The sequence below is a fragment of the Ciconia boyciana genome, chromosome 3 (assembly GCF_034638445.1).
Source record: "Ciconia boyciana chromosome 3, ASM3463844v1, whole genome shotgun sequence".
Taxonomy (NCBI): domain Eukaryota; kingdom Metazoa; phylum Chordata; class Aves; order Ciconiiformes; family Ciconiidae; genus Ciconia; species Ciconia boyciana.
The window spans coordinates 56105760-56164158 of NC_132936.1; the positions used below are offsets into that span (position 1 = coordinate 56105760).

Consider the following 58399-nt stretch of genomic DNA (forward strand, 5'->3'; position numbering starts at 1 on the left):
CCCGCCCCCGCGCAGGCACCCCACTGTGCCCCTTCTCGCTGCGGGAGCAAACGGCAAAATAATCCTGTTTGCTTACAAATACGTACGTACGGACACGTGTGTGTGATATCTATATGCATATATGTGGCCTGCCAACTTCGGGGGCTGGCAGGGGATGCTCGGGGCTGCGCGGGTTTGGGCTAACCTCCCGGCCCGCAGCGCAGCGGGGGGCCCCCAGCCGTGGGGAGCTCCCCGGACCCGGCGCAGCCCCCCCCAGAGCAGCGGCGGGTGGGAGAGGCAGCGCCGGGGGAGCGGAGGGGAGCGGAGGGAAGGGGAGGGGGCGGCGGGGCCGAGCCGGCCCCTCGGTCCACGGCAGGAGGAGGAGATACCCCGCGCCGCAGCCCAATGGGAAGAGTGGCGCTTCCCTTTCTCCCGTTTCCTTTCTCCACCCCCAGCCCCGGGCTGGGGAGGCGGGAGGCGGCGGCGCTGCAGCCCGGGCAGCGGCGGGGCGCGGGGCCAGGGGCAGCCCCGCACGGCCCCTTCTCCGCCTCCGCAGAAACACCTGCGGGGGGGAAGGATGCCGGGGAGCGGCCGCCCCCCTCCGCGGGAGGGCGGACAGGCCCCCGAGCCGCCCCGGCGAGGAGGAGGAGGAAGAGGAGAGGAAGAGAAAGGAGCAGGAGGGAAGTGGGGAAGTTGTGCCCTGCCCGCCCCGCCGAGAGCCGGAGCCATGGGCCCCGCCGGGGGGGCGCGGGCCGCCCCCTCCCTGCTGCTCTCGCTGCTGCTCGGAGCCTCGGCCCCGCTCTGGCTGCGGGCGGAGAAGCTGGGTGAGTCCGGGCGGCGGGCGGGGAGGGGGCCCGGCATGCCCGGCCCCCCGGGGGGGCACCCCGCGCTGGGGGCGAGCGGTGGGGTGCTGGGGGGGGCGGCCGTGCGCGCCTCGTTGCTCCGCGGGAGCGCAGCCTGAGCTGCTCTCAGGGCTGTATATAGTTGACCTGGTTAATCCTCGCCGGGTTTATCCCCGTGCCTGAGCAGCTGCGAGATTAAAGTGGTAACTGGCCTTACGGTAAACGTATACTACGGCTTTTTAAATCTTTCATTAATTAGGACTTTTTTATATTTTATTTTAAAGTCAAATAAGTGGAGAAGAGTCTCCGGCAAGTTGCAGGCAGGAGGCAGGGAGCGGCTCCGGCGGTTCCCGCTGCCACCGGGGCGACTGCTCCGGCCGCGCCTCATCAGCCCCGCCGGGAGCCCCGGGCGCGGCAGCCGGCGCTCGGTCCCCGGCAGCACCCCCTGTACTGGGGCCGGGGCCGGGCCCGGGGTCGGGGTCGGGGCTGGCAGCCCCTGTCCCACAGCTGGATACAGGCAGGTCTGCTCGCCTACTGCCTCGCTGAGAAAGAGAAACGCCCTTACTCGTGCCGGGACAAAGTTTTGTAGGAATCGCAAGGGGATCTTGCAAGCCCTTTTGTGGTACTGCGGTTGTTGGAACGAGGGCCCAGCTACTGTTCTCTTCACCCTGTGTTTTTATGCGGCTCACGGTTAAGCTTCCTGTGTAAATTACAAGTACAGCTGACTTCTCCTACCGAGGAGTTGCAACCCTATGGCTGTGGCATTGCACGGCCTGATGCATCCATCTTAGAAGAGTTTGCTGACAGCTACTGGTAAAATAGTTAACACTGGAAATTAAGCATCATAATGAGCTTGACAACGTATTCGGATAAATTGATAGTCCCCGTATTAATGTTCCAACCTGGCTGCAAATTCCAGAACCCACTGCTGTGCTTTAGCATTACATCCAAGCAGTAGCACAAAGTGCTTTGCTTGGCTGATTTATACCTGTTTTTCCCATAACTTCCTATTACCGGAGATTCCTGATACGAATCTCCACAGAAGGGAAAATTTGGTATGAGTTGTGTCGCCTTTCTGCTTGTCGCCTTCATGCAGTAGCCTTTTTCCCTTGAAGCTCTGCTGTTCTGTCCTCAACATGTTTCCCCATTTTGAGACTCCAACTGGTATGCTCCAAGAACCATGTATGCAGGAAAAAAGAATTCCCTCAGTCCCCTCTCTTCATCAGTGTTTTGTTTTTGTTTGTTTCCTCTTTCACTAATGTTTGTCTCGCAGGTGATGGCATCAAGGAGAAAGTAATTTGGAGAGTCAGTTGGAAATAGTTAAGTTTGCTGGGATTTCGGGGGGTTTTAGTGCATAAGGTGATGCTAAGCAGTAAGTATGAATCCTAGAACTCATCTGTATTCCCAAATTAATTGGTAAAGGCACTTGCATTGTATTTATGTTCAAAATGTCTCTACCATCAAACCAACGGCATGGAAACACAAAGGAATATTTTACGTGGTTCTCTTTGGACCAAACTCAAATTTACAAGATAGTCTGTCCAGTGGCTAGAAAGCAGAAGAGATTTTGATCCCTGCCTTTCCTTTCTCCTCAGGGGGCAGTTATTCTATTTGTTTGTTTATTGATATTGCCCTATAAATTAGGGGCTAAGTGTTCTAAAGTCACACCAGTGGAGAAAGGAGATAAGGCTAAGTGGATACAAACTTCCTGTTACACAAGCTTCTTGACTTGATTTCAAAGTTGTAATGGAGCACGAGAAGTGCCAGAGTGAAGCAGGCTCGAGTTTCAGCTAATTCTGTATCTTGTCACCACCGGTGTCTCCCACCAGCTGGTTCAAAGAAAGATGCGCTGGTTTAAATATATTGATTTAAAAATACTCATTTTTGAAAACATAGTACATTTTTCTGGCTTCTCATGAGCTGGCTGCGCAGCCTGCTTTTTTTTCACGACCGGCTCACCTTCCTCTTCAGTTTTTCTTGAGGGATGCTACAGAACAAGGATGAAGCTGCTGTTATAGCTTCTGTTCTCTTCCTTAAGTTTTAAATTAAGGAAAGGCCTCTTTTTTTCACTGTGGCTTGGTTAATTCATAGCATGGCTCGTATCTGAGTGTGACTGTGCAGAGCCCAGGTGTTCACCTCTTTTTCTGCTCTAGAAAATATGTTAAATGTGTGTGCTGTCCGAGGACATCTATGAAACATGGAATTTTGTTGTTCACCGAATGATGATAGGAAAGGCTGAGCGTTTAGGGAACTGATCTTAATTAAAACATATTTGTAAGCTTAGTAGGTTTCACCTGGGGACAAATATCACATCTATGACTGTCCATGAGTGATAAATAGCTTTTTGGGATTTATAATAAAAGGTTCTTTTCCCTTTTTGTTCTGCTGTATGCTGATCTTAACTTCTCTTGTGGTTTCGGTTGCCAGTTCTTTGCTGACAACTGCAAAATATACCTTGTTCCCCGCCGGCCAACCTCGTACAGCCGTACCTGACCTGGTGTATCTTCCCAAAATCTCCTTCCAGCGGTTCGAACCCAAGGCAGAAGGGAGGCCAACCTGAACACATTATCTTTGCCTTTCAGCGTTCTCTGTTTTTTCGTCTGGTCTCATTGAGACCTTGGAGAAATTACCTTGAACACTGTAATTGTGGGCAGCAGAAATCAGAGTTGAATCTGAGTCTTTCTTCTCAGAGTTTTGAGTCGTCTTCTATTGCATTTCTGGCCAGTAGGACTTAAAACTGACCTGAGGGTTGAGTGCTTGTAGGAAAGCATAAGAGGAATGGGGACTTTAAGAACAAGATTTAAGCCACTGCTATTGTTGTAACTCATTTATTTTCACTTCCAATAAAGCGCAGCGATGAACCTAGTTCATGTGGGATTTGCAGATCAGCATCCAAGTGTGAATTTTGCTTGCAATATTCCTGGGTCTGTTGACAGTTGCGCCCAATGCCCACTTGGAAGAATTGATGGGCAGTAGGCTCTTAAACATTTTGAGGCAAGGCTGTTATTTAATGTGACAACAGCATATGCAGTAATTATGAGAGATTATGCCTGTTCTCAGGGGCTTGTACAAAACCCATACCGAAGAATATTGGTGTGATCATGCTAATCCACTTTGCATGCCCATTTCCAGCAGTTTGAAATGCAGATAGAGATGAGCCTTTCTTGTACCCACCCCCACCCCCCTTCAGCTTCTGAATATAAGTGATTGGTAAATTTTCAGTTTGTTTGCGTTTTGTCCTTATGTCTGCTTCCTTCCTTGGCTCCCTCTATCTCGCCTTGTGAATGCTGACTAGAATTGCTAAAGAGGGAGGCAACAGTTTTCTGGTTGCAGTTCATAAGCAATGCGTGTACCCACCACATGAAAACTGCAGTGTTTTCAGTTGCACAGACTTTGCTATAAATAGCTGTAAGCCCTTTATGTGTGCTTCTCTTTAGGTTATCGGGGGACATATTTCAAACAAAATCAGGGACAGGGAGGCCACTGGGAGTCTCACTGACAAAGGAGGGAGAAAAAGATGCCTTGGGAAAGTTGTTACCTGCACATGCACGCAACATGCATGGCTGTTGAAACAAATAATTCGCATGAAATATGATGATTTGCATATGAAAAAATACATTCATTTGTATTTATCAAAACTGTGTCACCTTTAGTCCACTTGAGCTACATGTGTAGCACAGTAAAAATTAGTTTGAAAAACACTGACTTTGAGGGTGCTTATGCTACTGTATAGAGATGCCTAAGGTACCTTCTCAAAGCCATTTTAGGTACTACAAGTAGTATAGTTTTGAAAGCCCATCTGAGCTAACACACCATGCCAAGAAGTGTGGTCCTGAGTGGCGGCGGGCACTGAAGTCCTCAGCATAGACATCGCTGTAGTTTGGGGCCGGCTGTATCGTATCAGATGCTCTCCTGTGGCATGTACTCATCAACACATGGGTTTGCACCATCTGCTAAGAATAAAACAAGCCAGACAAGATCAAAATAAAATCCTTCTGACTGGATTCAGTGGAATGGCATTGGATCCCAACTATCTGCAATAAAAAATGTTAATAGCAATGCATAAGAATGAGCACACAACTTCCCCAAAAGGTTTAACCAGCTTTACAACTGGGAGTAGGAAATTTCAAACTGGGACAGTCTACCTAGTGATGTTTAAATAAAAAAGGATAGTGGTTTGACTAGTTTTAAGAGTATACGGATATCTTAATTTTTGCTTTCAGAATAAATTATGAACTAATTAAACTGATTTTTGTCTGTGAAAATTGTGAGTGCTAAAGACGCGTTTTTGAGGTTGGCTGGACGCTTGCACAGAGAGGCTGCCAGTGGTTATGGTTAGGATCGTTGACCCTGGATAATGAAGCCTGGGAGCCAAGTGTGTTATGAGAAGGAAACACTTTGGTCCTTCATTCCCTCTCTCCCTGTCTCTTCTTTCAACAGGGCCAGGACCTGCCTCTTGGGAGTTTCCTTCCAAGACATGAAGGCTTAGTTTGGTGGTGGTGGTGGGACTTTCTCATCCTCTCTGAGCAGGATTTCCAGTCCCAGTGCGACCTTACCCGTTATTTCCCTGATGGGACGGGGTTGCTGTCTGGTGGCAGCAGCTGCCTGTGCGGCAGCTCCGCACTGCTCCTCCATGTAGGCAGAGGGAAGGGCAAGTGTGCCCAGGCCGTGCTCTCTTTGCCCATCTCCAAAGAGCTTCAGTAAAGGCATTTTCAAGTGCCATGAAGAGGGACAGGAGAATAAATGGGGAAAGCAGAGCAGGGCAAGGCTAGAAACCCAGACCCAAGGCCTCCTACAAGACCGGGATCTTCATTTTGATATTTAGTATCACACATTTAGGCTCAAGCTGCTACTGTAATTACAATAATTTTTATCAGGCATTTAGTAAAGCTCTAAAATGTTGTTTCTTCCCTCAGCTGCTGCAGAAACCGTGTTTCCATCACAGTTTTAATCTGTGATGTTCAAGTTTCTGGCACTTCCACCACAAATTGTTCAACAATATTGGATTTCAGTCTAACGCTTTAACATTAAAGTTGAAGTCATGTTGATGTCATCTTCCAGATGTTCATGTCTACTGAATAAAAATTGTGTTTATTTGTTTTATTTCAAATTACAAAAACACATGGGGAATTCTGGATGCGATCCCTCATGCTATACAAAGGCCCATGTGTCCTGTCAGAAATCAGACAAAACTTTTCTTCATGGTGTAGTAGGAGAGACCTCAAAACACTGGAAACATAGGTGGATTTCTTCACTCATCCAAACAGAATGGCTTTGTTACGTGCCGGAGCCTTGTTGTTGCAGCTGCGGTAACTGCGCAGAAGGGAGAGATGCGGCTTCTGCCCGGAACTACTTGTATTTTGCTCTGGTGCCACACCGGTTCTGCGTTGGTGGGTTGCTTTGACTGGATAGTCAGCCATGCTTCATTTGTAAAATGAGCTCGTAACAAAACAAGTCCATTTTGTCCTCTAAGTATGAAAAAATATATTTTAACCTGTAAAATAATTTCAAGCATCCTGCAGGTCCCCCTCCACTGGGAGGCTTTGGCAGCAAGGTCCATGGCTAACACTGGAGCTGTTGCCCTCTCTGTTGTCTCAGCTTGCTCCCAAAGCCAGGAGTTTGTATTATCCCATGTTTCTTGTGTCAGCACAGTACAGGGGAATTGAAGTTGAAATGTCTGGGAGCCACAGAGCTGAAGGCTTTAAAACAAAATTTCAATAGAGAAGCTGTAATATGAAGTATTGTACCATGTGCGATGAGTACTTGGGTGGTCGTAAGTGTTAACATTTTCAAACCCAAGAGGGAGTCAGCCCTTGCTGATCTATTAGCGTTTTGTCACAGACAGAACAGGCATAGTTAAACTCATGGTCCTTAAAACAGGTGTCTGAGAACATACTGATTTTCAACAAGTGAAGTGCTAATGCTTGTGTTTTGTGAATCTCCTATTTTTTTTTAGATGAAATTCAGTCCCTGTGTTCTTAAGGTGGAAAGTAAAATAATATTGTATCAGAATAAATTGAGGTATTCACTCCTGAGATGAGTGAAAAACCGTTCAGACCTTTCCGCTGTACCCTGTTTCAAAACTTGAGAACGTGATTGTTTGATACTACTGCTAATCAAAAAATCCAGTTAAATAGAATGAAATTATGGAGTTTCAGTATAAGTGGTGTATACAGAGTGGCCTAAAACATTCTGTTCTGCACTATTTTTCACATCCATTTGAAAATACCTTTTATGCAGTCTCATATTAACGTGTCACAGAAGACACAGAAATGACGCTGTGGATCATATACAGTAGCACAACCAACACTATAGTACTTAAGTAATGGTGTGGCTGCTTTCCTTTCTATTTTTTAAATTTCCAATATCTTTCACAGCAACTATATGTAACCACAACAAACCAGAGAGATCACAAAATTTCCTGGTTTACGGAGCCTCTGAGCGTACCGTTCTGGTTAATACCTCACTGAGGCAGGCTGGTTGCGTGAGAATACAGAAAAAAGGCATTTCTTGCTTTCAGTGCTCCAGGTCAGAAGCCTGGTGTAGCTTTTTGGCCGTATCTTCATCTTAGTTCAGTTAATTTTTGCTTCCATTTCTACTGGAGTTGTAAGGAACCACTTGTTAGATTGCAATAACCATGGAGGAAATAGTTAGTTTCCTAGAAGTTGACTGAGTCAAAAGGCAAAAGAGAAAATTACATCTTGCTAATAAATGGCAATTATTGTTTCCATCATGGACCAATTAATTTTCTCTTGAGATATTTGTTCATTTAGACCTTGGAGATAATGCAGGGTTTGCATAATTTGTTTTGAGAAAAGTGGTGTGCTTTCTGTTGTCCTTTCTTACTAACAAATCACATATTCCATCTAGGTATACAGGCAAAAAAGTTGAATGTGTGATTTTTCAAGTAAGCTAGGACAGCTTTGATTTCAAGAAAAAAGACCACCCTTAATCATCGATAACTGTCAATCTTGCCTGACTTGTATCACACTAACAAGGGAATTACACATTAAAAAGGGGGGGTGGTGGTTTCATTCTATCATGTTCAGCCACTTCCTCTTACCCAAATTAAAGCTGCTTTGAAATCTTGCCTTCCCACCTGCTCCTGTAACTGGAACAGCTCTGCTTCAGCCTCTCCTTACCCTGGTGTCTCTGCATTTCCCGTCCCTGTGGGTCTGTCAGTCCTCAGCACTGCTGTGAATATTCCTATTCCTGTGCAACCCAATATTCGAGTCTGGCCCTGAGCTTGCAGCATATGTTTCCCACACAGTCCAAATTTGGTGCTATATACTGTAAGTTAATCTCCAGTAAAGCATAGCAAAGAGAAAAACCTGGGAAAAAAACAGATGGAGAAAGTAGAGCAAACAATTTGCATATATATGATATGTCTCTCAGTTAAGATTAGCATTTCCGACTTCACCTGAAAAGCCCTTGAGAGAAATCGAACTGCATGTTTGCCCAAATCAGCAGAACCAGAGGACATGCCCTAATGGCACAATGTCCCCCCAGCCCAGAGGGACCCCAGCACGGGGTGGGGGGGCTCCATCTCCCGCTGTGGCCCCACGTCCCTGCCACATTGCTGGGATGCTGTGGGCAGAGGGACAGGGAATAAACCCCTGTCTGTGGGATATTTGTTCCCCATAGCCTTTATAGCACTGAAGCTTCACCAGGGTCCTGAGTTACTCTTCATGGGTGGCTGGTGGAGGAGCACGACCATCTTCCCACTTATTTACAGTCCTTCAAGGTTCCTTCTGAGCATGCGGTTACAAGTGCTTGGGCAATGAACTTCTCAGTGCCTTCTCAGCTTCTCTGCACTTGAGGTGCATAATGTGGATGTGTATGTTAAAGTAGGCAGGTGTTTCTTAGAAAACAAAAAATCAACTTTCCTTTTGCAAAAAAGGGGACCTTATGCTTAAGTTTCCTCTGAAATTTCCATAAATGTGTAGCTCCTTTCTCATTTCTGTTTCCAAAAACACAGAGGCTAATAAAATGTTGAGGTGGTCAATCACAGCGATACACCACATCCATAAAAGAAAAGCACTGACAAATTATTAAATGCAGCTATGCAGAGGATAAATAAATAAATAAAAAATTACAAATCTCTCTTGTTGCAGCAGTTAAAAAGGCATAGAAGTTTTCTCACACCCACAGGCTTGCGGGTGCTGTATTAAGAATGCTGAAAAGCAAATTCCAGTGCTGAAACTCGCTTCTCTGGAGGGCTACATGTGGGTATACTGCCTAAGTCCTGGAAGCAGTGACTAGAACATACTTATTTTTGACATGTACTCTGGTACTGCCTGTCTTTCACAGATCATGATGGAACCAGATAGTGATCCTGAAAAGCAAAGGCAAACCTAGTTTGCTACTATTTCTGAGTATTTAGTAGAAGAAAAGCAAGAAAACTCTATGATGCTATTTACATTTTTGTGTAAACCTTGTCCCTTATGTGTTGCAGGATCTTGTTCTTTACAGAATGCAGCAACTTCTTAATCCTGTGTCCTCATAAATAATTCATAGGAAGGGGACTACCAGCCTGGAACTGCTGTTCTCTCCTTAGGGCACTGATTTCTATGGTGGTCTGAATCGTCTGGGCACTGTGGTCTCAAGCGTAAACATAGCCAGGTAGTGTTCGGTTTCATCCTGACACAAGTCCCTAAGATGTATATGCAGACGAGATGGTTGCTCTCCAGAAAGTTATTTGATTAAGCAGCAAAATTAATCAAGTCTTTATGGATACAGTGAAACTGGAAGAGTTTCAGTGTGTGAGTTTCTAGTTTACATCTGCATTAGTTTAAGTAAGACTTTACTACTTGTTAAGGTTGCAAACCTGAATGCTGAGGGTACAGTCCCCTCTTTAGGGGAACGTGGCTTCCTGTTGATGGAAGAAGTTGCTCATAAGGAGATTTCTGCTTTCTTTTGACATTTTAGCAGCTAAATAAATAAAATCTTAGGTCTCTCTAGGTTTTTGTCTTTGCAAACTTCTGCAAAGATGAGAGGTTTCTGGGGTAGTAAAGGCTGCCCAGGCTGTTTGTGGCAATCCAGCAAAGTCATTGCCATGTCGGTTAGCACAGCTGGAAAGATTTCCCCAGCTACTGGCATATGGCTGTGCCTGCAACTGCTAAAAAACTCTTTAACTTCGAAAAATGGCAGGACGGTTGTAAGCTGCTTTGCTGGATAAGGCACTTAGAATGGTTGTCAGGGATTTTTTTTCTATACTTGATGATGGCGATCCAACTGGTTACCAAAATAACTTCTTATATGTTTGAGGCAGAGCCTCCCCTGAGGCTGGCAGCAGGGAACACCCTGAGGAAAGCCAGGCCCCAGCCCCAGCCCGAACGGCTGGAAGGGCGATCACAGCTGGGCGCGTGGTGGGAATTTGTGATTTATGGAACCACTGCGGAACCAATTGGAGATCATTTGCTGCTTTCTCATTCCTCCTTTAAGAGGGACATTACAGTAAATAATGTCTGTGAAGAGGAGGGAAGAACAGGCTGTGGTTTGTTTGACCTCCTTCTCCTTTTGCATCCCTTTGAAGTTGGTAAGTAAATAATTTGGGCAACGAAATCAGCGCTCCACAATGTTCCTTTGTTTCTTCTGCTGCTTTACCTTCCCTTTCTGCTCTTGTCCCTCCTTCCAGCCACTGCTTGGTTAGCTTGGGCAGCAAAATGGGTGTCCTGAGGAACTGCTGCAGCACAGTTAAAATGTTTCCTGGGAACCTAATGGAGTCAAACAAATTAAAATACAATTCAAAGAAAAAGTTTACACACTATTTATTTTTCCTTTTGCAGCAAGGCATACTGCGAAGTGGGAGACTTCTTCCCTTGAACAGATATTAATACTAATTTAAAGGCCATGGAAGATTGCAGTCACCATTTTTTCAGATGATTATAGACTTGACTTAATTTTCAGTGGTTTCTTTCATTATTTGGAAATAGTTTTTGCTGTATCCACAAAATATTGTGAGGAATGTAAAGCTGGACTTCTGAAAAAAACTGCTGTGGATTTATGTATTTCTTTAGATGCAGGGCTCAGCCAGCTGCTCAGCTGGTGTAAACGGCATCTGCCCTGAAATTGGTGGTTAGTGAAATCCCCAGACACGTGGTCACCCCCATGATGCCTGTGGCTCTGGGCCCCAGCACCGCTGGGGAGGCGAGGAGGAGGACTGGGGGTACTCGCCAGCCCAGCGATGCCTCGGGCCCCCGATGTTGCCCTTCCTTTTTGTTACTTGCTTGAGCCCACTGGCAGGAAAGGCACAGAGGTCTGACATCTTTCCTTGTTCTCTGGAGAAGCGATGGGTTCAGGTCCCGGTTGCATGGTGGCCTCTCTCTTCCATTACAATGGCGCGGTGAAGAGCTGATGCTCTTGATCTAGGTTTGGCAGCAGAGAGGTTAGAGATGAAGCGCTTAACTCTGGATTTTACTCCATCACCTCAGAAAGCAGTGAAGGTACAAACCCGTTTGTGTTTGCAGTGTGCACGATTCTGTTAGCGATGGAGGTCAGAGTAGTTGTGTGAAAACCTAGTGTTGTCAGACCACACCAATGGATTTGGATGGCATCTGGCAAAAAACCCTTGCTTTTTCCCCAGTCTTTGCTCCTGTCCCACATGAGCAGGGAGGGCACAGGTTTGACTGGAAAGAGTTGATTTCTTTTTTAGATACTTATCTGTTCTTACACATAACTCGAATCTTCTTTCAAACACGCGTACAGAACTCCTTCTTGACTTGCTTATTATTGTATCTTTTAATAAGCTGGAGTTATTACTTTAGGGAAAGCAACGTGGAAGATGAGACGAATCTCATTTTGCCCCGTGGGGATTCTCGTTCTCGTCAGAGCTCACAAAGCTGTACCCTCAACTCAGTGGAGTTCTCTTCACTTTGGCTGTGTCCATTTGCAGCTGTGGCTCTTCAGAAAACACTGATTTTTGGCTGAATCCAAATTTTAGGTATAAAAACTCAGTTTCCTGCTCTCTCCTCTCAAGGGAAGGAGGAGTGGGAAGGAGAAAGGAGAGGCTGGCAGCCCCGCACCAGCTCTGCGCCCCGGCCTCCGGGTGGGGTAGGGGGAGCACACCTTGTCCCAAGGACCACCATGAAGGTGGGCATCCAAAGGGATGTCAGACTGTGAGAGAAGAGGCAGAGAGGCAAATAAGGTTACTTTGGGGGTCTTCATCCCCGTGGAAGGAGATGGGCAGCCAAGGGGCGGCAGGTAGTGGGAGTCTGTAGCCAGAGAGGTGGAGGGAGAAATGGTGGTTCTTGACGGGGCTCGTGGAGCGGGGTGGAAGAGGGGAGGGAGCCGCTGGCTGTGTGCATGAGCACGCCTAGGTATAACACGTATTTAGCACTGGAGTGAGTCCAAGTCCGTTATTAATTGCTTAGTGAGGGTGAATCAGAAGGATGAAAAAGGCAGCTGTTTGCTGCCAGGATATTGTAGCAATGCTTTTGAAAACGTACTTTGATATCATGCTATGTAACTGTTTTGTAGTTGGCAGTATAAACATGTTTAGTGAAAGGTGCAGCGCATGGCAACTTTTACAGCAGTTATTTGAAAAACTGTAGCCTCTTCCCTAACTCAGAGGGGGGTACGCTGAGTGCTGGGATGAAGGCACTGCACGCATCCAGTTGTGCATGTGAGCAAGGGGTGGAAAAGCCCGGGGAGCACAGGAGTAAGAGGCCAGGGCTCTGCTTGTGCACTGGGCTTGGGAAGAGATGGCAGGAGACAGTCAGCCCAGCCAGGTGATTTTGGGTGGCAAGAGAGTACCTCAAGGAACCAGCATTGTTTTCAGAGATCTCTAACTCTGCTGCTTCTGGGACCACCACCGTTTTGCTACAGCCACAGTATCTGTCAGGGGCTGTGTCCAGGGCAGCTCACAGTGCGAGGCTGGAGCTTGTTCATGGGCATCAATTTCATCACCTGCATCCTTCCTGGGCAGGTTAGATCCCGGGGGGGGCCCTGCTGCCCATGAGCCAGCAGCCGTGGTCAGAGCCAGCCCAGACGCAGCTGCCTGGAGACACTCCTTCACCTTGTCCTGCACGCATCCATCACGCATGTGTCTGAGGATGGGAAATGGTGCTACCCGCAGCCACCTGGTACCTCCTCTCACCCTCTCCACAGGGACATGCGCTGGTGTCCTCCAGAGGGGCCCCAGCTTTGGTTTCACACGTACGCGCTGCTCTTGGCAAGCACCGTGTGAGAGAGGGCAAGGTGCAAGCGGTGTGCCTGCTGCTGCGGCAGAAGGTGCCGGTCGTGGTTCTCACTTCTTGGGGAGTTATTTCCATCGTCTGCCACAGGAGACTATTTTTATCTGTGGTAAACAGCCTTAATTCCAGCACTGTGTGATCTTTGGTACAACCTGAGTGTAGGCCAACGGGCAGGCGCCCGTGATCCAGAGACCACGATCTTGATCTTGATTCAAATGCCTCTGGGAACTTGGTTTACAAAGCATGTTTGATGTGCTTTTAGTAACTCCTGGTGCTGAGGAGAGATTTTATTAAATCTAAACGTGTTTAGACTTTCTGGCTGTTGAATACCTTGTGCTCAAATATTTTGCTTTGCTCCCGTCCAGTGAGAAGCGATGAAACCGGGATGTCTGAGGCAAGGCTGCCAGCTTCTTGTCAAATGGGGCGATAGACAGCAGTTCTCAGAAGCAATGCTAAGTGAAAATTTAGTGTTAGCAAGAAGTCCTGCGTTGAACTGACCGGTTGAATACACATATTTCCAGCCAGAAGAGCTGTGCCTATAGAAAAGAGTGCGACATCAGGTATTTAAACCATAGTTTTCATGAAGACCGGCAGTTGTGTTTTAAGCTCAATGTATTTGAGGTTTGGCCAATACATTTCTATTGACAATCAAAATTTCATGTGGAAAATAATGATAAGAACAAAACTAATAGTAGTATTGTTCACATTTTTCATTTTAAAATGTGAACAGGAATACATTTTGAATTCCTTACAATTTGCCTCCATTTCTGAGCCCTTGGTATATGGTGGGGTTACATTTATAAGTTTTTTACTACATTTAGTCATTAAATCTCTCTTTGAATGAATTATCAGATCCTGAGTTTTATTCTACCTTCCCTCTATACCTTCAGACTCCTTCCCTAGGGGGCATTTTCCAGCAAATTTCAGATTTTCCTTTGCTCTGCTAATCTTGCTGAGAAACTCAAAACTTAGAGCTGCAGTCAGGCTTCTCTGTAGGAAGCAATAGTTACTAGGACTTGGTCTGACTTTTTGGACATTTCTCTGATTCCTGTGGCGAACAAGCTTTTGTCATGACCTCTTCCTTTGAGGCAGGCAGGCAGAACAGAGGCAGCAAGGGACGTTACAGGTGCAGGATGATGCTGCACTTGCCTCTCATCAGTTGGAGCGTTTGAATGATCATGCTCCACCAGTGAAAAGTCGGAAAATAACATTTATGCTTTCTTAGCTCAAAAGATGTTCTGGTGCTAAAACATTTCAATGCTGACTCAAAGGCAGATTTTAAAAAAAGGAGTTTCCCTGGGAACAAGACCTCGTATAACCTCAACAGAGGAGGATGGCAGGCTGAGGCACTTTCTGCAGAAATATAATGCTCTGTGACCCGGACATTGTCAGGGTCTTACCATGACAGCAATGTCTTTTCAGATTTTTGAGAAGAGTTTTGTACCACAAAGGATCCTTGGGATTGTACTGAGGTGACACAGGCCAGAACGTAGCCCAGCGAGATGAAGACTATGTGAACACTAGACTTTTCATTTTAAGGAGTTCATCCCCATGACATTTTGTTGTGGTCGTGTAACTTTTCCCTTTGTTTTCCCTTTTCTTTCCCAATAAGGATAACTTGCAAACCAAGCTCCAGATTGTAGTTACTTTATTTTCACCAGCCTAGCTAAAGTAAATGCTTACAGTCAGAAACATGCAGTTTAAATTAAAGGCCACAGGCAGTTCTTTTTTACTACACAGTAGTTGGCTATACAGGCAGCAAGGTTGTCCTCTGTCATGCTGGAAGTGATCTGGTTTTACACTGCCTGGACCTCTGTGGACCCCTCTCTGGGTTCAGAAAGTTGATAGCTCATGTACTGTATTGCTCCTTATATTTTTGTTCCTGCTGCAGAGAGTTTCCATTAAAAAGATGATTTGCTCAAGAGGCCAGTTTGCCTTTCATCTTGAGTATATTCCTATGCATTCCGAAATCAACAGGTCTTGGATAACAAACTTGAACAACAGATGATTTTTAAAGCGTGTGAACAAGGAGATCTGCAAAACCATATTTAATATGTTTTATGGTGATATGATTTTGGATCCATGTCTCCTATTCACCTCTATTCCGAGCATGAACCTGCGGCAAAATTAAATAGCAGGCAACAAAGCTAGTTATAATGATAAAGCTTCAAAATAAATGCTGCTGGTTGTGAAAAAGCGGTTGAGTGAGTTGGATGAAATGGCAGTGTAATTATATAGCAGTGAGTGAAAGTTTGATAGCTTGGAGCTTATCTTTGCACAGCATGCCACTTTCCCCCTAACCCCCAGTATGGCACGTTTCTTTATCAACACGTCATTTCTAGTTGTTCACCTTTAAATAATCTTATAAAATCTTAAGTTTGTTCCTCCTAGTGTTTGTGGAAGGAAATTCAGAAAGTAATTAAAATGAACAGACCAAAACAGTTTAACCAAAATATCCCCAAAAGTAAATTTGGGGTAGTTAGTGATCACTGTGAATTCCCAGCTCTGCAAGATTCTTTATTTTATGAACACTTCTAGGACTAACTTCAATTTTGCAGTGATAAAGGGTATCAGTATACAAGACTCCTATGTAAAGAGTGCCCATGCCCTAACTGACCTAAAACTGTCAACTGCCTATTATATGCAGGTACATATGGCGCTAGTTCCACTATTGCAATAGTTTCCATTATTTGGAAGATTCAGCCAAATGAAATGGCTTAAGCTTTAATATATACATTTTAATTTACTAGTACACTTTTAAATAGTTCACTAAAAATTGCTTCCTTTAGTAGTCAAGGTCTCTTATCTGATACCTGCTTCCTTCCCCGCTGTGGATGCTTCCTGTTTTCCATGTCAGTCCCCATACCCCCCCATGTATTTCCATGTGCCTTTTCCTGTTGTCATACGTTCTGCTGCAGCTGCTCCTCAGATGCCTCTCCACCAAGGAAAGGCTCCAAAGCCGAGCTGGCTCCTACACAGCACCACGCAAAAACACTTTGGGGGCCCCTACCCTCACCCCTTGAGCAAGGAGGCAGCAGCACTTACATCTCCAGGCGTGCTACCGTGAAGTAGCCCGCGTGCCACTAACGGTGCGCATCCCACTTTTGAAGCCCCTCTCGTGTCTTTGCCTTGTCCCCTGTGCTTTTTGTATTGCGCAAGCGGCACAAAAAAACCAACAGGAAAGTAAGATGAGTCAGGTCTGTGACAGTACGTAGTTAAATCGTGTCTGTGCTTTCGTGTATGATTCAGTTACCCTCTCCCTGACGGCTCTTTCTATGGAAATAAAACGTGGAATGATAATAGGGAGAAAACTGTTTAAGGAAGGATCCTATCTATTACTTGTGGAATTGCATCTTCAGAGTTTCAGTAGGGTTTGGCTGTATAACAGAAAGCCAGAGAGACTCTTTTTGTACAGGCCTGTCAAATATATCTTAGTTCATGAGTGTTTCCAGCCCTCCTTTCTACTGCTTTACAAGAGAAATATGACTATATTTGTTTTAGTTACCTATGTTCCAACAACAGCATAACTGAGGTGGAGTATTCCAAAATACTTTTTTAAAAGCTGGAAGCGCATGTGAGACATGATTATGTGGCCAGTATTATATATTTTTTATTGAGGAATGTGTTTTGTTTCTCTTCCTTGTTTCTTCTCCTACTGCAGGGGATGGATGTGGGCACACAGTGATGTATCAAGACAGCGGGACCCTGGCATCCAAGAACTATCCTGGGACGTACCCAAATTACACTCTTTGTGAGAAGAAAATCCAAGTGCCTCTGGGAAAACGTCTGATCTTAAAAATTGGAGACCTGGATATCGAATCACAGAAATGCGAATCCAGCTACCTTACCATCCAGAGCTCTTCAACATTGCATGGTATGTAAAAGATAAGGCAACGGCTGATGCATGGACTGGTAAAAGTGTGAGTAAAAGCCAGCTCAGCAAAATGCAAGGAATGTTAGCCTGTGTCCTTTCCTCCTCCTTTTCATATTCAAGTGTGTCGTTCTCAGTATGGGAGGCCGTTGCCCTCACACTGTGTGTTGCTCTGCCAAGGCTGGGGGTGCTGCCATGCTGCGCTGCGGTCCAGGGGGCCGCCGGGGCCACAGGGGCTTGTGCCCAGCTCTGGCACATCCACCCCGAGGGCTCTGCCCTCAGACCTGTGGAGCTGTACTATCACAGCTTTAGTACGGCAGGTACATGGATCTGTATCAGCCCTGTACCCTTCTCGGGTAGGGGAAGAGCTGGCTCACTAAACAGACAGAAACGAGATAAGAAATTGGAATCAACGATCCTGCATGTCTCTATTTCCCAGGCAGGTCAGGCCTGGGAGAGGAGATAACCTTTACTATTGCTAGCTATTAGTCACTGATCAACTTTGCTAATGTACAGGCTTTAATACTTGCAGATACTAAACACGTGCAGCCAGTCTGCACTCCTGCAAGAGATTTGCACAGGAAGATAAGTGAGTAAATATGCTATAGCTGTGCACTTAAAACAATCATAACGACAACAGGATCCACCCCAGGGAGAACCTGAGGCCTTCCTCAAATTGTTTTTCCCAACCTGTTGTTGCTGAAACTTTGATCTGCTCTTTCTAGAAGAGTCAACCTGATTTTCAAGTCAGTGCGCCCTTTCTCAGAAGTCAGATTTAAATGCAGGCAGAGGCATGGGGCTGCAGGGACTTCCACAATGCAGAAATAAACATGTGAATTGCCAGTTCATAAAATTTTGCCTGCTGGGAGTGGGCTGTAGCCCTTCAGTCAGCTGAGGCTGAATGTGTTGTACTGGACTTTACAGGCAGAATGGATTGAATGGGAAAAGACGATGAAGAGATGAGCTACACAGAGCTTCTGCAAGTTTTCCAGGTCACCCAGCTCATTACTTGGCTCAGTGAAGTGTGTGGTTCTGCTAAGCTTGGGACTCCTAAGATATCTTAGTAGTAAGGAGGGATGATTGCCTTTCATTCATGGGCATCATAGGCCTATCACTCATCTAGTAAAATAAGATCAAGTGAGGTATTAAAATCTTGCTCGCAAATGAAGGTAAAGGTAATTGTGGTTATCGTGAGGGAGGTATTACGTTTTGAAACAGCCTTCACCAAGAGTGGGCAGTGACATGTTGATATCTAAGCCTTGCACAGAGCTTGATTTGAGCCATAAGGAATGCTTCTGTTCATGTGTGCTGGTATTTTTTTGTGTTGTTTACCTCATTTCAGAACTGTAAGTAATGAGTTGTGTTCACCTGAAGCAGTCTGTCTGTACTTGGCAGTAAGAGATAGGTAGTTAGTATTGCATTACCATATCTTTGAATAATTTTTAGTGATGCTATCTTGACATTTCTAATCAAAGGCTTTTCTAGGAAACAAGGATGAATCAATATATATTGTTTTCCAAAGTGAAAAATGAAGCTTGGATGTTGATTGAAATTCTGGCTCCTTACACATCAGCGTGAAGAGATCTTCACATAGTTTAGTCCTGCAGTTATTCAGCCTGTAAACACAGAATACCTGTGTGTTATGCAATCAAATACATATAATGAATTTCTTTAAAGTATTCCCACACCCATTTTCAGACCTGATTGGTAATGTCTGATGCATGTGGACTATAATCTGCATTCTCAGTAACGAACTGCACAATTAGCAGATTTTGCTGATATCTGATTAAACAGGCTTTATAGCTTAGGCATACATACCATCTGTAATGGTTTTTGTGGTCTGCAGCTCACTGTAGACTTTCCCACTAGCATACCTACAGAGTCTGTGCTCTACCTTCAGGTAAATCCTTGCAGAACACAGTGTGGAAATCATGCTATATGCATAGATTCATGATATTGCTTGTGTTTTAAAAGACACAGGAATTCATAGACGAGATTAGAGCTTCTCTAAGTCAGTTGTTTCAATAGTTTTGCTATAGCTCTGGGTTTTAATATGCATTTATGTAAGCAAAAGAAGCTCCATGAGAAAGCACTGCAAAGTCCATTCAGTCTGTTAAGTGTCCTTTTAGGTAGCTGTTTCTGAGCCCAGATCCCCTCTTTGCAACCCTCCCCTCTTCATGAACATCTACAGGCAGGTCAACATCTTCCCTTTGGCCAAGGAGATATTGACCTTTGCCATCGAAATTCTTTCATAGGATGATGGAGAGTTGAAAAGATTTTGCAGGCATTGAAAACATCTGAGCAATTAAAAACTAACCTTTGCATGTTTTCTGTATTTGACCTGAGTGTAAAAAGGAAAACCTAAAAGCTAAGTATGAAAGCTGGCAGCTTTCATGAATATTACTCATGTTTCAAATTAGTTGAGCCTTTGCTTTTTATTTAAGAGGTTTGCAGTTAGAAGACAATAAGGTCCAAAGGGAAGTATGTTTTAAATACCATGCTGATCTCTTCAACTCTACAGAAAACAAGAGAGTGAATGTCAGTATGCGTACAAACATCTCTTGAGGAGTGTATCTGAAGCTTAGAAAATTGGTCAGATGCAAAACCTAGATTATGCACGTAAATATAAAATCAGTGGAAACTAGTCTTCAGATGACAAAGTATTGTTGTCCTTTCAGATTTCTCCCACAAGTTGTCTTTACATATAAAGGTGATTCATTCATTGTTATAAACTTCTGCTGGGATTCACGCAGTACAGCAAGGAGTAACTCAATTCATGTTTGGGTATTTATGTTCCGTGCAGTAAAGGGAAGCTGTTATATACAAATGAATGGATTAATTTGATTTACGTTAGCCATAACACTGATTTCTTCACATTTGTAAGCCGGTGACTACAGATTAGACCACTTACATGCAAGTTTTATTTAAGTTTAGGGCATTCCTCACATTTTGTGGACTGACACAAGAATACTATGAATCTAATTCCCTCCTAGAAAAGAATGTAGCGTTGTTGCAGATCTACTGAAGCCTCCCCGCTCAACTGGGACACAAACATGACGCTACAGTTCTTCTCACTTTTGATACTTCTCAGCTTTGATGGACCTGTGAAGGCAGCCATTGCATTCAGATTTCTCCAGTATTGCCATCAAAAGATGATCATTGAATAATCTTAATGAAGCTCTAAAACTGAAGACATAAAGTGGCTGAACGTTGCATCTCTGGGTTATTACTCTGCACACTATTTTCTTCAGTGTTCACTGGAGGAGAGACGCTGTAGCAAGTCTTTTCTTTCAAACTGTTAGCTTTGTATCCAGACTTAGATGTGAAAATATTAATCATCAGTCAGCAAAGGTAGTCTAACACCACTTTTGGTGAAACTGAGTCAGCTTTGTCTGACAAACCTTTAAATATTAACAGCTTTGCATGTGTTGTCTCTAGGAGAAATAAATAGATGATAATGTTCTCTTTCAAAGGAATAGCTTTGCACTGGATGAAAATATGGGGGGTTTTGTCCCATAAAAGGAATCTAGAATAAAAATTAATATGAAACATGATCTCATAGTGTAGTCACGGTGCAATCTTGACTGAAATGCTTTTCTTCTCAAGTTAATTGCATTATCTGAGCATATTAAAAATACTGAGCTCTGAATAAAAGCTTCTGATTTTTAATTAGTTAAAGGGATATGTGAAAACAAGATTAACCATGTGGTCCCTGTAGTTCTCAAGAACACAACTTGCACTGCTTATGAAGGTGTAACATGAATGTTTTAAAAGTTCAACAGGAACTGCTCTTAGTCAGCTTCTTTTCATGTCTTTATCGGATTTCTGTACCTCTTTTAACCCCTTTTGTTTGCTTTTTCCCCCCTCTCTTTCCCCAACTAATGGCTTAGTATTTTTTCCCTTAATTTTGTGAGATGATCATCAGTCTTGACTGGAGAGATACATTACAGAAGAGATAAGTGCCTACTTACTTCTCCATTCACTTGCAGTCAGTAGGAGGTTGATGTGTTCCTCTGGGGTGGATGTCAGATCTGCTGAGTGACTAGTAATAATTTGGAGAGTTAGCGCAGTTAACTTGTTCTTGCAAAATTTACAGCTGGTAACTAGCATGAAATAGATAGAGAAATTACTGAAAATGCTTTCTCCTCCCCGCACCCAGTCACTAAGGGTTGTTAGACAAATTGAGCATTTACTGATACGTGAGTGTCTGATGGCTGCTGAGAGTGAGTGTGCGCGCGTGTGTGTGCGGGTGTGCAGGAGAACCAAGCACCTTTGGATGCCTCCTACCTGTCATTATGACTTGAGGGGATTCATCAAACCAGCCTTTCCTTATTGTGTATTGTAATAAATATCTTGCTTGAATAAAGGGTGTGTCCAGGTTTCTTTTTCACCCCTCAAAGGAAACTTGTTATTACAGTATTGTTTCTGGTATTTCAGGAAATCCAGTGAAATGCCCAGACAAGTTCTCGCTGAAGATCAAGTTGAGCAGTTTCTTAACAGTCAGAACTCTTCTAACAGTTGGGTTTCGCCTGAGTGGTTGCAGTATCCTAAGGTTTCAGCTTTGGAAAGACTTATGCAACAAAGAATGTCTGCTTTTCTTTTATCAAATGAACTTTTTTTCCTCTTAGCTGCATAAAGTGTATTGTGTATTTTTCTGTGGTTTTTGTTAAACAGCTACAGCTCTTTACTAACGATTCCTAACTGTTGCTGTGCTTCTTGTCTTTGGGTTTGACTAAAACCACAGACATGTTAGAAGTGGGGGATCTCACCTGAGGTCAAGCAGGCAGACCTACAGCCGGTGCAGGTGGCCCAGGCCCTCCCTTTTAAAATTGTAATTACTTCTCCAGCCTGACTCTGCTTGGGTGCCTTTTTCTTTCCTTTATCGCAGTCTTTGGCAACTCTTTGGAAACGCTAACTGAAAGTTATACTTGTTTTTCCTAAAACGAGAAATGCTTACCACTCAGTCTGAGGTCAGACTGTGTTGCGTGGAGTTAAATGTTGAATAACTGGGCTGTCTCATCCTGACTAACAAATGTGACTACTCTGTCAACTCGTATCTACTGAGTATGAAACACCACCTTCCCCACGTCCTGCAAAGAAGGGCATAGAGCAGCACTTTTCGTCTCCTGGAACGTCCTTGCAGGGTGATGCTGGTTATCCCTGAGTGTGCGTGGCAGGGTTGGAGCGAAGAGGCCTCTCCTCTCTCCTCTCCTCCTTGATAGGGGAGAAGAAGAGTTACTGCTTATGAAAGTGAAGCATTTGTGTGAACATGGGATGGAGACGAATTTCAAGAATGCAGATGTTTTCATACAACAGATACTTGCTGGTTTTGTGAGCTGTTTGTGAAAGACTTGCACTCTGGCTGAGTTTTTAGCTCTGAAGTGAAGCAAGCATAATCCATGTTCATCACATCCCCTGTCCTTCCCCAGCTACTGAGGTACTTCCAAATTGCTTTATTTGAGACAAGGCTACTGAATATAAGGATCACAATTTAAAACATTGTTTTGCCCAAAGAAACTCCTTAGGAAATTATAATCCTGGAGAGGCAGATCCGTGGGATCGTTGCTACACATTGCTCGCCAGCCTTACTCTGCAAGACTAATGTTAAAGCAAAGGGAGAAGATTCCCTGTTGAAGAGGGGACGTTACGAGTTGATATCTAAACTGAGTTTCTTAAAGACCTCTGCAGTGGTCAAACTCCAGATTTCAAATGATGTTGAGGAATTTGAAAGCAGAACGAGCAGAATGAACTGGACATGCAATAGCTAAAGAGGGACAGAATGTCTTTTAAAAGGAAGCAAAAGTCTTAGAGAAGAGGCAAAAAGTATTAAGAACTACAGAAACAAATGGCATGTAGGTATTGCCAGCTGGTGTGAGAGAAGAGTCCTCTAGGCACAGCGCTTCTTAAGGGAAGTAGAAAAAATAAAGGAACATAATGCAAAAAAGCAATTTCAGGAAATATGCCAGAACCTGGTTGACAGTAGAAGTAAACTAGACTTCATAAAACTAGACAATGCTGTAAAGATCATCAGATTTGCAAAACAACACTATTATGAAAAAGACAAAAGCAGCAGACTATTGCTAACATTTAAAAAATAAACAACACGTAAAATAATCTCTTTGGTCTCCAGGCGAGCCAGCCAAAGGATATCCACGAGACAATTTACCGTGTATCTTGCAGGATGTTAATACTGCTTGGAGACAGTGATTCCAAAATAAAAGTATTTCATTTAAGTCACTTAAACCATACCAACAGATCAGGACTTCTGGACGAAAGACATTAAATGTTAGTTTAATTATAGAGAATATTAAATTAGGTACATTCAAAATCCCTAGGCCTGTAATAGCGCTCCTGCAGAATTTTAAATATATATATATATATATATATATATATATATATATAAATATATAAAAGAATCTGGAGTGAACAGACGGAACCACCGTTTGGGTCAACTCGTTAATGAGACACAGAAAGAAGAAAAGGCCCTGGCATCTAGATGTAGTAGTACTGGAATATGGAGAACGCCTACTCAGTTTCATGACATGTAACACATCTGTTTATTAAATCAAACTCTTTTCTTTGTTCCTCGTAAACAAACCAAATAATCCTGCCTACTTACCCTAGCAGAGCTCCAGCCGAGTCACTTTAACAGGAAACAGGGAGAGAAATCAGCATTCATGACTCGTTTTTCAAGCCGAATATGCAAAACAACCCACCTCACAACTAACATTAGAAGATGAAAAACTGATAACGTGATCTGGCAGTTCTCAAAAGGGATCTTAAAAAACTTTTGGCTTAGTCCCAGCTTTAGGAATTAAATATTTATCCAGACTCAAGTCCAAATGCTGCAGTAAAACTTAACAGGGCCCTATAAACAAGTTTCTCCCTTTCATACCAGACACAAGCCAAGGCTTTCTCCTTCATCCCTACTCTCCACTATGGTTGTACAGTATTCATATAGACAGCCTGGGGAAATCAATAAATCCTAGGTGGAATGGACAGAGAAGACAGGGAGCACGTATGAGTTTTAAAAGTAGATGATAAAGTAGTAATTTTGTCACCTCAATTGCAAGTGGAAAATACTGACTAGTAAATATAGTTTTCCGATGAAGTCTAATGTCTACAGATGCTGATTGGTTTTAATCTTCTAATATCTATAAAATCTCACAATATATGTATTCTAGGTAATAGGTAAGTCAATGGAGAGCAAATCTGCTGGGTGTTACTGTGTTATAAAAAGTGCATCTAATTCAGGCATACCGCAAGCTGAAATGCAGGGACCCTGGGAGACTATCCTTTTGCTTCTGGCTTTACGACATTAAAGTAAATGGAGGACTGCTGTATGGAAGTGCATAGGAAAGACAAATAAAAACAAATACGTTCTTTTTCTACAGAAAATTAGAAAACAGATGAAAGGATAAAATTCTCTCATCAGTCAAAACTGAATCCAAATAAGTGTCTTGACCCTGAGTCAGTTTTATTTTCTATGCATTACCTGTTGTCCCCCTGGGGAATTTCTTGGAAAACCATCAATGTAAAATAAATTGATTATGGGGAAAATGAGAATCCGAGGTTAAAAAGGCCACTCTGCAAAAACTTGGCAAAATGGAGAGAGGTGCTGCTAAACATAATACAATATTATTGGGTAAATCGAATCAGAAAGGTGCTTACAGTGGTCATTTGAAACACAATAAGCACTGAAGACAGTGGAATAACACCTCTTGCTAAAAACAGACTGCACATATCTCCAGTTCTTTCAGGGAGTAAAGAACCTCTCAGCCAAACCAGCATCTGATCGGTTTCTCTAAGACCAGCGATAGAGGGGTGAGATAATGCTTATACTTTTTTCTAAACCCTACCTCTCAGTCCTCATTTCTGTATTTGATAGCATGGAAATAAACTCTGCTAGATCTCAGGCGAGTCTGAAGACCTGGCAGTGTAGTGCTGATATGATATTACCTGAATTATCGAGAAGATTGAAAATGTTGAAATATTTTGCAAGGCTTCCTCACTTTGCAACAAAAGAACTTTTTTTTTTCCCCCAAATCTATGCAGAAAACTGATAAACTTTTGGAAAATATTAGTTCCTCCAGTGGATACTGTTTCTTGCTTCTATATTCTTTAAGGAATTAGTCCTAGACCCCCTTAGTTTTGGGGACTCCCATGGGTGTGTCTCGGTACACCAGAACTGCTCTTGGCAAAAGATAACCATAGCCCGGTAACCCCTCTTGGATTTATTATTTAACAGTAGAAACTTGTCTTTAGGCATTGCACGCTGATTTCTTAAGCTGATTGTTTCTGAATTTATGGCTTTCATTTGGGTTATACATCTCTATGTGTCTAGACTTTTTATTTTATTGTTTTTGCTTATGATGTGTGATTTGTTTGTATAATTACCTGGAACGTATGTAGACTTGCTACTGGAGGAGACACATAGCCCTGATCCAGCCAGTGTGTGGCTGAGTGAATCAGCCGTCTAAATTATACCTACCGAGTAGATAGGTCACTGCCAATTGCTGCGAGGAGAAAGCCAAAGAGCACTTGTGAGAAAATATGTAGAGACAGTCCTTGAGAGAAGAGAAGGACTAAAGCTTTCGCATGTGTTTTATTTTGAAGAAATGCAATGCCTCCCTGTCTTCTTTCCCTTTCTCTCTCTTGGAAAAAAATACCTAAGTTAGCACTTTACTTCTCCCACTGCAATCTGACACAAAAGACCTTCTCAAATAAATCACTCGTGCAGTTGTCTGGTATGACACAGTGTCAGGTGCTGTCTTTTTGATAAGTTCATTTCCTAAGCAATTTGTTTAACCCTTTTTATAGACGTTGTTTTCTCTGACTAAGTCGTGAGTCATTTTCAACACGAGTACTCCAGGGAAATGTCACACTCGTCGCTTGTTTCTGTGCCTGCCTGGCTTCACCATATGATTTTTATAAGCCAAAAGACAGAGTTCCTCCTTTGGTTTGTCCCATTCTGCTGACAGCTGGCTGTCATTGGCTCTAATTGGGCTACTCTATAGGCAGATCTTATAGTTATTATAAGACTGGTGAAGTATTAGGGAAAGACCCCCTAAGAACATCAAGCAAAATGAAGGGGCTCTTAGGAGCACGATAGGAAGGGTACCACTCATCAGATTTGTGCTGTGATTGTAATTTCATGTTTCTCAGAAGTCAGTTCCAAGTTGCCCTAAAGTAGCCACCACCAGTAAAATGAAGTTGGCTAGGAAAAATCAAAGCGATCCTTTTTCCTCCCAAGGACTTGCTTTAGGATCCAAAAGCTGTCATTCACCAGAACAGATGGGCTGAAGGCTTGTAAAGGGTCTTGTTTGTTTTTTCTCTTGGGAAAAAAACCCTGCCATTTTACAAAAACCTCTTCTTAGCAGTTTATATGGTAAGCATCCTCATAAATTCAAAAAAGTGTACCCAAACTGCTTTGGATTTTCTGTGTCATCTGTGCCTGAGGGCAGCCAGGGACAAGTGTTTGCACCCAGGCGTGGTGACAGAAGGCAAGAGCAAAGACCATGGCAATCTCAAAAGAAAGCTCCCCTCAGGAACTGACTTCTGAAGAAGCAAATGTAATTATTAAGAGTCCTGGGCACGCCTGCTGTCACAAGAAAGGAGTGTCCCAAAGACTGTTCCAAGATACTGCAGTTGGTAGCTATAAAATCCTTATCTAATTCAATGTAAGCACAAGGCTCTTGTCTCCCTGTCCCACTCCCTTCATCTTCCCCTTTCTCTGCCTCTCTTTTTTGTTTAAAACTCTAGAGACTTGAGCTGTATACTTCAATGGTCGGGTGATGTTTTTAAAAGGAAAATAAATTAAGAAATTTTCTGAGAGAAGTAATACTGCCTTGTAGTACAATTTGGCTTGTGGCACCCATGTCCTTGAAAACCAGGTACCCTGTTTGTGATCTTAATCTTTCCTGAGTGGCTGCTGTGCTACAGTGGCATGAGCTGTACACGTCTGGAGAGTTTATCTAGGGGACCCTGTGTAGATCCCTTGGATTGCCTTTGAATGTTCTTGTTCTGTTCTTTTCTCTAATGAGTTACTGCTGGTTGTAAGCATGCTGTACTTCAAAGGCCGAAGGGCATTAATCATGCTCTTAAGGCTTACGTGATGAGAGATGTGGATGCTGGAATTGCTACCACGGAGAGACGATTGGATCCTGGCCACTCCTTGTCAGGGTAACTTTGGAGCTCATACCCATAAAGGACTGAAGCCAAAAGCCTTTTGTCAACATTTGGATTGGTGCTGAAGGAGAATGAGCGTGTTATGAAACTCCGTGCTAATCATGAGAATATTCCAGCCTAATTATGTCATCTAAACTTTTGAAATCTTCTTTGTTCTCTCTGTAGGGCCATACTGTGGTAATGTGATGCCCGTCCCCAAAGAAATCATTCTGGATAGCAATGAAGCGACTATTCACTTTGAGAGTGGATCTCACGTGTCAGGACGAGGCTTTCTATTGTCCTATGCCAGCAGTGATCATCCAGGTAAAGTGGAATCCAAAAGTACTGAAGGATTAGTGGCATAGTCCCCCCTATTTCGTTATCTTCTCTACACACATAGGCTTTAGCCCAAATGTTTGGTCCTAAATATTTCCAGATTGGCATGAACCATGCTATTTTTAATAGCATGTGTGGAAGAAGCAGTTGTAACATTAACCAGGTATAACAGCTGCTGAAATCTTACCTAGACAATTTGCAATACAGGCCCAGTGAAAGAGAAAATGAGTACCTTCTCCTTGAAGCTCCACTGTATTCTGGGCTCCAGCATCTACCACATAGTGATAGGATGAACGGATAGGAGAGATTAAGATTTGATTCCTACATTTAATATTCTGGGGGTCTGTGCAACTTTGTTGAAGGTGTAAAACATAAGAAGAGTAGAAGAGGGGAATGAATGAGGGAAAACCATAGCTGTTGTTTTCTGTCTAATAAAATTGTTCAAGTATTATACAGAGAGATCTTTAAATGTCATTTCATGTGTAGCCAAATATTTGCCTATATTTCCACGTCCTGCAATGGAGATTGACATTTGTAAACTTTTCACAGATCTAATCACCTGTTTGGAACGAGCGAACCACTACACAAAGGCCGAATACAGGTAAAGGGAGTTTGCAGCTCTCTGCGGTGTGGCTTGCTTTGGTGTAGCTGTGGTCTGGTTCAGTTGTTAGAAAATGTCATATCTTATGCAGGTACAGTCTTGGTTTTCTGGAGGAGTGATTTTTTTTGAGCTCTGATGCTATAATAGTCCAAGGCCCGGTTGTGAGAAGCAGTAGTGCAGAATGGAAGTCTGCAGCCCAGGAAAAAAAGGGAATAGAGTTACAGAGCAAGTCTCATTTGGGCATACATATACATGGTATATGTAAAAAGAGTTTCCACTTTGAAATTCAAAGTAGCCTCAAATTCCAGTGCTTCTCCTGAAAGCAGATCACGCCCTAGCTGATACAAGATTATCTGAGGACAAGCTATATTTCTTGGTTCCTTGAACCTTGTGATAGGATTTGAAATGGTAATAAATTGTGCTCTTCTGGCTGCTGTCTGGATGTGCATGTAGGCTTCTTATCTGGCCTGTGCTGAAAACTTGTGTGGTAGCATTTCTAGAACAAGAGAATTAAACCGAAATGCCCTTGCAAAACTGCTTTTCTGGTTCTTTGTGTGCTGCTGTGTGCAGTCCACTCATGAACTCACGGGTCCATTTATTTACCTCCTAGACTCACTAACAGACCATCAGCCAGCACTTACTGCTAAAATATTTAGTAGTTTGAGAGCATTTCTTTTGTACGAGTTTGTTTCTGTGTATCATCACTACCGTTCGTATTTTAAACAAGCCTCTCTTCTCTCACTACAGCAGATACTGTCCTGCTGGCTGCAGAGACATAGCAGGTGACATTTCTGGGAATATTGGAGAAGGATACAGAGATGTAAGTACACAGGATAATGAGGGGAAATTTATAAAGACAGAAGACAGAAGCATAGCACAACTTGGTTTCAACTTTGGCTGCTTGACTTTTGTCAGTAATTCTTCCCAGCTGTGTTAGGTATACCTTTTATTATCAGTATATGGGTATGTTATCAGTATATAAGCACACAGAGACACTTTTCAAACAGACCAATCAATTGTGTGAGAACAAAGTCCACTGATTGTCAAATACACCTACTGACTTGTGGTTTCTGGCATTATGGAAATAGCCCGCATAGGGTTTGTCCCTCTTGAGGCAGTGCTCACCCATGTACTAAATATTCCTACGACTTCAGCTTTTACTTGTTTGGAGTCCATGTGCATTTCTTTTCTAAAGTTATCTCTTGTAGGAGAAAAAATACATTTCAGTAACATGCGAGTTTTCTTTAAGATTATGCCTGCAGTATCCCAGCAATCTGTTCTGATATGAAATAAATACTATACACTACCTAATCACATCCCACTGATAACTACCAGCCTCTTGGGTTGTTTTAACTGCTTGTTCTTTAAAGCGAAGACGTTGCCTGAGTGGTTGCATTTATCTGCAGTTCATACCAGAGAGTGCTCTGCCCTCTCTGTGCCCCTCACCCTGGACTCTCCTCCCACCATGCCTGTGAAATCTTTACGTCTCTCACGGTGGAGTAAGTTTAATCATACCACTGAAGTAAAATCCCACCCTATCACAAATACAGCAGTTGCTGAGTTTCCAAAAAGTCAGTGTTCACGTTTAACCTGTTCATCCAGTTATTCGAGCATGCCGCTCCAGCCTGGGAAGTGGCAGAGCTGAAAAAACAAAGAAATGCCACATTACGTTCTCATTAGCTGGAGTTGGGGTGATTAGGAAAGAAAAGCAGCACATGGCATGACCTCATGCAGATCTTATCTGCGCTGAGGAATTTTTGAAAGAGATTTTCCCTCCACCGTTAAGCTTTTCTCCTCCACATTCAGCTTTTCTGATGTGAACGACCTGCTGGGCTCCCCTGAGGGGCTGCTGCCTCCCCCGAGGGGACGGCCCGGCACCCCAGCTTCTCGTAGCGTAGCCCAAGCTGGCCCCATGGGAACGAGACCCATCTCTGCCAGCAGCCGCTGGGAATGTCTCCTTCGCACCTTTCCGCTGGCCCTTCTCTGCTCTGCCCTGGCCCAGTGGTACGTTGTTGCCACCTAGTTGGCACACAAGTTGTCCTGCCTGGATTCTTCCTTTATGTGGATTATCCCACCTGAGACACTGGCAAATGGGCTATACTTAAAACCCGGTGGCAGCCGGTCACCACATAGCCAAATTTCCTAATGTATGCCACGACTCAAATCCTAAGGCGGAGTAATAGTAATAGTTAGGTCTGCCTTCAGGCAAGTCCATCAAGTGATTATCATTTTTTCTTTGCAAAGAAGAGTTGCCTTGCCTTTGACTTTGTTTTCCCGAGTCGTGCCACAACGCTTATTATGTTAAAATCTTACAGCACCTTCTCAGAAGCAGATTATTTGCTTTTTCATTTGGAAAAAAAAAAAAAAAGGGGTGACTTTTGGAAACAGACATATTTTTTTCAAAGACTACTGTTCTTCCCTGCTCCCTTTGAGCCTTTGTCGGATTTTATGAGCTATAGCACCTGTATAATAGTGGCTTGGAAGTGGAAGCAGTAGCAGTTTGTCCGACTGATCCTCTGAGCTTTGGCTTCTGACGGGTTCTGCCTTCCAGACCTCGCTGCTGTGCAAGTCGGCGATACATGCAGGCGTTATCGCGGACGAGCTGGGCGGTCAGATCAGCGTCACCCAGCAGAAGGGCATCAGCCGCTACGAAGGCGTTGTTGCCAATGGCGTCCCCTCGCACGAGTGAGTACCGCTGGCGGGGCTGGCTCCGGGAGCAACCCCGGGACACAGTGCCCTGCCCAGATCAGCAGAAGCAGGTGGGGATGCTCTTTTGGGGAGGAAAAGATGTTAGTTGTGGGCCTAGGGGTTTTGGGGCTTTGTTTCTACGGCTTTATTGAAATGGCGTTGGCATCGGATATAGGAAAATGTTCCAAGTTTTTAGTGGCTCTATACTATGTAGGGTGGTGTTTTCTTCTTCTTTTTTTTCTTCTTTTCCTTCCAAAACATATTTGCAAATTACTTTGTTAGCAGATACATGAAAGTACGATGTTCTGCAACAAACACCTTTAATCGATGTGCTAATAAATCATGATAAATTCATGTTAAAGTTTAAAAAAAGCTAGGAAGAATGAATAAATAAAAAGTGCCGTTGAGCCACAGGGGATTTAATGAACAACTTCTTAAACATTGTGCTTTTGACATGTTCAGAGTTTTTCTCTTTTAGAATATTTATAGCAAGGGTGTTATATTTACCACTTATCTTCTGACTTTTAATTGTACTGTTGTTGAAGCCGAAATAAATCCTCTAATCTCTATCCAGCACAGTAAGCCCTTCCAGCAACTGCCTCTGTCATTCCTGTTGGTTTATATTTTTTAATTTTCAAATGTTATCTGGATTTTACATGAGGCTTTTTCTTTTTGTAGGAAGAGAAATCTCCTCAGTCTCATAGCCTACAACAGCTAAGGGAATATGTCTTTTTTATACTTTTTTCCTGTTTTCCCTGTGATTTCTCCACATCATCCTAACAATTTTACAGTCATGGTTTCATTCATGGGGAAAAAAAAAAAGCATTCATTTGGTCTGTTGCTGTGCTTAAACTTCAGCACAGATTGAAATGCTTTATACATAATGGCCCTGGAGTATACAAAGCTGGGTAGCATGTAGACCACTAGTGGAAGGCCTATAAATCCTAAATATATTCTATTTTTCTTACACATGTTGCTTGAAAGTTAATCGCCTAAGAAAATGAATATAAACTTGTCTCAAGCAAAGCACGATTGAGAGCTCAGCTCAGGCACCAAGCCGTTCCATAAAACAAATAATACAAATTCTTTCCATCACACGTCAGCTTAGTGAAACCCTAAATTAAATATTTTGTATCTTAACTAAAGATGTTGTAGAACCGTTTACATACATTCATATGTTCATGATCCTTGAGAATCCCAGAACGAGTAACTCAGGCAGTAGGGCATAAAATGTTATAATGAAAGGCAGCTGGGATTCCCATTTGTATTTTTTTCACAGTACAAGAGCTAGTGGGCAACGAATGAAGTGTAGAAGACAGCAAATGTACATGTGCTGGGGGAAGCCACTGTTTGCATAATTAACCCATCACCCTAACTGCCAAGCATCCTTTTAATGTTGCTATTCACAAAATATCCTGTACATTTCACGTGAGTAATAGAAGAACTCGCAGAGATGCAAACTTGTCTCTATTGCATCAAGTGAGAAAATTCCCATTTACTTGAAGGAGAGCTGAAACGTGTGCTTCCAGGCTGAAGCCAGCCTCCGGGGCTCGGGTTTAGCCCATTTAATGTGAGTCCCCTGCGAGAGCACCCTAACGAGGAGCGCAGCCCCCATAGCCCTCCTGCCAACTGGGGCACACGGAGGCACTCCTTGAGCATGATGCACGTCTCGAAGGGACTGAATTGCCCCGAGGAGACAGCCATTGCTTTCTACAGATTATACAGGGAGCCATAGGTAAATGGGCTCATACTGTGTTGGATGCCTGCAAACTAGATGGCACAGATTTTGAGGAAAATGGGAGTGTGAGCACAGCACTTCCCAGGATGGTTCTGCTGCTCCTGGTAGCTGGGACAATCCCGGGAGCAGACGAACTGCTGGTGTGAGCCCATTATCCCGGGAGAGGGAAACTGGAGGATGCAGGGAAATCATTTTATTTCGAAACATGGAAAAGTGTTCCTAGAAACAATGGGCCTATTTACTAAGAAAATGAACCAATGCATTTCATGCTTTAAAAAGGCTTTTGTAAGAGATTTCCAAAGCTGCATGACGTCCCTGTCCTCTGGATACCTACAGGCTGCAAGAAATTCCTGCAGAGCAGCCAGTACTGGTGAGAAAAAAAACAGTGCTTAGACAGCACTGCTTTAAGAGCTTTTTAGACTCCCTTAAATAAAAGCTTACTCAAGTTTTTAAAATCTCATTTATAGTGGATTTCAGTATTAAAGATTTGAATTATTTAGTGACTTGAGCTGAAACTGACCTCATCAAAAGCTGCTGCTGGAGTGCATCAAGCTGTTAAGTATCTGTGTTGTAATGTGACGGTGGAGTTACGGCTCGCTCGCTCACCAGCCCTCAAGAGCTGACCTTGGCCTCCCTGAGTGCGTTTTTCAGTGTGCTTGTTACGTTCCAGCATCTGTGAGGTTTTCGGTTCCCATGATCCATGCATGGACCTGCACCCGCAAATGCTAGAATGAAGATCAAGTGGCTGGATTTATTGTGCAGTCCTGATACCCCAGTACAAACATACGGGGGGTTAACTTTGTAATGTGACCTGGCCTGGGACTGCGCACCCGTGCACGGATGGACATGGAAATGGAAGAGACCGCATGCTCGTGAATTGTGAAAGATGAGATTTGGGGTTAACCTGCACTACTTATAAAAAGCTTGCTTGAGACCGATTCTGAAACAAAAAAAGGATTTGATGCTAACAGAAATTTATTATGGGAAGCAGCATCCTTTTTTTGCAGAGCGACAGGCACAGGTCTCCCATGCAGTCCTGCCACCAGTACTCTTAGCTAGGCAGGACCCTGAAGGTTGTCGGGAAAATGAGGAGCACGGGGTGATACCATCCCTTAAAGGACAAATTGAAATTTTTGTGACAAATGCCACCTGTCACATTAGGAAGCTGATGAATTAGCACTTACTTTTGTCCTCTTCAGTGACTTGCAGAATTATAGCAGAAATATTTCAGCTTGATTTCATAGCTTTATAGACCTTAGAAATGCTAACCTCCTCCCTTTCTTTGCTAAAATTGCAGACCTCTGTTTGAAAGGGATGTCCGTGACTTTTTTATTACAAAGCATTATCTCATAAATAAGTATTCCAGGAGCGCTGTGATTTCTGTTTTGGGTAGGTTTTACTGATCACCATGGATTTTCATTTTCTTCTTTCCTCTTGAAATGGATTGCTTCGTATTCACTAAGAAAGCAAAAATTGTTTTGGCTGTAATGTCAAACTGGTTTGCAGCGAGCAGAGCACATCTGATCGCCCGTGAGGATTGCCTGGGGGGAAGATGTGGGAGGAAGAGCTTGGCTTTTTCCTTCTAGCTACTCTACCGCCTACACGCCCAAATAAATCAGCTCCCTCCCAGTGCTCTCCGTCATCTCCGAAGGGCTTCGTTTGCCTGTAGTCATTAGTTTTCCCTCACTGACAAAAAGAAGCAGTGTTTTTATTGGCTTTGACATGGGACCACTTTCCCCTTCCCCGTTTGCAGTACTCTCAAAACGTACAGCCGTGCGCACCGCTGTTAGCCCACAGAGGGTACCTCGGAGGAGATTTTCCTGGCCAACAACAAAGGGCAGCCTGAAAGGGAGCTGTCTTGACGCTTCAGTGCAGGAGTTTTTTACTGCTCAGTCACGCTGGCCAAGGCTTTTCAAAAGGGGCAAGTGATGCATGCAGCTAATCAAAGCGATGTTGAAGGGGTCAGATTTTCAAGAAATCCAAACTAATTTCACGTTAAAACCTGGGCTTTTATTTTTATTAGGCAGCCAGTCAGAGTCATCACTTCTGGAATGAAACCTCAGGGGCATCCTGTTGAGAATCAGAAAGCGGCTCCATGGGAGGCCAAGGAAAGCTCAGCTTTCCCTTACAGCGGTGATTTTATCTTGTCCTGCATTGTGCAGGGTTGTATGGAGCAGCTCAAGAAATGGCTTTTCTCCTGCAAAGCAGTCCATGTCGGAAGGAGGAAGAAAAGGGGAGCCATAGATGTGCTCCAGTTAATAGAGCAAAAAGAACCATTCCTGATGGGAGCTGTTGGTCGTGGTTATAACACAACCGGTTCCCACCCAGATTACAAGAAGGAGTGGTTGTCACTCAGTCTGGCTGTGATACACCTGTAGCCAAAGTAGGAGCGGTCAGAGCTGACGTGGTTTAGTCACCATCAAGCATAACTGTTTCACAGTGCTTAAGGCTGGATTTTCTTCAAACTAGATGTGGACTTAGACTAACAGAAGTCACTGATTTCAGTGAGGCTGCTCTAGTTCAAGCTACTGTAGGTGAGAAGAGACCTGGGCCCGGTGCTGGAGCAATGCACTGCTGGTAGCTCCAAGCCCTGTTAGCTTTCCCGTTCCTGGCTCTTTTGAACGCTCTTGTGTTGCTGGTCTGAGGAGCAGAAGGGGTAAGCTTTCCCACAGCAGTACAGCCCTGAGCAGAGCACAAAAGCAGAAGCGTGCAGCAAGAGTAACAGGCTGATGGGATGGGGAGTCACTTTAAAGCATAACAAATGCTCAAAACCATTAAAAAACTGATCTGAATTCAGTCACAGCGAGAGATGCACACGAGTGCTCTTACTGGGGTCGGTAACCAGCCAGCAAAGTAAGCGGCTATCTGGCCAGAGATATTTTGCTAGATAAACAGTGATTCTGAAACTGTACCTCGGCGTTCCCGTGACTGCCTCCTGAAAGGCTGAATTACCTTTTTCTTTTCTTACAGTGGTTCGCTGTCAGATAAGCGGTTTATATTTACCTCAAATGGTAAGAATAATGGCTTTATTTTTAGCTATTCAAATTTTACCTTTTTATTTAAGTATTTTCTGTAAAAGTTTTGAAAAGTAATCAGGAGAATGTCAGGCTGTGTCTAGGAAGGATATTTTAGGACAGCAATTTTTTTAAATTGGCAAGTTGAATATAAAAGTTGAAGAGATGTGAAGTGAGCTAGAAAAAAAACACAGAATAGGAATAGGTCATACGCACATAGACGAGAAACAGAAATAGTGTTCTGCTGTTACATTTCTGGTGCCAGCATATGAAAAATGGCAATCGGATAATCCCATTTTTATGTACTTTAGGTGGCAGAAAATGAAAGCAGTTTTTCTTCAGACATTTATAAATTCCGTCTTTGTTATACCAGAAGAGAATGAAAGCATAGAGAGGAATGAAAATATATTTACATTGCACTGATACAGAAAGCGTTCTTGTTTATGACTTTCCAAGATGCAAAAGCGTCTTTAATCTGTCAAGCTGTTCATTTGCATAAAACATAGCAAAGAGGGGGGAAAAGTTCGCGCTCGTTCATTTGAATTATATTTCAGTCATCTGAGATAAAATCATTTACTATTCCACTGAAAACTGTAGAGCATGTATAGGCCTTTGAAACTGCCAAGGAATTATTTTTAACTTCATTGAAACCTTATTCCACTGGCCTGTTTTCTCTGAAGAACCTTGATATGCAGAAATTGTTTAGGTTCTTTGGTGGAGTTTGTAATACTTACCTGCAGCTATTATCTTCATGATATCACCTCTTGGCAGCAGTATCAAGGAGCTTCTCTAATGAGTAACTTTCCTAGCCCTAAATTGCAGGTGAGAATCGTGAAATATTTACAGTAAAGTGTTCCTTTCAGTACAGTGCCTTCATCTGAGAAATGTTTTGTACAGCAAAATTAGTTAATGCCAATCTCGAAACATAAATATTATGTTTCAGAAGGAAAATTTTAGAATATAAGCAGCCTTCACATGAATGAGACTAAACTGCAGAAATTAAAAAACAAAATGGCAAGGAAAAAATAGCAGATGTAGTCAGCAGGTGTCATGTATGTAGGAGCTAAATTGGTAAAGGAGAGGGACTGCAGCACTCTGGTACTGGATCATCCACTACAAATTGACTGGCAAACACCAGAGCTAATGGGTAGCATCAGGCTAGCACCAGATTAAGCAACATCTGACTTTGCTGTTGTGGGTGGTCTTCATATGTTGCTAGCCTAATATAAAAATATGCTGTGAAAACGCAAAATAACTCCTTCTGTCTGTCTGTGTGGGGACTCCTAGGCTGCAATAAATCTCTCAGTCTGGAAGAGGGATTCCTCTCCAAGAGCCAGGTTACTGCATCTTCCTACTGGGAGGAGACCAACGAATTTGGGCAACTATTCCAGTGGTCTCCCGACAAGGCTTGGCTTCAGGTACCAGGATTGGCTTGGGCCTCTAACCACAGCAGCAATCGTGAATGGTTGGAGATAGACTTGGGAGAGAAGAAGAGAATAACAGGTATGTCACTGTCTGGTTATTAGAAGCTGGGGTTTCAGCTGGAGAAGAAACTAAGTGCAGTTGAAAAGCTAATAATGCAGTAATGCAGTGTTTCCTTCATTAAATGTAATGAAATGTTCTGCATTGAGGAAGATTATTTTCATATTTAAGAAATCATGGCTCTTTATAAGACTGGTCTTCCTATAGGGATATAGGATTGGACTCAACTGTCATGCATGCCTGATGCTGTAGGCTCAGAACAAAATATTTACACAGGGAGCTGTAGAGTCTGGATGGATGATAAATGATTGCTTAGGACCTATTAATGATGCAGTTCTGGAATCAATAAGAAACATTAAAGTCATAGCCTTTGAAATAATGGCCCAGGTGAAAGAGAGTCCTGTTTCCAACTCCTGGTTTAGTTGTACAAATGTAAATTACAGTTGCTGCTAAAGATGTAAAGACTGCTGATATGGACCATAATATCAACAAGCAATTACCATTTTTGGAGTCATTAATTTGAGCTCTGTTAAAAATTGCATTGCTCTAAATTCACAATTTAAAACTGATTTCCATTCTTTACCCAACTTTTAAACTCAGTAACCACCCCTGAATTCCAACATAGTTTGAAAAATTAATTAAGATTTTGAAGGCAAATTTTTCCGAATCGTTTCGGCTTCTGTGTTTCCATTTGAAAATGTTCCTTTAAAAAAGACACCTAACAAATGAAAATGTATTTTGCATTTTGTTAAAAGGGATTAAGACCACTGGTTCTGGATCCACTATGCTGAATTTCAACTTTTATGTAAAGACATTTACAATGAACTACAAAAATAACAACTCAAAATGGAGAACTTACAAAGGGATTCTGAGTAATGAAGAAAAGGTAAGGGAAAGCGGGAGGGGTAGGAAAACACAGAGCAATAATGCATACGCTGCCTTGACATTGAAGGGCAGGCTTTCACTGTCAAGAAAGATTAGGAGTTTCAGACTTGTCTAGACTTGGGTTGTCTTCACCGGTGTAATTTACAGCCATGGAGTAGATAGTGAGCTTGTCGAAACAAGGAAGTTATCCAGGGCTTGCTGAAGTTGTGAGACGCACACAGGGAGGCATGTGTATGTCTGTATCCTTCTTTTAAAAGAACGGTGTAATTAAAGCTGTACAACAGGCTGTTTGGGCAAGTCTTTAGCTCAGCTCAGTGCTTGCATGTGCTAGGAACGCTGTACCAGTGCAGAAGCATTGGTCGGTATGGCACCAGCAAAGCTGAGATTCAGCTTCAGATGCACCGGGATGGTCAATACACCCCCCCAACAAGCGAAACAACTGACTCGGGTAAAAGCACGGGGCTGCTGGTGAAGCTGCGCCTGCGGATCAAGCTTCTGTTCGGGCTGTGTTACGGTCACGAGGGACTGCACCGCTCCCCGCCCCTCGCTGGCCAGACTCTTCTGACACAAGTCTGTGGGCACAGCCTACGTCTGTTAGGAATCGATGTAACTGAACTTAAAATAAAAGCTCTTACACCAAAATACCTGTCCACACAACAGCTTTCACAGACTTTGGGTGACTTTAACAACGAACAGATAAAAGCAGTGCAACTAGTTCCTGCAGACAAAGGATGTGCTGCACAGGTTTGTCTGATAACGTTTTTCCCCTGAAAACCTCATGTTTCCTTTCAAACAAAAACCACCCAAAGCCCTCCCTGCTCCCACAGCGTTCACAGTCAGACCTTCACTCATCATTTCTGAGGGAGCTCAGCTTGCCTCAGGATAAGGCTCTACCTGGCCCTCAGTCCTGACGGCAGGTTTTAAAAACTTGGTAGAGCTGTAGATAGATTTCCTACTAGCTTTGATTTTCTTAGCTTGTATGGAAAGGAATTTCACTGCACAACATTAACTGGTTTAAGATTTTTTAAATGTTAAACTTAAGAGGTGTTGGCCCAAAAAGTGAAAAATCAGCCTAGTAGTGGCTGAACTGTGAAGGCTAGCTATTTAAAATCTGCTGGTTTGCAGTTTTCCACACTGACTTGTTATTTACAAATAATCTGATGAAAGTATTATATATGATCTTAGTTTCAGCTAAGGTGCATGACAAAACCTGTCCCATCAGACCTGATGTGGCCTGGCATTTTATCTAAGATATGCTGGGCTCACTTCCCTATCTTATCAGGCTTTTAAGTTCTCCTAGATCATGCCGAAGCATCTCTAAGAACTAATTTTGCAAGGACTACTGTTCTGCACATGGGCCGAATTGATTCTGGGAAATACTGTATAAGTGGGGGGAAAAGGAGACACAACCACGTAGTTGATAGTCACTCATCAAGCTTGATACAGAAAACTGACCATTTTACTAAAATGTCTAGAAATATTTCACTTCAACTTATTTTTACATTTTTATCTCCTGTTGCCCAAGTAAGGGTGCTGCAGTGCTATTAAATAAAAAATGATAGCATTATACCACCATACATTAACTAGAAATTACACAGAATTGAAACAGAGTGATTATCTTTTTTCACCAAGCTAACAGCAAAATGTGATCATCTGTCAGAACTAAAAAGATTATTTTTTTCCAGAAGTCTCAATTCCAAAAATCTTGTGGCTGCATCCCAGATTATCAATATATTTCAGGTTTAGGACAATGAAAATGTTTGAAGTTGGATGTCAGGAGCACTCTGAAGAAAGAGACTTTTAAAACAGAGCAGACAACGTGCTTACATTTCGTTGCAGGTATTCCAAGGCAACTCCAACTCTGGTGACATAGTACGCAATAACTTCATCCCTCCGATAGTGGCCCGTTATGTGCGCATTATCCCTCAAACCTGGAACCAAAGAATAGCATTGAAGCTCGAGCTGATGGGTTGTCGAATAATGCAAGGTATGGGGTAAGCAGCACTCCCCGGGCACGGTGCCTCCAAAGCCCCCTGTGCTACCACAGTGCCACTGATGCCCCCTTCTCTTTTGCAGCTAATAGTTCATTTACGCATTCAATGTGGCAGAAACCAAGTCAGAGCACAGAAACCTCCCTTGGAAAAGACGACAGGACTGTTACGGAGCCCATCCCATCAGAAGAAACTAACTTGGGTAACACTACCTAGTGCTGCATTTTCTCTAGGATGCATCATGTCTTCAGCCCAGCCTGAGTAAACTTTAAATGTTCTCACAAACCAAAACTTTTATTTTCCATTCAGACTTTATTAAAGGTTAAGGACAGAGAGAAGAGGGAGGAGCATAGGTTCTTTTTGTCTTAAGGCACAGAAAGAGATTGAAAGCCTTAATTTTCCTTGATGCGTGAAACATCAGGCTTTGGTTTCCCTGTCATATTGGTTTATTTGCCATGCTTGGTAGGTGGCTCAAGGGACTATACTGAGCACTCATCAGCATTTTCTGGAGGAGCTCTTCCTCACCCTCTTCCTATATTTTATAATTTTTGTAATACATGAGGCAGTGGTCTCACAAAAATGTTACCTTCTCTCTACGCAACCATGACTCCTCCCAGCGCAGGTCCCCAGCTCTAAGCAGCATACAGTAGTGCACGGTTGTGTAATTAAACACTTTTCCATAATGCCTGCATTTGTGGGGGCTCAGACAACCTTCATTCGCATACTTCTCACTGAATTTGCAGTCTTCATCCTTTCATGTTGCGGAGCTAACTTCTTAGATCTTGAAAAGCAAACAAACAAAATTTGTTGCTTATACTGGCTGGTGGACCCATAGCCAGGCAGGAATTACCAGACCCACTACACCAAACACTGCTACCCATTAGGTAGCTGATAGCTGTAGGAATGTCTCTGTAAAAGAACTGGTTGTAAGAAGCAATCACTGTAAGAAAAAAAGCTCTTCTGAAACTGCACTGCTCTTGCCAAGAGCAAGCTCAGTTCATCTGTGCAGCGGTATGGGTAAATTGTATCCATGTTCACTGAAAATGAAATCTACTGAGATTTCATCTGCTAAATCATAAATACCCTGTGGACACGTGTACTACCTTATTCTCACAGCCTGGTAAGTGTCTGTAGCAATAGCGAATGGCACACTCCTGACACAAGAGCCACTCCACTGCTAATTTTCAAATCCCTGCTCTAAACCATGTTGTGTTAGAATTTAACAGGGGCTAAACAGGTTTTTTGCTAGCTCCACTCCTGGAAATCTTTGAACTATTTTGACTGAAATGTTTCAACCAGTTCAACGTGAGCCAGAAACTCAGCATGTAAAATTGCAGCCTCCTTTGGCAGTTTTGTAAGCAAATGGAAACAGAGTGTAAGTGTCTTTTTAAAAGTTACCTAGTGTGTCATAAGAAGGAACTGCTTTTTGTAAGGTTGCATATAGATGTCAAGTCAAGTGTCAGCACTGAGAAACTATATTTAACTCTTTCGTCTCAACACTGTTGAGACGGTGAGTTTGTCTGTCTGAGACTGAGTCTGAGACTTTCGTCTCAACACTCCACGTAGGTACATGGCAACCACGTATGGCTGAGGAATGGTCTTGCAGTTTTATAGTTTTATATTTTCATGCTCTCTTGCAAGGAGCATTCCTGCAAGATTATCTGCCTTTTGCTGTATTCTCTGTAGTAAACATTACCAGCTTCAGAGTAATTTGCCTTTTAAACTTTTATCCTTTTTTTTTTTTTTCTTATGCAGGCTTAAAGCTTACAGCTATAATTGTCCCCGTCCTCATCGTGCTGTGTCTGTTCCTGTTCTCTGGAATTTGTATCTGTGCAGCCCTACGCAAGTAAGATACAGGCTTTTGTCCTAGGAGGCATTTGTGGCTACCTAGCTAGCACGTCCAACTACGTGCCCTCTTTCCAGAGCCTCTTTACCAGGGACCTGGAAATCGATCCTTTTTGGCAGTCCTCCTTTTAAGTAGAACTCATGTCGCGTCTCTGTAAATTGTATTTCCTATTGTACATCTTCCCTCGTTGGACAAAAATGAAAGTAAAGCAAGTGAGAACTGCACACCTCAATTTACAGTCCAATGTGACCTGCTGTTCTCTTCAGCCTACATATACCCACAAATACTAGGGTGTAAAGCAATCGAAGATGGAATAGTTTCCACACCAAAGCCAAGTAAAAATTCAGTGAATAGGGAGGATTTGAGCTATCTATCTGGGTCATTTTCTTTTATTTCCCTCCTGTTGTGTTTCTGCTTCCCAGTCCCTTAAGTGAGAGCACTCAACCTAGGGGGCTGAAAGCAGAGCCCAGCTGTGAGGAGTTGCAGGCATACGCTGGTAAGCAGCTAAAACCAAGCCACTTCATTTCACAAGTCAGAGGACTGGAAGAAGCACCGCTAACTGTGATTCCTGCTAGATGTCCATTCATATGAACCTGCACTTGCATGTAGAGCCAGGAAATGCTTCTGTCAGCAGATGGGGATTTGGAAGTATAAGGAATGCTATGGTGACGTTGCTTCATCACTAGTGGTACCCAGCTCTGCCCTGGATTCACAGTAAATCTATAAACTAGGCAAAGAATTCAGAAAAGCAGACCCAAAACATAACCTGGAGTGACGCATATAGACATGGACACATCAAATCGATGAGTGCCAGACACAAGAAATTTGAACACTGGCACTTACAACTTGCATATAGATGGGGAAAAACGAAATGTCGAAGCGCTGGTTTGCATGCCTTACGTTCTAGTAAACACCATCCTCCAGGAATGGTGTTTTACACCATTTTTACACCATTACACCAGGAATGGTGTTTTACACCAAATGGTGTTTTAAACACCATCCTCCTTCAAAGTGAAGCATTGTCCTCAGCTGCTAAACACAAAGGCTCTCTCTCCTGGAGCTAAGGCATGAAGCTGAAATGCTGTGAGTGCAGATGTTTATAAATGCTTTCCTCTCCTCGCAGGCGAGAAGCCAAAGGACTTTCTTACGGATTATCCAGTGCTCAGAAATCAGGTTAGTGGAGAACCATGCACTTTGTCCTGTCCTGTCCATTGGGCCAACGGGAAGGGGTTTATGCAACTAAGCATGAAATGCTTATGAAATAGCATCCACGTTTCCTCGTTCAAATTCACCTCTTCATACAAGGAAAACGGCAAACGATAGTCCCACTTGTGTCATCCTAGCACAGTGCCCTGAGAAACAATATAATTTGGTTTCTATGACAGAAAGGCAATTAGCAAAAGATCTATTATACAGAGTGCATAAATTAGCATGTAAGAGTGCTCCCAGGTGCCCTCCCTTTCCTTCCCTCCTCCAAAATACCTATTTTGCAGAAAATTGCTGCTTTCCTTTTCTTTTCCCCACAGCAGAGGGGATTGCCTTTCTCCAAGAGAACAAGGGCTAATAACTTTTTATGGCTTTAATATTTCCATCTCACTGCCTTCCCTAGTTGGGACTGTATTTATAAAGCCTAACAATACTGAATTGTACTTCATGTGTAAAATCTGAATAGGGGATTGGCTTGAGGACTCTGCTTTAGAAGATGCCTGCAAAACCCCAGTGAAGTATATTCTTTGTCTTGCTCAATAACACTTTCTAGAGTGGGGTCTCCCGTCAGCTTAGAAGTTGGGGTTTAGCTGTTTTTCCTGGCCAGCCTGGCCATATTCCTCTATAGAGGAATCTCAGCTTTCCATAAAAAAAGAAACCACTAAGCAATTCACATGTCTCTTGACAAGTGCAATAGCTCAGCTCCGAAATTTCATCCCTCAGCAGGTGCTGACGTCAGTGGAAGGAATGCTGTTACCCACTGCACCTCGCCCTCATTAGAAAATTAATTTGTACTTAACATCATATTTGCTAATATGATTTTTCAAGGTCACATCATAATCCTTTCTCACTTGCTAATGAGGACAAATCCCAAGGAATTGGAGATAGCCTCTTACCCAGTCAGTTCATTTGTTGCGTGTGTGCTTCATAAATCAAGCTCCTAAGCTCTTGTGAACCAGGCTTGGGACTCAGAAAGCTGGGAGCCGAACCCACCTCTCTGCAGACCTCCTGTCGCAGGCTCTAGTCAAGTGCCTGACACTGTTGATTTTTATTTTTCTGTCTCATAAGGATGTTGTGAGAACAAATTAATTGATGAGTGCAGGTGCTCAGATATCAAGGAAATGAAAGCCATGCTAGTCTATTGAAAAAAAGAAATTTTAAGCATTATTTTTGCCACATAAGCAATGGCAAAACATGTAACTGATTTAAAGGTGGTATTTTACTGATAAACTTTGTTAAGGCATCAGTGCAGGCACCTACAGAGTTTGAGCCCTTCTTGCCAAGAAAATCCTCTATAAAGTTTTGTTTTCACTTGGAAATCCCAGTTGATGATTCACTTTTTCCCTTTCACCCTCCAAATTTAGGGGGCTTTTTTTACAAACAGCCCATTTTAGTCTTGCTTTTTAACTACTTTAGTATATTGACAGCAATGAGTACACCAAAAATTAAACTTTCTGATAAGTCTTCTGATTGTAAGCATTTCACTTGCTGATAAGCCTTCTATTTTTATTTCTTTATCATAGGTTGTTGGAAACAAATCAAGCAGCCTTTCACCAGACATCAGTCAACTGAATTTACTATCAGCTATAATAATGAGAAGGAGACACCACAAAAACTAGATCTGGTCACCAGTGACATGGCAGGTAACAATTGCTTCCCCTGCGATGCCTTCATTTTACTCTGAGCGCAGAGCGGGTAGCAGGGAGAGGGATGGGCCAGCAATGTTACAAGCTCCAGCTCTCATGCAAGCAGAGGCCCAGGAACAGATTTATCTGTGTTCATCCCAGATGTATAGTGAAGCAGCTAAATATATCAGTGGAAAAAAACCCACTATTTTGGAAACTTTTTCTTGGAGTTGTAGGGAAAGATTTCCTAACTCTGAAATAGTTACAGCTGAAGGTAACCACGGAAGGCAGTCAGGCATGGATATAGTCCAAGAACGTGCCTTGGATAGGATAGTTTAAATAGATAGTTTCTATTTAAACACAAATGTCTCTGGAAACGGAACAAAATATAATGCCCCTTGCTGCTGAGCAAATAGGAAAATTACTTAGTTGGTTTGTGGTGGGATTTCATGCCCAGCTGGAAGTCGTGCTAAGATCCCTGTGAGGCTTTCCTGGTGCCTGAACAATTTGGGAGATGAGGCCCCCTGAAGCGGAAGCAGGTAGATGAGAGAGAAGAAAAAAACCCCACAGTGCTTCTCTCCTGAGCTACCTTGGTTCCAGGTCACTGTTTGGATAGAGCAAATCCCCACATCGGTACTATTTGCATCCCAAAGGGATGGTTTTTTAATTCATCCTCTTAGCACATCTTATCCCTGCCTAGTTTAGTCTGTCTGGAAAGGCTAGTGAGACCAGCCATTTCATGGGCTCAGTGATCAGCAATTTTCCAGAAAGATTAATTTGCTGATTCCAGCCTCAGACCTTAGAAATTCCTTAGAATTTCTCCAATGCATTTGGCAGAGAAATACATTTAAAAAACAAATGGATGGTTACTGTAATTCCATATGGTGCTACCCTGGATATCTTTCAAAGATGGTTTCAATCCTTTACAGAAACTTTCAATATAAATATGCAGAGACCTATACAGCAGTTTTATTTCATGGAGGAAAGGGAGTGAATAAAGGTTGCTCACAAATCATGGTTATCTGTCTCCCCCGGCCATCTCTGGAGAGACTGCTCTCTCCATCCTCCCCTCCTGCCGGGTGTGGAAAGTCTTAACTCTCAGTCTGGCCAGGCAGCTCCCCAGCCTTAGCCTTTCACCTACAGTCTCGTTAAAAATAAGAAACATGAAATAAAAATGTGACTGCAGCCCAGAAATGTGCCATTTAATAATTTAACTGTAGAGGGCCTGCAACTTGCATACAGGTTAACATGCTACACGAAATGCCCCCTGCTTTGAATCCCCGGCTGCCAGTTCTCAAAGGCAGCCGGGAACGAGTCGAGACACTTCATCCTGAGCGAGGGAGATTGCTGGGGATGGCGGCAGCAATGCCGGGGAGAGCTGCACCGCTTACTTAGTGAAATATCATAACACCTTCACCCTACATGCTGAAGTTTGGGAAGCAGCCAGGAACTGCCAAAAAGATTCACAGGACATATGGGATCGAATTCGACGCTCATGTCAGATGAACCACGATGCCAGAACAGAAACTGAGCTAACTTCTTCGCGCCTGCGTCAAAACATGATACTTTAGCAGTGTCATTTACTAGAGCTGTTCAGGCCACCGTATGTATCTGTAAGAGATTGTCACTAGCACCAAAGTGAGAAAGTTAGAACGCTGAATTTTCTCATAATAGTTTTACTGGATTTTTTTAAAACCTTTTTAGTCCAGATCTCCTTCTTAGACGGCAGCCTGGCATCCGCCTCGACTAGAGGTGCAAACACGCGCTTCTTGAGGCCACATTTCCTCCATCTCACTCCTTGCTCCTGCTCGGGCCGTTTGCCCATCCCCAGCTCTATCCCTGCCGTCCCCCTTGACCGGGGTGACCGCCCAGTTCCTCCATCAGCACCGGTCCCACTTCTCCTCCCGTGGCTCGTCCCCCCTCGTGCACCCGCAGCAGTGCTGAGCTGGCTTAGCGCGTTTCACACTTCCCTTGACTCTCTTGGCTGCCGTTCCGTCTAACTTCATCCTTCTTGTCAGTCAGCTACTACAGGATGCCTTTTAAATAGAGCCGGCTCTTGGTCAGGCTCATTAAGAATCCTCTGGGCATTTTAATTATTCCAGAAGTGGGACACTTGCTTCAGAGAACTTCTCGTTTGTGGATCTTCATGCAATGTCCTTTGCCCAGTTCATTGCTAATATTTTCTTGACTTCTCTCTTTTTTTAAAGCTTTTTAGTATACTCCAGAAATGATGTTAATTTATTTGTTTGGGTAGGAGGGGAAAGGGAGTAGGAAAAGGGGTGGCAGATTGGAGCTCCTCCATGGAAGAGCTTCTGCCATGTTCTGCAACACTTGCTCGCTGAAGGAGGTTGCAGGACCGGCACTGGGGCAAGGTTTCCTCACATCCCTGATAACCACGCATTTTGTACAATAACCAAGTAACACTTATCAATGCATAACTATTGAATACAAAAAACAATCTATCTGTGCCTTATTGAGCAGTTCATGCTTCCTTTTAGATTATCAGCAGCCTCTCATGATCGGGACTGGGACGGTAACACGGAAAGGATCTACTTTTCGACCCATGGACACTGAAGATGAGGGAAGAAGAGGGAGTTCAGAGTTTGAAAATCACTATCACTGTCCGCACAGAGCTAACCGGCACGAATATGCTCTGCCCCTGACCAGCCAAGAGCCCGAATACGCCACCCCCATCATAGAGCGGCACATAGCAAGAGAACATAATTTTCCCTCTGAAAACGGCTACAACGTACCCGTCGTCTCATCCCAGAAACACTCCCTTTCTGCCGGCAGCTTCCCTAGTTCATGTAAGACCGATACCAGGAACGGAGACTATCAGACACCCCAGAGTGTCATAAAATACGACAAACCCAAAGTTAACAGTGTTCTGAGCTCCGTGAGTTACAGCACGGACTACCAGAAACCTCAGCCCAATGCCCTCGGGAGCGAGGGTTACTCAACGCCCAGAGACTGCCTAAAACCAATAAGCCAGACAGCAATGACAGCTCTCTTGTGATCTGCCGAGCAGGAGAGACGCAGTGCGCAGGAACGTCGCTGCACAGCTTTCCGAAGCAAAAACAGAGTTTGGAGGGACTCTGCTGCAGGAGGCAGAAGGCAAACAAGCCCTGTGTACATAATATTGCAGTCTTGCTGGGTTCTGACATCTGAAGAAAGCATATGCTGTTTATCACTGTTTATAGCAAGAGAGATGTTATCAGTGAAGACTGTACATCTTATTTTCTGTAACTGATCTCAGTGCTCCATTTGCAATGTGTGCAATTTGTACATAGCTTTTATTTAAGAAGAATTTCTTAAGTTTCCTTTTCACCTGGGGGATTGAAAGGATTGCAGAAATGCCTATTTAAGAAAAACAGGCCTCTTTCTCCATCTTTATTTTACCTGCTGTTGTACTGGCAGCTGTAAATGGTGTATCTTACGGTTGTGGTGATTCATCTCCTTTCCTACGATAACTGAAGATAGGGCATCACTGTAGTTCTTACTGGGAGGGTAGAAGAAGTAAAACTACTTGAAGCATAACGTGCACAAGAAAAAGCAGCTGAGCATTTAAATACTGTGCTCAAAGCCACCTTCCCGGCTGCTTTTTTAGCAGCAATTCTTACACGCTTGAATTTGATCTAGCATATGAGCTGAGCCTGTCTAACTTGCTATTCATGTTAGAAACAGGTAGAAAGGCTGAAACCAGTTTTGGGTTCAAACCATGGTGATCACTCGGCAATAGAAAAAAAAACCAAAAACAAACAACAAACCCAACATCTGTCAATCTGGGTTTTTTTTCAGGAAGTGTGTGTGGAACCAAAATGTGAATTTACAGCTGAGAATTAAATCCCGCTCAAGCCCTAGCTGATGCTTTTGCTGCTAAACTATAAGGAAATTTGTTCCTTGGCACAAGGCAGCAGACTTCCTGAACTTTTCATTGCTCCACTAGGTATTTTTCTGTCTTACAAATTTAGTGTCACATTTCTATTTGAAATATTTCAACTAAGTAAAACACAGCGTGTGTATGGCTTACTGTTGCAGTTAAATTTGCAAGACAGCAGATCAGCACAGGTGTTTTCAAATAGTTTTTCTTTTGCAGCTAATGTTACCCTTAATTCTGTTTTTGGACAAACTTGAAAAAGCATGGGGATGGGTGCAATGTATCGCATAGTAGCTGGCTCCTCTTTCAGCAGAGGCGGCGTTGAAGCGAAACAGCTTCTGGTAGCGACTGGGACCGTCCGCTGCCCTTCTGCCTGCAGTGCTTGGAGCATCGCTTTGAAATCGAAAGCTTGTCCTAAAATGTCAAGAAGCGATATACTTCTGGGAAGGAAGAATGGTGCTATATTTAAAGCACAAAGGTGGGAAATTAGACCAGTAAAACCTGAGCTCTGGGAAAGTCGCTAGCTGAAGGCCCTCCATTTCCTTGCGTGGAAACCAGGGATAATTTGCAAAGGATGCAACAAGGATTTGTGGTCTGTTCACAAAGTGCTTTCAGATCCTTGGGTGGAAAGTGCTGTCAGAGTACAGACTAGTTGCAGTGATACTACTCACAAATATTGCTAACTCCAGCCATATCCGACCTTAAGGCAAGCTCTTAGTGGGTTCTTTCCATATGCTTGTTTTGTGGCCTCAAGCGGTGCCATTCCCTCACGCTGCCGCGCTGTGCATGCGATTCCCGTGCAAAGAAGAAAGAGTCAAGGTAACCTCGTAGCCTTCCTGTGTTTGCTGTCAATACAGTTTCTGTGAAATGTCTAAAACACCTCAGGTCCTGAAGTGAAACAGCAGCAGCCTGTTTGTTAGACCGAGCTGGGTGGTGTTGTTTACCTTCTGTTGTTTACATGTCTGTGTAAATAAAGAACACTGGTATTTGTAAATCAGTCACACAGGCCTGCTACTTAACTCGGTTGACTTGATCATCGCTGCGCGCCCACTCTCGTCACATGTCCCGCAGGGTGAGAAAGAAGCGTTCCTTACGCCCTGCAAAAGCGCCAGTTGCGCTGCTGCAATTCACAGTCCCAGTGTGACAGGCTAAAAAAAGATCCTCTCGGTGCCCCATTTAGCCCAGCTTTTCTGTCCATAAGCTCTAGAGAAGAAGCACCCACGAACAAACGTCTGCGCCCAGCCCCGCTGCTGGATGCATATAATTGAGGAAAGGATGAGGATGCCCTCCTGATGAGCCTGAAACCAATATTCCACCCACACAGCTCATTAGCCTGCCTTGTCACTTTACAAACAAGCAGTGCTCAGGAATCAGGGCTACTCCTCACCTAACGAGGCACCTAGATAATGCAGCAGTGCAACGGGACCAGGCAGCAGATGACTCTGCTTGTATTATAATAAACTTTCTGCATGCCTCTGCCACATGCTTTGCGCATCTGCAGCATGCTACAAGTGTCAAAGGGTTCTTGGTAGCATGTGCCCATTTCTGCTGCCGTTCAACACAGCTGTTTAAGCCTAATGAAAAGTTGGGTCTCAGTTTGCACCTTGCCTTCGTCCCCACCCCCCTCAAAAAAAACCCTGCAAAACTGCAAAAAGATGGCTTGAAATAAATCCCCAAACATCTGCATCCTCCCTGGGTCACAGTGGCTTGGTGCTGACGGGGACGGAGGCAGCGCAGCAGCTCTGTAGTCCCTCACAGCTCCCGGTCGCTGCCGTGGTGCTTCATGGTTCACGTCTGAGTGACGGCTGAGGGTGGTTAACATGAAAAGCCTTGGGCTTCTCCACCTCAGCCAGGGAAACAGGAAGTTTTTAGTGACCCTAGCAGCAGATATGCAAGGGAACTTCCTACCTGTGTAGTCTCTCTATCCTGATGGTGGTGGAGATACTAAATCCTGGGGTAGGAAGGAAAGGGGACTCTGCCTCAATCTTCCCAGTGGTAGTGGCTCATCCTCATGCTCCTCCTCTGAATGGCTTCTCACACAGTGGTACATCAAACTCCAGCTTGTCTACATCAGCCTGTTCTCACCATCGAAACCAGTCACAGGTATAACACAGGCAGCCTTCTCAAACATCACACATTTAAAAATCTTCCTTCCACAGTGAAGGTTAGAGTATGCACCATTTTGAGACATTTACACACTTGGAAGGGCTGCGTTAGCTCTGGGTCTCTCCAACGTCTCTAGAGATTGTGTGAGAGCAGAGCCTGACCCTCTGGCCGATGGAGGCTTTCAGTAGCATTTCCATACCAAACTTCTTTCCTGAGCAGGCACTCCCAGTAGGCTGGAACAGTAAAACCAAGCCAGAGTTCACAAGAAGGTTAAATATTAACCGATCGTAGCACTGAGGGCCTGCCTGTCCCAGCTGCAGTCGAGGGCCAGCCTCTGACTTTGCCAGGAACGGGGTGACGCGCTGTAACTGCACGTCTCTGACCGAGGGAATTGAAGGAGGCGGCTCTTGAGGTAAGAAAGTGTAAAAGATGATGTACGCTACCTGCAACTGAAAACCAAAAATGACAGCTTAGCGTGCATTCCCAGCTGGTGACTTATATTTTAAAAAACCCCACAAAAACCAACTACAACAAAAGTTCCCAAAACACCACAGCAAAAATACAAATGTTCCTTGCTCTCCCCTCCTTAGACTGGAAAACAGCTTGTGACTTCTCATTTCTTCTGTCAAGTACCTTTCCAACACGCAACACAAAAGCTTTTTTTTGTCCTATCAAGTGTAATTTTAAATAGCATTTCGCTATTTCTTTCAGTTGCTAGAGTTTTAACATCAGACATTAAACCCTACCTTAGTACCTACCAGAATCTTTACATCCACCAGGCTACAGACTAAAATTAGTCCTTGACTTGCAGACTGCAACTAGGATTTCCCCAGCTCAGTGGATGTCCTCCTCACATACAGCACTGCCTGCTCTCTTGCACTGTCTTTCTCTGGATCAAGCACTTGGCCTCACCTCCCTCTCCAGACACCATCCACGGGACGGGTTCAACCAGCTCAGTAGCCCACTGGCTACAGCAGTCTCTGCATAGATGGGGGAAGGCAGGAAAAGCACCAGCCTGCATCCCCTGCGTCCGATGAGTATCGTAACCACAGAGCTAACATGGCAGCGGCCACAGCAGCGCCTCTAGCACCTGTGTGTTTTAAAATGAGGGATCCCTGCTTCATTCTTTAAAAAAACCCATGAGGTTGGATTCCAGCCATTAGAAGCAGGTTGTGAATCCCATGGCTTGTCTGCATTACTGGCGTGGCTAAACCCCGGGAAGACTGAATTTTTAATGCAGACTTGCTTCAGATTTTTCCCACCAACTGCCATTTGGCAGTTCTCCACTCCGTGGGCAGATTCTAGTGGAGCCCCGTCTGAGGCACGAAATATTCCCTACACAGGATGGGAATGTCAGACTGTAGGTCCCATTACAGGAGCAGACACCGAACTCTGCTTAACTGTTTGGTGGATGACTGTCATTAAAACGCATATGATTTGGTTTTCCATGGTGCTGGAGACTCATATTGCATGCAGACATATGGCAAGGATTGCTGCACCCTCCCCAGCGCCACTCCATCATTGCCAGACTCTCTGGACACAGTACCAGAAGCTGAGCTGCTCCAGGACTCATCTCCATTGCTGTCCTGGTTTCAGCTGAGATAGAGTTAATTTTCTTTATAGTGGCTGGTATGGGGCTATGTTTTGGATTTGTGCTGAAAACAGTGTTGATAATACAGAGATGTTTTAGTTGTTGCTGCACCAGTCAAGGACTTCTCAGCTTCCCGTGCTCTGCCAGGTGCAGAAGAAGTTAGGAGGGGACACAGCCAGGATAGTTGATCCAAACTGACCAAAGGGCTATTCCATACCATATGACGTCATGCTCAGTATATAAAGCTGGGGAAGAAGAAGGAAGGGGGGGACATTCAGAGTGATGGCGTTTGTCTTCCCAAGTAACGGTTACGCATGATGGAGCCCTGCTTTCCTGGGGATGGCTGAACACCTGCCTGCCCATGGGAAGCAGTGAATGAATTCCTTGCTTTGCTTTGCTTGTGTGTGCGGCTTTTGCTTTACCTATTAAACTGTCTTTATCTCAACCCATGAGTTTTCTCACTTTTACTCTTCCGATTCTCTCCCCCATCCCACCGGGGGGGAGTGAGCGAGCGGCTGGGTGGGGCTTAGTTGCCGGCTGGGGCTAAACCACGACAATTGCACTGGAGGATAATGGTCTTGTGGCCATGCAGAAAATTGCAGAAGGCACCAGAGGCTTTTCAGGGCTCACGTGATCTAACCTGCATCTGCAACACAGAGCAAACCAGGTGACCAGTGTCGGTAACTGGCAGAGCCCGTGCCTCTGACCTACACCCACTGTTGAATGGGTGTTAAGGAAAACCCCCCGGTCAGCTCTGTTGTGACATCCCCAGTAAGCCCCAGCTTTGTGTCCGTATAATACAGGTGGCAATCATCTGACATGAGGACTCACTCACTGGCTATTTCTGAGGGATCTAAAAACCACAGCAAGGAAGCGCTATTGCCGTAACAAATTACACTGTTTACACTAAGTTACACTAACGTCCCTTGACCTTAAAACAGTAGTGTTGCATTTCAGCAACACCTTCAAAAATGTGCATATAAATTCACCACTGAGGTAGTTAATAAAAACTAAATGAAGTGCAAGTATTTGTCTGTGTCCTGGCTTTTGCCAAAAGGAAGGCAAGCTAGTAATTTTTCTCCAGGGAGTTCTAATTCCGTTCAGGAGGGCAAGTAACAAAAAGCAAGAAAATGAGCAGGAGTTATGTGGCCTCTAAGAAAGAAGTCAGTGGTCTCAGAGAAGTCCTGCAGAGTCGGGCACCCACTGAAAAGTAACCTTGTAGAAATCCATTGGTGTTTTTCTGTTTGCCCTCTCTCCAAAACCAGGTTAGGTTTGCTCAACAAGTGGGTGTCTTGAGGGCTCCCCTAGCCTGTAATCAGCCCAGACCCTAGGAATGACAAGGTTGTGTTGCTGCATTCCTTTTTTCCTTATTATTTTCCACAATAAAAATTCTATACTGCCCTTTTCTTTCCAATGTCAGCTATGCTGTAAGCTTGTACTGATCTCCAACCTCCACTGCGATAGTACAGCATGGGGTAAATGAAAGCAGAGTTTATAATTTCATTTGAAACTCATCAGTGTTGTTGATACCTATACCGAAAATTTCCCTGCCATAGCTATGTGGGGTTAACAAGACTAACAACGTTATGAAGAAGCAGCAGCATTGCCTATGAATTATTGAAGGCTGAGCAAGTTTCAAGGAGCATGCTTATTTAACGGGAAGGTGCCATTTCTGCACGATCACTTTCAAACTTAAAATAGAAACCTCTCCTGAGGGTTTCTTTTTTTGAAGCCGTCCCCCCCCTCCCGCCTGGTACAGTCCTACCATCCATAAAGGACACGCAAGAAAGGGTCAGATAAAGTATTTCTAAACTAGATAAAGACAAGAGGGAAGACATCCTTAGCTGGGAAAAACTCATGTTATCCATGATAAGGAGGACGCCTAGCATCTGACTTTCTGTGCTATCTCATTGTATAGTCTGGACATTAGAATTTGGAGACTTTTTCATTCAAACCTTACCGTATTTGTTTAGGCTTGGCCTCACATTTTGCGTCTGCAAGTCCTGAAAAACATTTGCCATCTACAGTATGCAGAGGTTATTCAGTAACCTCTTGTCCTGGCCTGAGTGAATTCATTATTTAGTCAGCCACTTGCAACACAGCTACTGAGCTGCCACGCGACATCCAAGAGATTATCATCCCATTTATTTTTATACAGTCCCAGGTATTAAAAAGAGAAATCCAGGAAGGAGACAACTTGATTAAGTTAAAGCACAACATCATTTTTCAGCATAGCAAAAAATATAAGCCAACATATATGACATATAGTACTAAGGCTTTTGTGTCCTGATTCACCACCCTGAACTGATGTCAGGAATCCATAATTTTGACAAGACACAAATTTTTTAACAGACCTTACTGGAAAAGTTCCCTTAATGATCTGCATTATCTGCTCACCCAAAGAGGAACAGTATCCCTGAATATCCAGCATTTCCTCCTGTGAGTCTGAGCTAGTAAGAGGAGTGAGAAAACTTACAAGATAACAAAATTATTCAAAACCTGTGACGTTGTCTTAGCCAGATCAGATGACAACAGACAATAATAGCCTTTAAAAACGCATGTATGTTGCCTACTAGAAGGTAGCCAAAAAAGTAATGCCAAAATTCTAGGCTTAAAAGAAACACTAGGAACAATTTAACACAAACAATACAGAAATATACAGCAATGGCTGAAGCCTGACCCACAACAGGGAGCTTATCAGAAGTCTTCCTCCATGAGAAGTGGCAGATAGCAGAGAAGATGGTGACGCTTGCCATCAAAGAATGGGAGAAAAAAATGTTGAAAGACAGTATGTTACAATAGCCACTACCCAGCCTCTGGTCTGAATGATTTAATGCCTTGAGCATGTACAAGAGACTTCAGCCTTTACAAATGTATTTTACATATCTTAATTTCTGGGGCCCAGGCAACCATTTCACAGATGGGCAAACTGAGCCAGACAGATATGCTGCCACTTGTCCAGAGCTGTAGCAACAAATCAAGCCCACCCAAAAACGTAAAGGCCTTTGAAAACACCAATCGATCGCAAACCTGTGAAAAGTCCTCTGTCATGCAGGGAGAGAAGACAGAGGTGATAAAGACTACGACGCGCTAGCAGACCTTGCTTGAAGAGACAGCTTTTCTTCACATCTATAGCTAAGCTTTTTATCCTTAAGTGACACCATCTGTTCTGACAGACAGTTTTATAAAATTTGAATAAGGTGACCTGGATAAAGTATGCCTGTTACATGGAAATGCCAGAGTTGTGCGTGGACGTGGAAAGGTTGTGGACAGCTCATGCAACTTCTTTTCCACAGATACCCAAGCGCTTTCAGCATCTCGTCATAAAAGGCAGCACAAGTTTTTTCTGACACCCCACAACACAAAGTGAGACACAGTTTTGGTAACAATGCCACAATAACTTTTCTACCATCTTACAAATGCCCGGCAGATGGCATTCATAAAGATACCCCTTTAGGGTATGTATTTAATTTATATAGGCAAATTTTTGACAGATGAAGTCACACCCCATCCTCCCCTTGTTTATAGGACAATCACTTCACTGTGTAAGGACCAGCATCGAGGACATAAATATTTTATGCCACAGAACATTTGGCTGACAAGTTCACTGATCACCTGGTTAATGACAGCAAACAAGGTTTGGAGACTGCACTACCATTTGGTGGTCCCTGGAAACCAACAGCGGTAGAGAAAAGATGATGGTGGGTCAACGTGAACTGACCTTCCTCTTTCCTCTGACCGAGAAGCTTCTGTCTGAAACTGGACTAGAGCAAAATGTGAGCATCTCCTCCCTTCTTTCACTTCTCCTCACCACAGACTGACATGACCATGGGCAGCCTCTGTTCCAGCAAAGATCCCAGGAACGTGACAAGGCTGGTTGCATATCATGATTGAAGGGCACTGGCAAAGTGCAGGCAGGAGAGTTTACAAACCTACCTGCTATCTCGTTTCATGGTTTATTGGTGCATTTGGTCACTTCTTTTGGAAAGACATCTGCCCACAAACAGATAAAAAATTTCACTGCTTGGGTGCGAGCTTGTAAGAGAGCAGAGCACTCATTTTTAGAGTAATTGATGGGGATATTTAAGCGTTCTTTAACAAGTCACGAATTTGTGAAATTGTAATTGTGTGTGTGTTCGTGTGTGCTTGTACATATGCTACAGAGACATAGAGGACAATTTTTACCATAAGAAGTGTTACCTGCAAAGTACTTCCTACAGGATGTGAACTCGACTGGATGTTTGTTATCTTAAGAGTACATGTTACTAGAAATAGTTCTAAAGAATAAAGTTTTTTCTATTTTTTAAATTAAAAAGAGAAAAAAACCCCACAAAACAATAGCTTCTATTTCTCCAAGTCTGGTTAACGCTGAAGATTTGAAGGAAGCTGCTGCCCCCTTTTGGCACTAAATACAAATGCAAATACTTAGCACTAAAAACTAGGATTCTGATCACAAATTGCAATTACTAAGTCTTGATTTTGAAAATAGCATAAAACTGAGATAGCTCAAAATACACTTGCCTATTTAGCCAGATCACTCAAGACAACCATGTTAACTTATTATAATACATAGCAGTCTTGCTAATATGGAAGTGCCTGTGTCCTTCATTTTAACGTAAAATCAGTTTCAAAGTTAGTAATACATGACCTGGATTTAGAATAACCACTTTAGAGGCACAACAGCTCTGAAAATTTCTGTTAGCTCCCTGAGCTGTCTTATGACACCCCACGTCTGTTGTAAATTAGCAAAACACCTGAACTGTCACAGTGCACAAAAAGGAAGATCAAATAAATAGGAAACTGCAGTAACACTCAATAGCTATACAAAAATCCCTATTTATACATAAAAAGTCCATTCCTCAGTTTTAAGCCCAAAGCTGCCAATGCTCAGCAGCTGAGGTGCGTATCCATTGAAGGGTTTAAGTCGTAGCATCCATTGGGAATCCCTTCTCCCAGAATCATAAATAACCATGTAAATTATAAATGAAACCAAGAGGAACTGGTGCCTTTGTGGCTGTCACTTAAAGTCTCTGATCCTACAAGAGGATCAGCATGGGCAACCCACAGCAGCCTTCTTCACCCACCCTTAGCTGAGGAAGGGTCAACAGTGGCAAACTCACCACAGGTTGTTCCAACAGGGAGTGAACTGGGACATCCCATTTCTTGTCAGAAGGAAAATGTTCAGGGCAAGGATGTTTCCAGCAGAATAAGCCCAGTGGACTGGATACATAACCACTCCAGTTCAGCAGCGTGACTTTTAATGTTTTCGTTCCTCTAAACAAGTTGATAATAAACATAAACACTTGGTCAACAGCAAATAAAATATCATTAAATAAAAGTATTTTCATGCCATTCTGTTTTATTCTATCTTACAGAAATAATAGCTGTGCAAATATTTAGACAGTTTGTAGGAAAATTAAGATTTAACCAACAGGACTTATGATTTACAGATATATTTATTAACAATTTGAAGACTTGCAATTCAACAGAAAAGTTACCAGGGGTCTCCCAAGCACCCCTGACTTCCAGCTTGTCTGTGAATGCCTGTACTTTCGCTTTGCTTGTTTTCACATTGCCATAGCCTCCTGTTTGAGATCCAGCCATTGAAAACCAGGCAGCAGAGAGCCGACGGCCCCGCAACTGATGGAGGGATGCTGGAGGCTGATGGAGGCTGCAGTTCAGAGGAGCAGTGCTTTTGCATTTCAAAAAGGATATTTGAAGAAATACAGAGTGCCAAAAACTTAACGAGGAAACTTAACGTGATCATTATCTCCAGTAGAAAGCTACAAAGAAAAAACAGCACAATTTTAAACAGTTTTCCTGGATTCTTTTATAGGGATCAATGCACTTCTAACATACCTCTCACAGGGGACTGGAAGAGCATCCTCCTGCAGCCTTCAAAACACTGGCAGCGCTGATGCTTCCCCTTGGTACAGCTGGGAGAAAGCCTCAGCACACTAAGCAGAAGGCTGACAAAGAGACACCAAATAATTTTGACAGCTGATTGAATGAAACACTTGTAAAGTGTGTGGAAATTTTACCCTAGTGGCTTCAATTTTCTCTTAAAAAGGGAAAACCCTTAAAAAATCCTGCTTGGCCTTATGCAACCATTTGGCCTCTAAGCCGTGTTTGTGTCCCGCGCAGCACAGGTGTGGGCATCAGGAGCCACAGATACCAAAGCACCAGATACCAAAGAGCATCAGATACCAAAGTACCTCTGTGGCAGGGTTACAGGCAAACACAGATAAGGCAAGGCTACTCTGGAGCATAAGAAGCAACAACTGCCTTGCTGAGTTTTCTTGAGAAAAGAAAAACCAAAGTCATCGAGTATTTTTCTTTCAAAGCCAGCAACGTTTGCAG

The 58399-nt window shown here is 43.5% G+C and overlaps 1 protein-coding gene across 1 annotated transcript; it reads left to right on the forward strand.

The window, feature by feature from the left end:
• Positions 1-445: 445 nt before the first annotated feature.
• Positions 446-49336, forward strand: DCBLD1 (discoidin, CUB and LCCL domain containing 1). Its single transcript, XM_072855743.1, has 15 exons — positions 446-803; positions 16677-16889; positions 27240-27377; positions 27939-27990; positions 28738-28810; positions 30542-30675; positions 35387-35427; positions 36718-36933; positions 37668-37798; positions 39637-39784; positions 39874-39990; positions 41544-41634; positions 42758-42807; positions 44364-44483; positions 46964-49336. The coding sequence occupies exons 1-15, from the start codon at positions 557-559 to the stop codon at positions 47479-47481; spliced, it is 2289 nt and encodes a 762-aa protein (XP_072711844.1). The 5' UTR covers positions 446-556; the 3' UTR covers positions 47482-49336.
• The last annotated feature ends 9063 nt before the right edge of the window (positions 49337-58399 follow it).

What these genes read in the sequence shown, in the direction of transcription:
- DCBLD1 (XM_072855743.1), top strand. Translation starts at nt 557, where the DNA reads ATGCCGGGGAGCGGCCGCCCCCCTCCGCGGGAGGGCGGACAGGCCCCC. An exon ending in AGAGAAGAAGAGAATAACAG is followed by an intron (nt 36,934 to 37,667) that starts GTATGTCACTGT and finishes TTTTGTTAAAAG; the next exon opens with GGATTAAGACCACTGGTTCT. An exon ending in TTCTGAGTAATGAAGAAAAG is followed by an intron (nt 37,799 to 39,636) that starts GTAAGGGAAAGC and finishes ATTTCGTTGCAG; the next exon opens with GTATTCCAAGGCAACTCCAA.